This window comes from Lygodium microphyllum, chromosome 29, assembly GCF_053477565.2.
Source record: "Lygodium microphyllum isolate KBCC chromosome 29, Lygodium_microphyllum_v1.1.10, whole genome shotgun sequence".
NCBI classification, from domain to species: Eukaryota; Viridiplantae; Streptophyta; class Polypodiopsida; order Schizaeales; family Lygodiaceae; genus Lygodium; species Lygodium microphyllum.
In genome coordinates this window covers 53,786,790-53,858,878 of record NC_141163.1, presented here as the reverse complement: position 1 = coordinate 53,858,878, position 72,089 = coordinate 53,786,790, and the positions used below count along the sequence as shown (strand labels likewise).

Genomic DNA, 72,089 nt, shown 5'->3' with positions numbered 1-72,089 from the left:
AAATGGGGAAAATTTGGCTTTCTACATGTAAACTTCTCTTTGGATGTCATACCATGTACAGTAGCAATGTAGCAATGAATGTCATATTTATAATGTATATAAATAGTAGTAACTACTTCAGCCCAATAGTAATGAGGCAAGTTTCTTTCTAATATCAATACTTGAGCCATCTTTGCAATATGCATGTTTTTTGCGCAACAACTCCATTTTGCTGCGGAGCATATCTACATGTATATTACCTCTATATACTATTTTTTTGCAAAAAATCAAAAACTCATTAGAGAGATATTCTCCCTCTCCATTTGACCTCAGACAATTAATATGCAATCCTATCTCCTTATCATCCAAAGCCTTGAAGCTTTTAAAGTGAGTGAACACCTCTCTTTTCTCACACATAAAGTAAATCCATACTTTGTGAGTATGATCATCAATGAAAGAAATATACTACTTGCAACCACTCAAAGTTGTAGTCTCTATAGAACCCTACACATCATAATGTATCAATTCAAGTGGCTTCTTGCATACATGCTTTTCATGTGGTAACGCATGCCTTGCTTGCTTTCCAAATTGACATGCTTCACATACTTTATACATCCCATCAATTCTAAACTTGGAAAAACTATCTACAATCTACTTTGACTACATGTCTTTCAGCCACACTGCACATTCATATGACCAATTCTCTTATGCCAAATTTCAATATCAATCACAATACTTAAATATTGTGCAAATATAGTAACATCCATTTTAGGTAGACTTACATCAAGAGTAAATAATCTACCAACATGTTTCCCTTTTGTAATCAACCTATAATCATTTTAAAGATATTCTATATAACAACCATTAGATGTGAACCGAACTTGCAATCCATGCTCTACCATTTGACCAACAAAAATTAAATTTTTGTAATATTTGGTACGTATAGCACATCAACCGAGTACTTAGTTTTACCATCCTACATACTCAAATGAACTTCCAACATGATTAATGGGGTGAATTGTATCATCCCTTGTCTCCACATAGCCCAAAAACTCTTGACTGCACATATCTCTAAACTAGTATTTGGGAGAAGTCATGTGATTAGGAGGACTTGAGTCTACGGACCATACATCATTCTTTGATGAACCATCAATAGTCATAGTATTTATAACATACTGCATAAGAATAAACAATTGTTTACTTCTGTCATCATTGTTTCTACTATCAGATGCATAATGACATTATTGTTTTTTTCTATTTTTAATTTCAACCTTCTTTTTTAAGCAGTTTTCTAAAATGTGGCCTTTCTGAACACAATGTCAGCTCTCCTTACTATCACCAGAATTATGTTCTCTATTAGAATTTGCAACTTAGTCTCTTTCACTCTCCCTTCCTCATGAATGTCCTCCCTTATTTTGTTGTGTATCATAACTTTGACCATGACCACCACTTTGGTTTTTGCCACGACCTCTACCTCTATTAGTAGACTAAAACACATGTTCAACCTTATTCTTACTTTGAGAAAAAGAGAAATCCAAGCCAAGGTTCTTCTCCTCAAGTATTTACATAGAAGTCAAGTGTGTAAAATCAGGGATATCATCCCTTCTATTCATAGATGACCTAAAGCTCTTGTATTCATCTCACTAAGTCCATCTAAGCATGCGCGCACAACATCGTTATCATCAACTACCACACTAATAGATCCAAGAGCTTCCACAATACTCTTGATCTTCAAGGTATAATAATTAATGGACATGTTCCCTCTTTTTACTTGGTCTTGAGTTGTAGCTTTATCGTCATTGTGTTTACTTCAAACAGCCTTGCCAGATTCTTCCATGCAATTGCGGGAATATCATATTCCTACAAATAGCCCATCATGCTATCTATGATAGTAATAGGCAACCAATACATGACTTTACTCTATGTTTTCTCCCAATTTTTCCTAGCATTTACCTATTCTATAGTACCATTTTACATAGGAACTTTGGGTGCTACTGCTATGTCTCCTTCAATGTAATTCCAAACACCTTTGTCCTTTAAGGAAATTTTCATTCTATATTTCCATGCAATATGATTGTTCTTATCAAACTTCTCGTTGATAACGTGGTTGAAGTTGTCGGACATTTTGATAAAATAGACAACCTTGCACAAAATTGCAATCTACAAGCTAGCTTATACCACATGCATCACAACTAAACACGTAGCCTTTTTCACTGATAATACAGCAATAACTACAATCTGAAATCTATATGCAAATGTCTTTTGTGTTTGCAATCTAGCAGACGCCTAAAACCTTACAGATTTGTAACCTATGTACCTATAAATGGTCGACATAGTCAAAATTACAATATATCCAAAAACTGTTGTTGAGACCACTTGCAAGTTTGGAATGGAGAGCGAAATGACCTCAGATGTCAAAAATCATAGTAGAAAAACCTTGATTCCTACTTACCAAGTTTCACTACAATCGAAGATTGTAGCCCTGCCAGCCTTAGGAGCCTCTTGTGGATATAACCCAAGGCATATTGAGCAATGTGGAAAAGCTTCTTACCTATTGCTTACTTTTGTGCTCCAATACCTTCATCTTAGCCTTCAATCAAGATCCATGTAGCCATGGAATGGATATTATACCATGAAAATAGACAATAGGGGAGAAAGGTAAAGAATCCAAGAGCACATACACAAGCAATGGACCTGAGAACACAGAGGGATATGGATGAAATCGTTTTCTTCTTACTTCTTCCACACAAAAGAACTAAGTCTAAAACATGGTAAAAGACTAATATGAAAGCACCATAATATATATATAAATGGTCACTAAGTGTGAATCCACTAAGGAAAAAAGAGGTGGCACGATAAATGTGCCATAACTAAGGGTAGACTATGTGGGTGTAGTCCAGCTGCAGAATCACTGGCGTATCCTCATGTCGGTCACCTAATATACTAGTATGTAATATCTTGTCACATTACTAAGGTATGTAGTGGATGTGAGCTCATGTAGAGCTTGAGATCTCAACACCTTGGTCCTAGCAACAAGAACAAAATATTGGGCAACATGCGCTCAACATCTTGGGACCATTGGACACACTCCTATTATTTCAAGAGCTTTAACATATAAAATCCTTGGGTAGCTCTCACCTAGCCACTCGCATGTCGATTGAAACCCAATTGAAGTGAGCATTACATGGCATACCACCACCCATGATGGACACATGTGCAAGCTCCACAACTCGAGTGCTCCTTTGTCCCTTAATCCTCAACAGCCTGCACATGCAAAAGAATGAGCATGGGCATGGCAAGAAAGAGTGCTTGGAGAGAAGAATAGTAGAGCTTCACCCTCTTGGTCCCCCATTCTCACTCTTGCTCTCACTCACTCACTCACACACACACACACACACACACACACACACACACACTCTCTCTCTCTCTCTCTCTCTCTCTCTCTCTCTCTCTCTCTCTCTCTCTCTCTCTCTCTCTCTCTCTCTCTCTCTCTCTCTCTCTCTCTCTCTCTCTCTCTCTCTCTCATAGAAAGCAAGAAGGCAAGTGCATAAAGTTTGTGCACATATGAATACCTTGTTCTATTCATTCTCATCCTTTTTATATAAGTTTTTAGGATTAAGGTTTCCCCATCCCTCTTGGGTATCTAGCCCACTTTCGGGCCTCAAGACCAATCATCTCTTATTGTATGTTTTTCCTATAGTGAGAATGGAATAGAACCTTTGCAATTTTTCCTTAGGATCCTACTCTAATGTTACAAATTACACAGGATCAAGCCTAGCTTGTGAATTTACATGATGAAATTAATAAAATTATTGCAATCTTTTGGTAATTCCAATATACAAGTGTTTCTATGTGGCATTAGCACGGCAGAGTCTTGCGACGGGGGGAAAGTGTGTAGCCGGATGAGTTCAAAGGCTTGCTTTTGTGAGAGGAGGGGAGGTGAACAATGCATGTGGTAGCAGCTCAAAAGGCCAGCATAGGCAATCACTCTTTGGCAACACATGTGAAGAACGGGAGGTGGGGGTAGACAAGGGGAGGAGGGGAGGAAGGAGATGGAGGTGGAGGGGTGGCATGGGAGAGGGGATGGAGAAGATACGCATGGAAATGGGGGAAACCCTTTTTTTTTTCCCTCGATTATTTCTTTCTTCTTCTTTCCACTTCTTTCTTTTCTTCCTCTTCTTCTCCTCCGCTCTTTCTTTTTCTAAATTTTTTACTTTTTATTTTTTCATTTCTTCTTCTTCTACATCTTGAGACCATTAAACACACTCCTATTATTTCAAAAGCTTCAATGCATGAAATCCTTGGGCTAGCTCTCACCTAACCACTCGCACATGGATCAAAACCCAATTGTAGTGAGCATTGCATAGCTTACCACCAACAATGATGGACATACGCGCAAGCTCCACAACTCAAGTGAGTGCTCCTTCATCCCTCAACCCTCTACAGCCTCCACATGTGAAAGAATGAGCATGGGTATGGCAAGAGAGAGTGCTTGGAGAGAAGAATAGTAGAGCTTTGCCCTCTTGGTCCCTCACTCTCACTCTCTTGCTCTTAATCGCTCACTCTCACCCTCACTCTCTCTTACATGAGGAAAGCAAGGAGGCAAGTGCACAATGTTTGCACACACATGAATAGCCTGTTCTATTCATTCTCTTCCTTTTTATACACTTTTTTAGGTTTAGGATTTTTCCATCCCTTTTGGGCATCTAGCACACTTTTAGGCCTCAAGATTGGTCACCTCTTAGTGCATGCTTTTTCTATAGTGAGAATGGAATAGAACCTTTGTGATTTTTCCTTGGGAGCCTACTCTAATGTTACAAATTGCACGGGATCAAGCCTAGCTTGCAGATTTAAATAATAAATGAATACAATTATTGCAATCTTTTGGCATCTCCAATATGCAAGTGCTTTATGCAACGTATGTTGTGGCTAATAATCCAAAAAATTAGGCTCCCTCTTTGTGCTTTCTTGCATGTTGCACGTTGCCTACTTGCATGTGGTTGGGAAGATACCCCTATTTTCTATTGTCTTAAATTATATGTAAATGGCATAGTATATACATATACACATGATACCTCCTAACCATAGACCATTGGCCTTTACCGCAACACTATCTTTATCACAATAAAGTTTACTGAGAGTTGCACTTCTCCAATCTTGATAGACCAATTCCTAAGGACTCCAATAGGTTTCACTTTAGATCTATATGCAATCATCAAGTTGAAGCATGAATTCTTTATTGATGGACTATCCCACGTGTGTACTGATGAGTTTATGATGCTCAGACTAGCACATGTGTTTATTAATCCCTTTTTGGTCATGTTACCTAAGGTAGCACTAGAAGTGCAATGTGCCTCTCAACTCCTTCTTGAAGGGTTGTCTTGCTAGGTGTAGTGCTCTAGAATGTAAACACTAGGGTTGAGATCTTGCAAAGCAATATTTGTGGGAATAGGTTTTGTGGTCTCTTCTATCCGAGACTTGAAAGCTCTCCATATGAATGGATTTTTAAACACTAATTCCTATTGGTAGTGATATGTTGTGGAGGCTAGTGATACAATCATACCTACATCCATTTATTCAAACATGTTAGGGTTTGGTTTTCAAGTTGATTGGCTCTATCCTTGTGAGCACATTATGGGAAACACTTCCTCGTTCATTGGGTTGGGCTTAAATCTCCAAAAGCTTCCTGGGTTTACTAGGATCCATGGTCATGTCATACCCATCATTCCTTTGTATGAGAGAAGAAAGAAAGAAGAAGAAACCATGTCTAACTTACTCCAATCTAAGGTGAGACCACAAGACATTGGGTCAAATCCTAGGGAGTTTGAATAAAAATTTGGGCCCAAGAAGTTTATGTCTGACGGTTATTGAGGACATCAATGTGGTGGTGGATAGAAATCATAAGTGGAATGTGACAAATGTGGAAAGAGATTGTGTTTTATCAAATTTCCCTAATCCAAAAAGGTTAATGGGCTATAATCCATTGTGTAGTAAATGCAAAGGAGAAGGTCACACTGCAAAAGACTATCGAAGTCTAGCCCTTGCCAATGCAACTATCTCTTTCAATCAACCAATGTACAAGAATCTAAGCACAGAGGTCCAACTCAGTTCTTCTATGCTAAAATTGCTCTTAAGCTATCTTGAATTAGTCTTTCACTTTGTCAATCATTTTTGAACTGATATTTTGCATTAGGCATGCTACCGCTTTTAAACTTTACATTTTCTATATTGTAGGTGTAATGATGATAGGATCTACTTCTGCTATGCTAGGTGTAAGTATTATTTCTTCATTGCTTTTGAGAGCCACTTTAGTACTTTGTCATTTTGACCACTTCTTATGGTTTTTACTCCCTACAAATGACCCATCTAGCATTGAGATGGTCTTGTAAGGCTAATCCTAATCTTTTGGGACTAAGCCGTGGTCATGACATTCAAAGGTATGGATTTGTAGTCCTCATTCAAAGATTCAATACCAAAGAGGCTTAATAGCACATATGGCATGATCTCCTTACTATTTGGATCTTGTCTTTTTGAGCAATTAGGGAATAGATATGTGATGCCACATTCATGACATCTTGGCTTTGGCTTGTTATTCATGTTTTATTCCTACTTCTTGGGGCATCATGACAAGATGTGCTGCTCAAGTTGACCACAATATCAACAAGGGATGTCTTTTATGTGTTGCATCATTCCATGGTCTCTTTCTTTTCCTAAGATTATCATTGGACTATGTTTATAGTCCATTGTGACTACATTACCCTCTTTGTTGTATGCAATGTAAGGGCTTGAGCATGGCTCATCTTCTACTCGTTCCTCCATGAAGTGGAATGAAATAATATTAGGTGGGTTTCTAATTATTTAGCCAAGTGATCTAAGGATTTCCCATAGAATTGATATCTCCCTTAGACACCCCACATCTTTGCTCATTTAGAGTAGGCAGAACTATTAGTGCTCTTATGGCATATGGTAACATCAATTGGCTTGATAAGGATTGTTGGCATATGGGTTAGGGTATAGGAATCATCTAGGACCATATCACACTCTTCCATCATGGTTGAATCTCTCACAATTTGAGTAGACTCTACCTTTTGGATCAAGATATTTAGCAGAAAAATGGTTTCCTTTGCAGTGAATGCAATAAATAATGTTATCATTGGGCCTAGTTTTGAAGCTATCAATTATTCTCATAAGCTCTTGTGTTAAGCCTACAATGTCATGTGTTACACTAGAAATTGACTCCTTTCCTTTGTTGTCTCTTAAGATTGTAATTATTCCTAATCTAACTTGATAGGTCTTTGAACACTCCATACAAGTCATTTTGATCTAGGCTAGAGTTTCCAACAAGAGCCCTATAAAGCTCTTTGTCCTTAATCCCATTGATCAACACTATAGTTATAGCTTTGGGATTCAATCATTTTGCGGCGGGAATTCTCTTGTAGAAACTTTGAACGCTATCACATTGTCTCTTATAACTTCATTTTCCCTTTGGCTTACATCTATTAACTTGAATATTAGGTATTTGCATAGCCAACTTAAAAACATATATTAATGAAAAAGTATTTGAGTATGGTTGATGGTGTCAAAGAACCAAAAGAAGAGGAGAAGATTTGTGAAAGTAGGAGCTTGTGAAGAAGAAGAGATGTATGGAACAATATTCAGAAGGTGGAGAAGAACAAGGAGCCAAAGTGTAAGAGAAGGTGGAGAAGAAATTGAAGTAATTTTTTTGCCTAGAAGCTTTTTTAAGTGGGCACACCTTCATACATGCCTCATGCTTTTAAGTTCTTGTTGTATGAAGGGGTTGTGACAAACTAAGCTAATGGTTCCTTAATTTAATTGTTTGTAATATTGCAATACACTAGCTACATATTGATTCCTCAAGTTGTGCACCATCACTTATTCTTTTCCATAGGTCTTTGGCTCTCCTTATCGTGAGAGTAGTGAATCTTTAAGGCTATAGTAGCTTGGTATTCAACTTCTTAAAAATGAATCATATTGTTACCCTAGTATACTATAGCAATACGGGAAAAACTTATTGATCGTCTATAGTTGGTTTGGATTTATTTTCCCTTCTTGAAAATTAAACAAATGGATTGATTTTGATAACTCCATCTAATGAATGTCTTTTAAGATTATTGTCCAAGCAAGTTAGTTAACTAACTTGAATGGAAAAATATGCTCTAAAATGCTTCCAATTCCTTTCAACAAAGAGGGATGGTGGATGGTATAGAGTATTGAGGATTTTATGAAGGAGTCCTAATTATCAAAATTGCAAAAAGGACATGTAGTCATATACATTAATTGAATGATGATGAACTATTGTTAGGGTTCATTATTATCATGCTAAATTTTTCAACTCTTGCTTTGACTATGAGACTATAATTAATCCATTAATAAATTCTAAATGGCTTATTATTATTTTTTCAAATAAAATCGATTGAGTAAATGATAGTTCTTTGAATTCATATGAATTGTTTAGAATCTCAAGCCCAAGGCTTTGAAGAGCAAGTATGAAGGCATTAAAGCTTGGGTTTGAGATTGTAAATAATTATTTTCTCAGGCAATTCCTAGTTAGGTTCTATCTTTACTTGAGTTAGGCTTTTCATCGTGAATTGAGCAAGATTTACATCAAAGTAGGTGGGAGGTATTGCTAAGGTTTTCTAAAACAAGGCATTTTTGGGCAGTTTAAGGAACTCTTTTAACTTGTTATCTTGACATGGCACTCTATTAGCTCTATGACCACTTGCTTGAGGGGACTACTTGAGTCACTATATAGTAAACCCACTGGTTTAGGGTTGCCTCTTGTATCCCTAATGGACCATTAGATTAACAAGCAAACTATCTTGAGCTTCTTAACCCATTGGATATTTTACAGCTCATACAATAGGTCAAAGATGATGCTGGATCAACATAGTAATAGGAACTTGATCTAGACCAATATCCATATGAAGACCATCCAATTTGAGGTTATAGAATATGATGGGAAATAAAGATTGTGTAGATGCTCCTAAATTCCATTAGTAAAGATGGCAATTCTAAGTTTGACATGCAAGTCAATATATAGTGGAAACCTTACACATAATGGTACAATTTGATTGGAACTTGTGAACACAAAGATACAAGTTTCAAACCTTATATTTCTCAAAACTTTGTTTTATGTTAGTGTGGCATAAAGCCATTAAAGAACCTCATGCAAATTGACAGGCAATAATGATTTTGTTTTTAAGAGGAGATTTCGAAACTTCTAAAACTGTTGTATCTCTGGGTAATCTAGGGATGGATTCAATACATTTACGCATAACTTCACTAGGTTTTCAAGTTATAATCCTACATGGGAATATTATTTCAATCAATTTGTTGATTGCATGCTAAGATTGAGATAAAGTTTGTCCATGCACTGTGATTTGGACATCATGATTTGAAGTTACATAAAACAAAATATATGAGCATATCAACTATGTTAGTTCATTTCAAATCCCTTGAGAAGCATCTTAAATTGTTTGCTCAAAGACGATATAATATTATTTGATCTACCTCTTATCAATGTTATCATTCCATCTTCTTATGCAATGAATTGCTCATGGCATGACCAATTGATCTAATATATATACACAATGCTTTATCTTAACGGGGTATCAATTGGCTGTCACAATGTCATGAGCATGGTTCTAAGAGCAATTTTTACATTAGTGTCTCATGCACATCCTAAGTTTAAAAATTACACTTTAAAAAGACTTTGCATTAGAATAAGAAGAAAATGATTTGGTTTCCCTAATTTATGCTCTGACACCACATGTAATGGTTGGAGACCTAGGAGGGACCTAAGGTTGTTGATCCATGGTCCATGTTAAGGCTTAGATTACCATTATATAATATTAGTTTTTATGCATATGCATCAATCAATATATATCAACACATAGGTAGTTGTTCTTAAGTAATCATCTTGATGTATGGTTTCTTGATTATGTCAATAATGAAAGATGATAAAGATAGTGCCACCACCTTCTTTCATTTCTTGAATTTTGGTACAATTTTATTTATGCATCTTTGTTATTTACTATTGCTTTCTAATTCAAGAAATGAGTGGGTTGAATTATGGATCTTTATAAGTATTCATGCAACATTCTGTATTGCCTATTATTCTTGTTTGTGTTGTATGGTAGGACTCGCCAATACACTTTTGTGATCCTACTTGGTTCATGGTGCAATATGCTCATGATTTAGGATCAAGCTTGGAAGAAAGAAAACTTCAAGTGTAGCTTGTGAAAGGGCAGGATGGTATTGGAACTTATGAAGTTTGAAGCATCTTTGTTGGGCATACCCTCATGAGGGGGGGTTGGATTGTCACAAGGGCTCATACATGAGAATGGAGAGATTACTTAAGGAGTGAGACTCAATGTCTCTTGCAAAGTGTAGATGTTGAAGTGTAAGGTAAAGGGAGGGTGCTAGAAGAAGATTTAGCATCAAATGACATACCATCCACAAGTGCATCAAGAGCAAATGTTTTCCCTATACTACCTAACTTGGATTTGTAGACTCCTCTTGATAAATTTAGGAAAGTAATTCAGGATATTGACCTAGTTGGCACCCTCAAATGTAAACTCAACATGCTCTTGGCATCCTTGATATCTATATCTTCTTCTCACATTATCTCATGATAATTCAATATCTCGACTTGTTAAAGTCCTCTACTCTTGAGAGAAGTAAGTATTTTCCCATCACACCCAATGATATCATGATTCATGAGGTTGAAGCTTTGACAACCACTAGCACCAAATATACACACAATAGAGGAAAACTCTTCCTCTTATGCAATCGATGAAGTGTTGTTATTGTGCCCATTCCTCTCTTGGTTAAATTTATTACCTACAACAAGGCTTTGGTTTTGAAATTTGTAGAAAGCTTCTCAACAAATTTGATCCTTTAGAGAAATGCCTTGCACAAGCATTAGTAATAGTTGGATAACTTCACATCCTAAGGTACACTTCATACATTGAGAGGGTCCACACAAATGTATCATACTTGGGTTCTCTCTCTTCTCTTTTTACTCTCCTCTCTTTCTTCCTCCTTCCCTCCCTCCCTCCCTCCCTCCCTCCCTCCCTCCCTCCCTCCCTCCCTCCCTCCCTCCCTCCCTCCCTCCCTCCCTCCCTCCCTCCCTCCCTCCCTCCCTCCCTCCCTCTCTCTCTCTCTCTCTCTCTCTCTCTCTCTCTCTCTCTCTCTCTCTCTCTCTCTCTCTCTCTCTCTCTCTCTCTCTCTCTCTCTCTCTCTCTCTCTCTCTCTCTCTCTCTCTCTCTCTCTCTCTCTCTCTCTCTCATTTTAACTTTAAGCAAATAATAATAAATTTATTTATATACACGTACAAAATACAAACTATACATATAAAATCTACATATAGTAATACAAACTATACATATAAAGACATATAAAAAAACAAACTATACAAATGCATAATTAATTTATGTATTAACATTAATATATAAATGTGCTAACGTACATAACATAATTGTGTAGTATTATATTGACATTTATATTTTGAATACATATATGTATACATACATATACATTACACACACACGCACCCTATCCACTCGAGCAATTGCACACACAATTTATACATATTAATGTATAAATATATCTATGTAATCTTATTTGAACATACATACATACATATTATATACATGTGTGTGTGTGTAAACTCTACTTATAGTTAAATACAACCTATTTACAATGACTCAATTAGCAATAGAATTAGGTCAAGAATATGCATACATAGTAACACCTTAATAACAAATACATCATACAATAATTAGCATATATGTATAAATAATATTATGTAAAATGTATATTATTATTATTATTATTTAAAATTAACATGTATATTAGAGACCGTAGGGTCCGCATGTCAATGAGGTCATGGATGTAATAGTTTATATTTGGGAGATCATGTCATTTTCCCCTTTACCACCATCATGTCCTCCACAATTAACAATCTTTGTTTTTCTCTCCCTTAATGGTTATTCACCTGTGGTGGAGATCGACATAGCATCATCATCATGAGCTCTTAGTCTTGTTGAGTTCATGGTACCTAGATTTGCAAGATTCATAGTGGAGACCTCTCTAGGAAGACCAACATGTAACATGCACCCAATTTTATTCCAAGACCTAGCTTGTATCATGGACTTGACTCATAAATGTCAACCTTAAGCAACTACACCCTAGTGCAAGATTCTTCCCCACTAGACTTCACATGCATACCAACATTGATCATGTCACCCTTGGCTAGTCTTGCCATTCTTAACATTGACCTCATGGAAAGTTCCTTAGGTGGTGGCACCTTCACGGAGTCTCATTTCAATACTACCCATCACCATTGTAGGGCCCATTTGCTATGACCCCTCCTCACAATTCCTACTTAGAAAATAAGAATATGAGGCATACAATTGTGAATGAGGAAGGGAGATCTTTGATTAATGGAATGCACAAGCTATGTGGCTAAATTTTTAGGCATGTCGTGCTTCTTGAGTGGAAAGACCTAGACTCTAGGTCAAAAGGTCATGTCATCTACATCTCCACTGGGAGATTATAAAGTATTGATGAGGGTGATTCATGTTGCTTTAGATTATGCAAATAAGACAATACAAGTCTTTTGTCATCACAATGCCAATAAAAGACTCAAGATGCATATGAGGGGAGGGAGAAATGAGGATGGTTGGGTAGGTAGTAGGCATGGAAAGAGGTAAAGTAAGAATTCAAGGAGAATCATACTAAGGGTAGGCAACATGAGCATAGATTGTAGTAAGATAGTCATCGTACCTTGGTAGCAGTGGTGGATGTTTATCATTTAAGCCTGATTTCATAAGTACATTGCTTAATAGTTTATTCATTATGTTTGTAGATATCCTCTACAACGGTTAACTTCTCTATGTTGTTTTGTTTAAATATAAGTATTGTGTGGCGAGTATCCAATACGTTGAGAGAGGCCATTTGGAGCAAGAATAAGCTTGTCCCCACTATTCATCAAGTTATGGGTTCATCGTGTACAATTGGGAGAACACACAATTTCCAAGAATCCGCCTATCAAGAGGGCCCTTGAAACATCTACCACGAGTAGGAGCGTATTGTTAAAGCAAATTGCAAAAATGAGAATATAGTCTCTAAATGTTTAAAATAGGTTCTAAAATTACTAGAATGGATACCATTTTGATGTGGTTTTAGTGAATTGCCATTCAAGGTTTTGGAGAAAACTACAAAGTTTTAAGTTAAATGTTTTATAGCGGCTTCTGAAGCTTTTAACATCATATGAAGTGATATATGTGTGTGGCTATCACTTTTATGCTTAGGGGGAAGGATGGTCCTCCTAATTTTCCATCCTTGTGAGACACTTGTAAGTGAGGAAAAGCTATCTATTCCCTTTACATGCTCAACAATTTGGTGTTGATGACCTCCTTGGCAACCTCAAATATAATGCTCAACATGCTTTTGGCATCTTTGATATCACTATCTTCTTCTCACATGATCTCATAATAACTCAATATCTTGACTTGTTAAAGTCCTCTACTCTTGAGAAAAATAAGCATTTTCCCATCACACCCACCAATGATATCATGAGGTTGAAGGCCCACTACAATCACTAGAACCAAACAAACATGTGGTAAAGGAAAAATTTTTCTCTTATGCAATAAACTAAGTGTTCTTACTATCCCCATTGCTCTCTTGGTTAAATTTAGTAGGATAATATTGGCTACAACCAAGCCTTGGTTTTGAAGATTTAGAAACATTACCAAGGGACTTAATCCTTTAGAGAAAGGTGTTCTCCCCTTTAAAAGAAAAGCTAGTGTTCTTGTCTTTAAAAGAAGAGTGATATTTTCAAAAATTCTAAGGGTACACTAAAAAAAAAGAAAAATTAGGCTCTACACACGTAGATGCTTCGGGAGAATGGATGGTGCTTCACATCAGTGTTAGTAGAAGTTCTTTTAAAGAACTTCAATCCTAAGGTACATTTTATGCATCAAGAAGGTCCACACAAATGTACCATACTTGGGTTCTGTCTCTCTTCTTTTTTCACTCTCCCATCTTCTCTTTCTCTCTCATTGTAAAGTTTTAAAAAAATAATCATTCATAAATCACACACACACACACACACACACACACACACACACACACACACACACACACACACACACACACACACACACACACACACACACACACACACACACACACACACACACACACACACACACACACACACACACACACACACACACACACACACACACACACACACACACACACACACACACACACACACACACACACACACACACACACACACACACACACACACACACACACAAAATGCATATAAAACCTAGACATATAAAAATCACATATAGTTCGTATACATAATACAAACTATACATGTAAATACATATTAAAAAACATACTATGGAAATGTATAATAAATTTATGTAATAATATTGATATATATGTGCTAATGTATATAATATAACCGCAAAATATTATATCAACATCCATATTTATAAAATATGTATGTATATATGCATGCATGTAAGTTAGGATAATATTACTTTTTTAATGAGAATATGGTGATTTAACTATGGTATCTCATGTACCATGCTTCAAGGGCCCTCTTTTGTTTGCATCTAATGTTTGGATCAATGCAAGGTAATGCCCTAAAACATGAAGGCCATGTAGGTGGTTTTTGATTTACAATGTACATTGATTATCATATTTCTAGTTTTTATCGCTTTGGGTTTCACTCACTCACACACACACACACACACACGCACACGCACACGCACACGCACACGCACATGCACACGCACACGCACGCACACACGCATGCACACACACTCACACACACACACGTATGTGTGTGTGTAATTATCCAATTAACATTATAATCATATAAATGATATTTTGTGTATAGTAAATTACTATTACTATTATTATTAATTGACATATATATTAGAGGAATAATTCGTTACTAATAGTTAATATGTGTGCATATATATAATATGTACACACACACACACACACATTACACACACACAAAAACATACATAATTATGTATATAATATTATACATAATTAATGTTAATTATTAATAATTTATATTTATTATTATTAACATACCTTATTGTACCATTATTATGTATAGTATATGTTAACTATATATAATTTATTGTATTTATAAATAATGTATATTATGTCTCACATATTAATGTGCCTATGTGTGTGTTCTTACTAATACTAATTCATATATGATAATTATTAACTAATAGTATTATCAATAATTATTAATATATAAAGTAATGATACAAAATATTAATAATTAGTATACTAAAGAACTGTTATTAAATCATGATGATTAACAATATATATATATATATATATATATATATATATATATATATATATATATATATATATATATAATATTATAGTATACAAGTAATAATATTTGTAATATACACATATACATATACAGCTCTTTGCCCTTTAGTGCGAGAGAGAGAGAGAGAGAGAGAGAGAGAGAGAGAGAGAGAGAGAGAGAGAGAGAGAGAGTGTGTGTGTGTGTGTGTGTGTGTGTGTGTGGTGATGTGTGTGAGCACACACATCAATCGAGAGAGGGGGACCATATCGAGGCCTAAAGAGATTGCCTAATTGAGGGAGAGGAAGATGGAGAGACATAGCTAGAGATTGATGCCAAGAGGAGCCTAATGATAAAGGGAGAGGAAGAGAGACACAAATTTCAATTGGCATGCACCGTCCCCCATTCGGAAAAGCTTTCTTTAATATATAAAAGAGATGTGATAAGTAGTATACTATTAGTAAAGCATAGAAATATATGACGTTGTGCACAACAATACATCAAGGCAATTGCCGATTAACATGCCTTAGCTAACACTTAAGACAAAAGCTTTGTAAATCCACACATTAGAGCTTAGCCTCTTAACTAACTGCTAGGGTATCTCACTAGGAGCTATTCACGCATGGGTTTCAACAATAAACAATTTTCTAGAGAGTTTTTCATTTCCAAAAGTAAATTGAGGACATACAGGGAGCTTTTGAAAATCCCCACTCCATCAAAAATATTAAAATATATCACAATTTCCCAAAATTGAGAAGGTGGAGGTGGGCCTTGAAGCCTTGTCCCGAAAATCGCAAGGTATCCTACTACAAGCTGTTCACACGTGGGTTTCAACAGAAAACCGTTTTCTAGAGAGTTTTCCATTTCCAAAAGTATATAGAGGACGCATAGGGAGTTTTTGAAAACCCCACCCTAGAGAAAATGTTAAAATACATTACTTTTTCCCAAAATTAAGAAGGTGGAGGTGGGCCTTGAAGCCTTCTCCCAGAAATGGGAAAGGGTTGGAGAAACTCTTATAGGGGGTTTCTCAATGGGAAGGGGGTTTCTTTTAGAAAATTGTAACCCCCCCACCAATGTGACCTTGGGAACTTTTCGCTTTTTTGAAAAAAACTTTTCAAATTTCAAACCCCCTAAAAGATCCCCCATGAGAATAGCTCCCTAATATAAACTAAAGATATCATCCATAAGGACATTTTTCCGACATCTCCCTTTAAAAGAAATGAGGTGTTCTATACCTAGGTTGCGTAAAGCGTGACATCATGAAAATGGAATGCACTTTGCGCCTTATGCCACACTTTGTGTGACAATTACCTGATAACTATATACACATATTTTTAATAATATAACACATTAATTTAATGCAATGCTGATATAGTTAACATAATGTATTATTGTTAACTTAATTAATATATTAATAAAACCAATCTTGATATATTGATATCATAAATATACAATATAGCATTGGCATTAGTATTATATAGTTAACATAACATATTATTGTTAACGTAATATATTAACAAAACCAATCTCAATATATTAATATCATAAATATACCATATAACATTGACATTAATATTTTATATAATAACTAATACTGATTGCTACATATAATAGTACCATTAGTAATGCATTTTTTATCACAGCATGTTCAAATGATATATATAACATGTGGTACTAATTAATGCAAATTATTATCATTATTAATGTTATATGTAATATTATTATGATTTTATTAGTGTGATAGATTTTAATGTACCAAGACCCTTCATATGGGTGATGCAAATCAAGATAGGTCATCTATCCCTAGGAATATATAACATTATTATAACATATATTAATGAATTAATGATAACAATTTTATTGCACAAAGAGAGAGAGAGAGAGAGAGAGAGAGAGAGAGAGAGAGAGAGAGAGAGAGAGAGAGAGAGAGAGAGAGAGAGAGAGAGAGAGAGAGAGAATCGTATCGTGTCCATGTGATCGATTTGAGAGCTTTTCTTTTTTTGGGGGGGGGGGGGGGAGGGAAGGGCAGCTCAGTGTTCACGAAAAATATTTTTCGTAGCAGATACAAAAACCTCTAACTCAAATTTTTGCAGAGATTTTTGAATCAAATTACATGTATATGCCAGTTTTATAACTAAAAATTTTCAAAAGTTCAAGGTTTTAAACCTTCTTCCTTCAATTTTGAAGGTTATTTTAAAAAGTTTACAATTCACTTTACATTAAACCTCAGTTTTTCGTGAGCATCGGAAAGGCTTCCGAGATGGCACTTCCCAAGCCTCTTAATAATAATAATAATAATTTGTACAAGACAAAAAATATCAAACAAAATTCCAAAAAATTAATTTAGCAACGTGTAATCCAGAGACACGTGGCAAGCGTCCAATGTGTTTGGATAGACAGCTGGCGGTTCCCTAGAAGAGAATGGCACACCATGCAATCCCGTTATAATCTTGGCCGTGGTTCCTTCCTATCCTCTCTGCCTGTGCCTGTGTTGTTGCTTTGGCCATAGACACGCATCCGGCCCCTAAGGCCATGGATTCTACGCAGGAAGAATTTGGCGCAGACGAGAAGAGCAGCTCTTCTTCGCAGCAGACAAGAACGAGAAGGGAGGAGCTTGAGCTCGTGAAGCACGCGCTGCTGTGCATCCTGCAGGAGGAGAATCCCGTCCAGGACCAGTCTTCCAGAGCACAGGAGCTCTCTCGGAGGCTGTCAGGACAGCAGACCGGTACTCCCCTGGACAGTAAAGACTTGAGCATTCTGTCTAGATTGTTGAATCAGGTAACATATAAGAACCTTCACTCTCATCTTGTCGTCTCCTTCGTGGCCTGTGATCCTTCCAGCCAGAGTAGTCGGCAGGGTTGCAATAGCTCTTAGAACGTTTCCGGATTGCACACAGACTTGGCTTACTCTGTTGATTTATGACTGTTTTATATTATGGGCTATATTTTTGGAGTTGGTTTATCAAGGCCATTGTTGATGATGCTATTCCTCGCTCTTGGCTTTTTTATGCAAAGAAAAGTGAAGGTCCTTGTTGCACTTGGTAGATAATGTATGTATCATGTATGTAATTAATTAATGAATGTATTTATATGCGATTTTTCTTGCTAAAAGATACGTTGATGTTTCGTATTTCCTTAACTAATTCCATGAATCCAGAATTGTGCATAAAAGTGGTGTACAAGTCACCTATCTAGAATTTTGTGCACATTACTATAGTACTCTTATATCAAGACCATCGACACATTGCTTTAAGCATCATTATAAGTAGACTGTAATAAGGCTTAATCCCGCCACTCCAAGTGGTTTACAATAAACCAATGACTGATTACTAGATGGTTCATGGTGGTGCACCACAACTATAGTGGTGTCTCTTTTGTACCTAATCTTTCACTAAGTATGTGGTTTTGGTCCTCCAACTCTATCCCATCTCACTCCATTAGGAGCAATGCTCATTTGCTCTATTTGTGAGAGTGCGCAACGGAAGAGGAAATACGAACACGGAGGGGGAGAGAGAGAGAAAGCAGAAAATAAGGAAGAGAAATCTGCACTGACTGAAATGAATGCTGAATACACTGAAATGGACTGATCAGTCCCTGCACGCAGCCCACAGCGTCAGTGAGGGCACCAGATCAGACTGATGACGATGGCAGCACCACCACGGGGGAGGAGTGTCGGAATCTGCAAGAAGACAACTGACCAAGTGGGGAGGGGGGCTGCCAATAAATAGGCAACGGACAAACCCTAACCCTAACCCTAAAATGGGCGCAAACCCTAAAATGGGCGTAAACCCTAAAAGTGCCCTAAAATGGGCGCCCCACAACAGTGACCAAAAAGGTGGCCGGGCAGCCAGTGGCTGCCCACTAAAAGAGGCCAAAAAGAAATACACATCCTAAGATAGCCAGTCAAGAGTGACTAGCCTCCCCCATCATAACACATGACAGACATGTCAGAGCTCCTAATGTCCTCGTCTGACTCAGACTGAGGCTCACAGGCAGGAGATGACAAGGCATGACAAACATGACTGCTAACACCCCCTCTCAGATCCTGGATGTGGCTGAAGGCCAAGGGAGAAACGGATCCTGGGGCGGCAAGAGGAATGCCAATGTCGATGAAGTCTGTCGATGTAGACTGCTGCGGAAGGAGCTCCTCACGATCCTGGAAAACCCCCTCTAAAACACTAGGGGCCAGGGAATCCACAGCCGCATCACCGAGATCGTCCCCCTCTGAAAGGGATGGGAGGTACGAGGGAACCACCGGAGGAGAGGGTGGGGGATGGGAAGGAACCTGTGGAATAGAAATTGCACAAGCCGGAACGGGTGTAGCAATAGACTACCTCGGAGGACCCTGCATCAAAGAAGTTCCCATGGAGCCTGTAAAGCCCGCTCTCCTGCCAACCTGTAGATAAGACAGCTCCTGTAAAAGAATCCTCAATAACAACGGCATGCTCGGTGAAGATCACTCGTGTGCCAAGCCTCGTAAGGCCATAAACTGAGAGGAGGGGAAGGCCCAAGTCCGGAACATGTAGGGCCTGTGAAAGGAAGCTCGTAGGTCGGTCTGTAAATAAAGGCAATGTGCCAACACCACTAATAGGCACCGATAAAAGGTCACCAACAGTGACTGAACCCTTTGATGGACGGAGATCCTGTAACAAATCACCTCGGGGAGTCATATGACTCGAAGCATCACTGTCCACTAACCAAGGCTGCGCAGAAGACACTGCAGCCACGGAAGAAGGATCCTCCTCCAAAGCATGGATATGAAGGAACACTGACTCATGGGTAACAGCGGGTGTAGAGGTAGAAGAAGGCTCCGATGTAGATCCACCCTTCGCTCCCGGACGAAGGTGAGGGTACTTCTTCCAGCATTTCTCCTCGGGATGTGTCCCTTTCCCACAGTGTGGGCACTTCAGTCTCTCTGAATCTGAGTCAGAGCTTGAAGAACAGTCCTTCTTCTTAGCCTTTGACTTCGTCTTCTTCTTCTGTCCTCCCGAACCTGCAACAAAGGCTCTAGTGGAGTCGGATCCACTAGCATTGACCTCTCTGAGTCGCTCGTCATGCTCCAAGACAAGCGGGGATAGCTCCTCCCATAGAAGCTTCGCACGGGTCCTCGATGTAAGAAGGCTGGTGTAGAATACATCAAACCGAGGCGATGGCAGCTGAGTCAAAAGAATCATAGCCATGTCTTCAGAAGATATCGTCCGACCGAGGGATGCAAGCTCATCCCTCATATCCTGTAATCTGTTGATGTGGTCCTTCATGGAAGGACTATCATCAATAGCGAGCATCCGCAACTTCTTTTCGAGAGATATCCGGTGGGCAAACGTCTTCTGCTGATAGAGAGACGCTAGCTTCTGCCACACGTCCGCTGCAGTCTTCAACCTGTGAACATGAACAAGGACAGAATCCTGCAAACTCAGAAAGAGGAAAGATCGGGCTCTAGAATTGAGCCGATCCCATAAGGCTGCACGATCCATAGATGTCCCATCTGCGGGATCCACCTTAGGCCAGGGAATAGGAACAGAAACAAGCTCCCAAAGATCGAAGGAGTCCAAGATACACTCCACCTTGCAGGACCATAGAGAAAAGTTGGAGCCATCCAACCGGTCATCTTTGGGCAGCTGAGGAAGTATGGGTACCTGTACAGGGGGTACCAAAGGCTGCATCTTCGGCCCACTGGAAGGGGATCGCCGAGATACATGAATAGAAGGGGGACGGGAAAGAGGAAAAGACTCCGGACGACGGTCCTCGTGATAGAAATCACGCCTCCGTTCAGATGAATGTCGAGACAAAAGCTCGTCATCTGAGTCATCAAAACCTGTAGACTGATGAGAAGACATCTTCCAATCTGCAAACACCAAAACACAACAAGGGAAGGTTGCCGGTGCCGAAACACAAACACCAGAAGCTCCTGAGCTGGCCGCCTTGCACAGAACGCAAGGATGCTGTCAAACGCAAATGCTGACGATGCAATCACCACAGAAAAACAGCCGCCTGCCTAAAAACGCAGCCTGGGAATAAGTCGCCAGCAGGAAAAGAGCCGCCGGACGAGGGAACAACAGCCAGAACAGCAAGGCGCAGGCTGGAAGGGTGTCGCCCAGCTGGAGGAGGGCCGCCCAGACTGAAAACGCAGGCAGGAAGAGGGTGGTGATGACGTGGCAGCCACTGGAGAAGGCGCCAGCAGCAAACGCAAATTTGTTGACACCAAAACAGGCCGCCTGGATCAAGGAGATGGTGCAGAAGGTGACGCCTCAGCTGTTGGAGACGTCGGGACCAGCAAACGCAAAGTTGTGGGTGTTCTCCCGCGTAAAACTCAGCTCCGTGTACTCTCCTTCGGCGATGATACCATGTGAGAGTGCGCAACGGAAGAGGAAATACGAACACGGAGGGGGAGAGAGAGAGAAAGCAGAAAATAAGGAAGAGAAATCTGCACTGACTGAAATGAATGCTGAATACACTGAAATGGACTGATCAGTCCCTGCACGCAGCCCACAGCGTCAGTGAGGGCACCAGATCAGACTGATGACGATGGCAGCACCACCACGGGGGAGGAGTGTCGGAATCTGCAAGAAGACAACTGACCAAGTGGGGAGGGGGGCTGCCAATAAATAGGCAACGGACAAACCCTAACCCTAACCCTAAAATGGGCGCAAACCCTAAAAGTGCCCTAAAATGGGCGCCCCACAACAGTGACCAAAAAGGTGGGCCGGCAGCCAGTGGCTGCCCACTAAAAGAGGCCAAAAAGAAATACACATCCTAAGATAGCCAGTCAAGAGTGACTAGTCTCCCCCATCATAACACATGACAGACATGTCAGAGCTCCTAATGTCCTCGTCTGATTCAGACTGAGGCTCACAGGCACGAGATGACAAGGCATGACAAACATGACTGCTAACACTATTGAGGTCATTGGTAAATCCTATGAGTAGATCGTCTCTAGTCTTTGCACAGCCTGAGAGAGTAAGACCAGCAACCACCTACTTGTAAGGACAAGTTTTGCTACCAATTACTATCCCATCTCCTTCTTCATAGTAACCAGAAAATCCTTCATGCATGTTGCCTATAGAACCACCACATCAATGGAATCCCCTTGTCCATGAAAGAAATGTGATCATTACATTTCACATCGGGCCTTTGTGGCACTTTTAGGTGTCAACAACCAAAACACAAATTTGCTGGTCAATTTTTTTTTCCAAGGAGAGAAGATTTTGTTAGAAAACACCTTTAATAAAAAAAACCAAAGTTAAATATAATACAACCTCCATAGGACAACAATGATAAAGTATGAAATGACAAGAGAGAGTTTACTATAAGGCATGTTTGATGTGTTAATTAGGAGGTCTATAATTGCATACAATATGACTCTAGGTAAAAGAAGGTGCGGAAGTCCCATGTATCAAGAAACACATCGCTTTTTCTCCTCCCATGCTTAGTCACATAGTACTCTCCAATTTCCCATGAAGTGTATGCACATAGTTAGGCTTCATCATACTCCCACAATAAGAAGTGAAGTGTCCCTGTGAACCACTGAAGAAGAACCACCATCAAGGAATGAAAGAAGGAAAACCAAAAGGGGGAAGTCAAGTGCCATGAAGCTTGTAGGTAAGGGACCCTTGCAAACTCCCACACTTACAAGCATCACATAATTGCTAGAAAGAATGTTCTTCCATAGCAATCCATGAATATGTCCACCATCTTGCCTGAGAGCATGATAGCATGCCACTTGTTTGTGTGCCCAATATTGTTAGCCTATTCTATTTCACTCTCAGTCTGTCATCTCCTGGTTGTGAGCTCCTGTCAGAGTCTGGCAGGAGTCAGAGGAGCTCTGTCAGTTTATGTGTTGCTGATTTTTGTGTGAATTCCCTTCTCGGGTGGCAGTCAGCCTTTATTGGCTGCTTTTTGTGCCAGTCGGCCAGATTAGGTCCAGTCGGCCAGCTTTTGGGCCAGTCGGCCAGTTTTAGGGCTGGGGGACTATTTATAGCAGCCCCCCCCATCAGTCCTTCATTCTGTCTTTCAGATTTAGTGCACTCTCTCTCCTCTCCCACTCCGGCATCGGTTCTGCCCTTGTTCCCAGCCTGATCTGGTGCCCTCACTGACGCTCGGGGCTGCGTGCAGGGACTGATCAGTCCATTCCAGAGTATTCAGCATCCATTTCAGTCAGTGCAGATCTTCTTCCTTCATTCTCTACTTTCTCTTTGTCTCTCCTCTGTGTTCGTGTTTTCTTCTTCCGTTGTGCACTCTGACATGGTATCATCATCTAACTGAGAGCACGGAGGACCTCATCGATTGGAGAGACACCACACCACTCTTCTGCTGCTGCTGCCTCATCCCCAACAGCCAAGGCGCCCCTTCCAGGAGGTCACAATCCTTGCGTTTGCTGCAGGCGCCCTCTCCAGTGGCTGCCACGTCATCAACAACCTCTTTCTGGGATCGTTTTCATCAGGGCGGCCACTCCTACAGCTGGGCGACACTCTTCTAGCCTGCGCCTTGCTGATCTGGCTGTTGTTCCATTCCCAGGCGGCTCTTCTCCTGCTGGCGACCTATTCCCAGGCTGCGTTTTGGTGCTGCCGGCTTCTGTCTTGGTGATATTCATCAGACAACCTTGCGTTTTCCAGCTCTAGGTGTCACTAGGCCTCCCCAGCCTGCGTTTTGGTGATTGGTGACCATACTGCTGGTCTTTCTTCGGCACCGGCAAAGTTTTTTCTTTGGTGTTTGGTGTTTTGCAAATTGGAAGATGTCTTACCAGTTTTCAAGCTTTGACGACTCAGAGGATGAGCTCCTCTCTCATCATTCCTCTGAGCGGAGACGGGATTATCAGCCGTTTCGATGACAGGAGGAGACTCCTCGTACTCGTCCCTCTTCAGTCCATGCATCTTAGAGGGTTCCATCTACTGTGAAGGTTCCATCCGTGAAGACTGCTTCCGATGTCCGGATGCCTTCCTTGATTCCCTCTATACAGGTGCCTATTCTCCCTTCCTTTCCGAAGGAAGATAAGTTGGATGATTCCAACTACTCCCTCTGGTCGTGCAAGGTGGAGTGCATCCTTGATACATTCGACCTATGGAAGCTTGTTTCTTCACCCATCGACTGTCCCCCCGTGGATTCATCAGATGGCGCCTCTATGGACCGTGCTGCCTTGTGGGATAAGCTCAACTCTCGAGCCCGTTCCTTTCTTTTCATGAGTCTTCATGACTCGATTCTTGTACATGTTCACAGGTTAAAGACCGCGGCGGAAGTGTGGAAGAAGCTTGCGTCTTTGTATCAGCATAAGACGTTTGCCCACAAGATTTCTTTGGAGAAGAAGTTGCGGATGCTCAGTCTTGATGATTCTTCTTCTATGAAGGAGCACATCATGAAGATGGAGGACATGCGAGGCGAGCTAGCCTCTCTTGGTCGTGTGATATTGTCCGAGGATATGGCGATGATTCTCTTGACTCAGCTGCCATCACCCCGATATGATGTCTTCTACACCAGCCTCATCACCTCGAGGACCCGCGAGAAACTCCTATGGGAGGAACTTTCCCCGCTTGTCTTGGAGCATGACAAGCGACTCAGAGAGGTGGGAGCTAGTGGCTCCACCAAGGCTTTTACTGCAGGTACAGGTGGCGGCAAGAAGAAGAAGCAGCATAAGGAGAAGGCCAAGGACAAGGAGGAGGAGGCCAAGAAGGATGCGAAGGAGAAGAAGCCCAAGTGCCCACACCGTGGGAAGGGCACTCATCTCGAGGAGAAGTGTTGGCAGAAGTACCCCCATTTGAAGCCCAAGGAGAAGGACTCGAAGGCGGCCCCAACCACGACAGAGTCTGTGTTTGTGCATGTCTTTGTTGAGGAGGATACAGCCCTAGCTTCTACCACTCAGGAGAAGCCTTGGCTCGTGGACAGTGGAGCATCTTCTCATATGACCTTTAGACAGGATTGGCTTCAGGATCTTCGTTCCAGAGGGGGCACTGTCACCATTGGTGACAATTCTATAGTTCCTATTCGAGGCGTGGGGATGCTACCTATGTTTCCTGACAGGCGGTCTTCTTCCGCCAAAGTTCTTTATGTACCTGATTTGGGCTTTAACCTATTTTTTGTGCATGGTCTTACTCACCTAGGTACCCGAGTCATTTTTACACAGGATGCAGTCACAGTGGAGGATGCTTCTACAGGTGATGCTCTTTGGACAGGTACACAGAAGGGTGGGCTTTAAAGCTCACAGCCTTGGCTGCGAGGGCTTCTCACGAGCTTAGGCTGCTTTGGCATGCTCGTTATGGTCATTTAAACCTTGATTCTATTCGGCGGGCTTCTCGGCGGAAGATGTTGGAGGGCCTTCCAGATTTCCCTCCTCTACACACTTTGTGCCCTAGTTGCTTAAGGGGCAAGGAGCATCGGCAGTCTCACCCACCGGTTGCTTCTAGACAGGCTACTTCTCCGCTTGAGTTGGTTCACACCAACCTTTGCAGACCTATGGGCACGGCCTCCCTTGGGAAGGCCCAATATTTGATGCTGCTTATGGACGACTTCAGTTGTTATGTGTGGCCTTATTTCTTTGAGTACAAAAGTGAGGCGTACTCCCGTTTCTGCGAGTGGAAGGTGTTTGTGGAGACACAAACAACTTCCAACATTCGTGGTGTACGAGCTGATCACGGTGGCGAGTTTACTTCTCACCTTTTCTCTCAATTTTGCAGGGATCACGGCATTCGGGTGGAGTATTCCCATCCGAACACACCATTTGAGAATGGTGTGGTGGAGCGTGCGAATCGGACCATGGTGGAGATGGCCCGATCTATGCTGGAGCATAGAAGTCTTCCTCATTTCCTTTGGGGTGAGGCGGTGGCTACAACGGTGCATATTCGCAACTACTCTCCGACTTCGGCATTACAGGACATGACTCCCTATGAGGCTTTCTTTGGGAGGAAGCCTTCCGTGTCCCACTTTCGCATCTTTGGATGTGTTGCTTTTATCCATGTGGACAAGAAGAAGAGGACGACGAAGCTCGACTCTAAGTCGCGCCAGCTTATCTTTGTGGGCTATAGCACGACCATGAAGGGATATCGGCTCTAGGACTCGACGACACGGAAGATTGAGGTGAGCAGGGATGTGATCTTTGATGAGGTTTTGGCCTCCGACGATCCGGTTGATGGTTCTATTACAGGTGCTTCTTCAACATTGACAAACCACCCCCCCCCCCCCCCCCCCCCCCCCCCCCCCCCCCATACCTAAAACCAAAACAACCTTCTCTCCCTTCTCTTCCTTCCAGGATACCTCTTAGCACCCCTCCCTCTTCATCGACTCCGCCCCCTCCCATTCCTCCTCCTACTTCGGCTTCCCCTCCCCCTTTGGCGGATGTGACTCCTTCTTCTTCGAGTTCTTCCACCCCTTCAGTCTCCCCTTCGGAGTCTTCTAGGGATCCACCGCCATCCGATGGGGAGCCTTCTTCAGATGAGGAGGATCTATCTTCCCTTGGCGAGGGGGAGTCCCTCTCAGAGACAGGTGCTTTACAAGTTCCGGAGACTACTCGGTCTCCCTCGCAGCAGGAGTCTCTTAGGATTCCTTTGTGGTATCACCGGCTTATGCAGGATTCAGGTGTTACTCACTTTCCTACTTCTTCTACAAGTCCACGCAAATCCGCCCGCCTATAGGCCCAGCGGGATAGTTCACTCTGTGTGAACTATGCTCTTATGTCTCAGATTCTTTAGGATTCAGAGCCTTCCACAGTGGAGGAGGCTCTTGCAGAAGATATTTGGAGACAGGTTATGCAGGCAGAGCTCGATTCCATCGAGCAAAACCATACTTGGGAGCTTGTACCGCGTCCCAAGAAACGGAAGGTGATAGGTGTGAAATGGGTCTTTAAGACCAAGTATTTTGCAGATGGCTCCTTGGACAAGCATAAAGCTCGGCTTGTTGCCAAGGGTTTTGCACAGAGAGCAGGTTTGGACTACTTTGAGACTTTTGCTCCTACAGCTCAGATGTCTACCATTCGAGTTATTTTGGCTCTCGCAGCTCACCACCATTGGCCTGTTTATCAGATGGACGTCAAGTCAGCCTTTCTAAATGGCGTCCTTGAGGAGGAGATCTATGTTTCACAGCCTCCTGGTTTTCTTGTGCAGGGGAAGGAGGATCATGTCTACAGGCTGCGGAAGGCCCTTCATGGCCTGAGGAGACTCCTCGTGCTTGGTACCAGCGGATTGATTGCTTCTTTCTATAGAGTGGTTTTCAGCGCTCCGCTCATGACCCCAACCTCTACTTTAGGATTGTGGGTTCTCTCTGTGTTTTGCTTATCTTGTATGTAGATGATCTTATTATTACAGGGAGTGACACTCAACAGGTGGAGCATACTCAGGCTATTCTACGGCAGGAGTTTGACATGACGGATCTAGGGATCCTTCACTTCTTTCTTGGTCTGGAGATCTATCAGATGGCACAGGGCATTTTTATCTCGCAGCACAAGTACATCTCCGAGCTTCTTTCGGAGTTTGGTGTGGCCGAGAGTCGGCCTATTTCATGCCCCATGGACAGTGAGTCCAAGCTTTTGGCAGATGGAGTTCCCCTTACGGATGCCACTTGTTACATGTGCCTTGTTGGCTCTCTTATCTGGCTTATTCACACTCGGCCGGATATCTCTTTTGTGGTGTCTTTGTTGTCTTCTTTTATGAAGACTCCTACACAGGATCATTGGAGGGCAGCCTTGCGTGTTCTTCGGTATTTACATGGGACTCGCTCCTACGGGATCATGTATGGAGATGGGATTACTCTTTTTGGATGGAGTGATTCTGATTGGGCAGGTAATGTGGGTTCGCGACGATCCACTACAGGTTATGCTTTCACCCTTGGATCCGGTGCTATCTCTTGGAGCAGCAAGAAGAAGCCTACTGTGGCACTTTCTTCTACAGAGGTTGAGTATCAGGCCTTATGTTCGACCGCTATGGAGGCAGTTTGGCTCCGTCGCTTGATGGCGGAGATTGGCTTTTCCCAGACAGGACCTACGGTGCTGCGCGTGGACAACCAGAGTGCCCTTGCTCTGGCGAAGAACCCGGTGTTTCATGCTCGCACGAAGCACATTGAGGTTCAGTACCACTATATTCGAGAGCGGATCGTGGATTCGGAGCTGGCGGTGGCTTATTGTCCCACAGCGGACAATGCGGTTGATCTCTTCACGAAGCCTTTGCCTCAGGCTTCTTTGCTTGATCACATGCGGTTGTTAGGTCTTCAGACCCTCCCAGGATCTGAGAGGGGGTGTTAGCCTATTCTATTTCACTCTCAATCTGTCATCTCCTAGTTGTGAGCTCCTGTTAGAGTCTGGCAGGAGACAGAGGAGCTCTGTTAATTTATGTGTTGCTGATTTTTGTGTGCATTCCCTTCTCGGGTGGCAGTCAGCCTTTATTGGCTGCTTTTTGTGCCAGTCGGCCAGATTAGGGCCAGTCGGCCAGTTTAGGGCCAGTCGGCCAGCTTTTGGGCCAGTTGGCGAGTTTTAGGGCTGTTGGCCAGTTTTAGGGCTGGGGGACTATTTATAGCAGCCCCACCCATCGGTCCATTCTGTCTTTCAGATTCAGCGCACTCTCTCTCCTCTCCCACTCCGGCATCGGTTCTGCCCTTGTTCCCAGCCTGATCCGGTGCCCTCACTGATGCTCCGGGCTGCGTGCAGGGACTGATCAGTCCATTTCAGAGTATTCAGCATCCATTTCAGTCAGTGCAGATCTTCTTCCTTCATTCTCTGCTTTCTCTCTGTCTCTCCTCCGTGTTCGTGTTTTCTTCTTCCGTTGCTCACTCTCACAAATATAACATGTGAACAATGGCCTACCTCTCTATTGGGTTTTTAAAAAAAGTTTAGTTATATGGTTTAACAATTTTGTTTGGATCCTAGAGAGTGTTTGCGCTATGGACATGTCATGTCTGATCATTGCCTAGATATACCAAGTGATAGTACTAGCAACTAACTACCACTTGTGACAATGTCCCTTAGTCCACCCTATTTCTAAAAATATAATTTTGAAATCATGCTCGACCATTATGGTTGCAAGTTGGGCCTTTATTTGTGACCCATGATACTATCTCCAAGTCAACATAATAGAGGTGACCATATCGAAATGACCTCGCATGACCTAGGGAGGCTACCTAAAACGTACACCTAGGATCTTTCGTGAATGTCGCTCGCCGCAGGGACGATTAGCAAGATGGGAATAGAAGATAATGTCAAGTCTTCGAGTCAAGATGAATACATGGAGCAAAAAGAATGGTTAAGTTTCACATATAGAACTAGCAATGTGAATGAATACATTGTTTGTCTCAATGCTTTTTGGAAATAAGCATCTCAATTTAAGTCGCAATGTCCTTTGGTAGATTGTTCAATTAGCAATTGTAAAGATAGAAGTGTTCTTCAATGATCCCTCTTTTTGATATCTTCAAAAGCACAACTCCTGATTATGAGCATGAACAATACAAGCCATATCTATGAACATATGGGGATCGGACATTATACTCACCTCCTAGCCATAGAGCCAAATAGGTTCACCCTTGAGTCTAGGAGCTAGTACTACTTTGGGCAATGACCACATTCCAGGAGTTGGCCTCTCATACCATCAGCCCATACTGTCCTAGTGTACTAACGTATCAGCCTATGGGCCAACCACAAGAATGCAGATTTGATGATGATTGGGGGAATTTGTGGAGCATTCAAGATCAGCGCATGAGGAACCATTTGATTGGTTTGAGCACTCAAGTGAGTCGGTATGATCTGTGAATGATGGAGCTTCAAGTGCTTTGTTTGAATCTCCCAAGGTAATAGGCTTGGAAGCTGTAAGTACATCATAAAATGCGCATGCTAGCACAGGTTTCACAGGTTTTGAAAGAAATGGTTTCAGCCTTCTTGACAGACCTGATCCTATAGGTAAAGAAGGCTCCATGGGGGTGCTTGGAAAGAGGTTTGATGAACAATAGGTTGTTGCACAATGATGTGCACAAAAGGTCCTTGAGTCCTCTAAATAGGGCTTTGCTGCCCTAATCCTAGAGTGCCCTTGGTGCCTTTGTGCTAAGTCACTTTACAACCACTTTTGTGTGCCCTTGCACTATTGCCCCCTTTGAGAAGATGCAACAAGAGTTCCCTCTATTGAGGACGTGTTATGAAATTGATTGAACGACCATGCATAATACAACAGCTGACACTCAAGCTCATAAAATGTGGGCATTTGAGGTTGTGAAATCACTTGTGCACAAAATGGAAATATTTTCTTGGTTGAAGGATCACATCAACAGGCTGGAGGATACAAGGGATGAGCTTTTTTCCCTTGGTAGGATTATCTCTTTGGAGGATATGGCGATGATTCTTTTGACTTAGTTGCCCTTTTCAAAATACGATGTCTTATACACCAACCTTCTTACATCGAGGACCTGTGAGATTTTTCTATACAAGGACCTTGCCTTGCTTGTCTTGGAGCATAATGAGCCTCTAAAAGAGGTGCTAGTGGACCTAGCTTTGCAAAAGATTTTACTACAGAAATGGAAGGAGGAAAGGAGGAGGAGGAGAAAACAAAGGCCAAGCCCATGAAGGAGACACATGAGCATTCTTTGGGCTTTGACACATATTTAGAGAAGCCTCAACACCCACATTGTGAGAAGGGGACACATCTTGAGAAGTGTTGGAAGCAGTACCTGTTAGAGTGAAGCAATGTAGAAGGGAATGACCGTGACAAAGAGTGAACAGAGAGAGAAGAGAGAGAGAAAGAAATAGTGAAACATAGAAAATCTGCAATGAAGAATGCTGTCTAAGGGTGCAGAATTATACACGGATGCAGAGAAAATATCTGCGTATATCTCCACCTCGAGGACCTCGATCTTCGTCAGTCCTAAGTGTAGTCTCTGTCACCAGCACGCTGAAATCTCTCAGATACAAATGTGGAAGTCTGCCTAAAACTCAGGCTTATAAAGGCTGAAAAGAATGCCTTGAAAATGCCCCGAAATAACCAGGTCGGCTGCATTTAATGCAGCCAACCTGGTTTAATGCATTTAATGCAGCCGGACAATCCAATTGCTGCCATGTGGCACTATTGACGTGGCAGGAGATGGCTCTCAATACACCCTCTCAGATCCTTGACAAGGCAGTAGACGGAAGGATTTGGAACTTTGATGAAGTAAAGCGTGGGGAAGTGCCTTCATGAACAAATCTGGAAGATTGTCTTTAGTCTTATAGTACTCCACATCAATGGTCACATCCAGAAGCTTATCCTTGATGAAGTGATATTGGATTTCTATGTGCTTTGTTCGGGCATGGAATACGGGATTTCGTGCCAAGGCAATGCAACTCTCATTTGCATCGCAAAATAGTAGGACGAGTCTAGGGGCAACCAAGCTCCAACAACCGCCGAAGCCACACAGTCTCACATGTGGTAGAAGACGCAACTTGATACTCTGCCTCAGTTGAAGATAGGGCTACCATGGGCTGCTTCTTGCGACTCCAAAAGATAGCACCAACACCCAAATTGAAACAATAACCTGTAGTAGACCGCCTTTGATCCACATCACCAGCCCAATCTGAATCACTCCAACCTGTAAGAACAAGATCAGAAGCACCTGTACCTGTTGGATAGAAAATCCTGAGGTCGGAGGTCCCCCTCAAAACTTGAAGTATCCGTTGAGCTACCTGCCAATGCACCTGCTGAGGGGCACTCATGAACCTAGCCAAGAGACCTACAACAAAACATAGATCAGCCTGTGTGTTGAGGAGCCAAATCAATGATCCAATCAGTTGACGGTAGCGGGTAGCATCTAGTGAAAAAAGCATAAGCTTTAAAGCTAAACGCCTTAAGCTTTTATGAAAAAGCAAAAAAAAAAAAACACGTAAGAGAGAGTGGAGAAAAACTATAAAAGGAAGGACAAGGAGGGGAGAAGGGCCATTAAAAAATCACAAAATCACAAGTGTGTGTAAAGCTTGAGGTTGAGATTTTATCCCTCACCTTCTTCGATCTTGCCATCGAATTTTGGAGAGAAAGTTTAAGGATGTGCTTTAAGCCCCTCACCTACATCAAAGTTCCAACATCGCGAGTCGCTGTGAAAATCAGCTTGAGTTGAGCTTAAAGTTTCTCGCTTGCTCAAGCTCTATCTTGTAGAAATCTCAATAAGAGAGGAGAAAATACCCTGTTGGACTCACAAGCAGAGGGGAAATAATTTTACCAACTTTCTTCCCTATGAAGAGAGGATTGATACAAGCTTGAGCATGTGCTCAAGCCCCTTCCCAAAGAGACCTCAAAGTCATACAAAAATGGAGAGGGTATATATAGCTTGAGCATGCGCTCATGCTTTGTCCCACTACCTTGCAAGGTTGCCATCCCCTATGTCCCAAAGACACCTTAAAGTCATATTAAACAAAAAAATATTGCTATCAGCTTGATCACATTCTCAAGCTCTTTCTCAAATACATCTAAAAGAGAAAGGAAACTCATATCAAAAAGACATTCTTGATACAAGCTTGAGCACATGCCCATGGTCAAAAGCTCAATGAGAGAGCAAAAACTATCATGTTGCTCTATGTGAGGTTTCGAACCAAACCCCCTCTCTTCCCCCCCCCAAACCCCCCCCCCCCCCCCCCACAAAGCATGTCTAAAGGGGCTTGTCTCTTCAACCTTTTGGGTATGATCACCTGCAACAATCAAGTCATCAACATACAAAACCAACAACACACAACCACCCTTAGAAGTGTGCACATAAAGCTGCAAATCAGCCCTAGAGCGCCGATATCCCAACTTGGCCTAGAGAAACGAATTAATCTTCTCATTCCAAGCACGCAAAGCCTACTTTAGGCCATATAAGGCCTTCTTCAACCTGTAAATCTTTCCATTTGGGAAACCAAAGCCAGGAGGCTGCTCTACATAGATCTCCTCCTTCAAATTACCATTTAAGAAGGCCGACTTCACATTCAATTGAAAAACATGCCATCTCCTATGACCAGCCAAGGCAAGAATACCACGAATAGTTGCCATGCGAGCTATAGGGGCAAAAGTATCATGAAAGTCAACACTTGGGCGCTGTGCAAAACCTTTAGCAACAAGGCGAGTCTTGTGCTTGTCCAAAGAGCCATCACTATGGTACTTGGTCTTGAAGACCCATTTGACACCAATCACCTTCTTATGAGAGGGATAAGGCACAAGGAACCAAGTGCCATTCCGCTCAAGGTCAAGGACCCCGAGGATGCAGTTGGTGTCAAAGGCAAAAAGTTAATGAGTTATGCCAATTGGGTTTTGGTGGTTAGTTGGTATAAGTATAAGTTTTGACCCTAGGATAGTTGTTTGGCCAATAAATGTCAGTGGTAACACTAGGGACCGGCATTAATCAATTAATTAATGCTAGTACTAATGCCAGTCTAAGGGCCAACAAAGGTTGGGAACCACTCTAGGTTGCAAATGGCCTAGCCATTTTAATTATGGATGGGCATATTTAATTTTGGGTAGGGTCAAAAAGATTGAAGTTAATTTTCTGAATTACTTAATTGTGAAAATTAATGAAATGGTTGGCTAATGCTGAAAAGTGGGTTTAGAAGGTTGCCACTTGGCAAAAATGCCCATGCAAATTGAGAAAACGTTTTTGGGGGCTGGGTCTCAGCCATACAGTTAGATTTACAGCCTGGGAGAGAGAAAGAGGGAGTTGTAGGTCCATTTTCTGATCTGAGAACAGCAATTTACTGGAGAAGACCGCCATCTAGGGGCCTTAGCAGGCAGGGGACAACATGGAGACACCTTCTAGGGGCTGTTAACAGCATTGCTGATCAGGTGATAGCATTTTGGAGGTACTTGGTAGTAGATAGCTGCATTAAATGCAGACAAGCAACAGACATATTTTAGGGTTTTCTTACAAAGAAAACAGATTTCTCTCTCATCTTGACTTTCTCCCACCTCCTCCACTAACTTCTCAAAAGATCTCAGCATTTCTTAGCCATTCTCAGCAGATCTCAGTCAAATTTGGTGGATAGTAGGAGGATTTTTGCTCTAAACCCTAAGTTTTTGCAGAAATTAGGGTTTGACACCTTGGGGCCCACGCCAACAGCAATAGGTATTGTACACTAAAATCAGCGCTTGAAATTCGTAGAATTGACAAGGATTTCAGATGCCAAGTCGTCCAATGTAAATTGGGGCAGCATTTGGCTAGGTGGTGGTTCCAATTGTGCAAGTCGTAGCTAAAAATCAAGGGGTAATTGGCTCGGATTGCTTGCTTATTATTTATATAGCAAGGGGCTTTTGGATCGGCAAAGGAGATTGTGGAATCTCAGCTTGTACTCAGTCCATTAGCAAATAAAGTTTAAAAAAACACCAAAAGGGGCATGAGTTTTGGGGCCAATAGAGTGTCCAATGCCCAAGATTATTAAGGTAAATTGTGCATTTCAATTTATATTTATTTGCTGATTGCTGTAATTAAGTGTTGAATCAAGAAACTACCACCCTCTCAAGGAAGGAAGGCTGGTTTCAAGGTTCCATTGTTGGGATACTATCAATTTCCTTGAGTTGGTGGACCCAAGGCGCTTGATTGAAGGTCAGAAGCTTTGCTCTAGTGCTGAAATTGTATTCAGTTGAGCATTATAGCACGATGTTCCAAATGTGGGCAGTGAGCATAAGCAAATGATACTAGCGGGGCAATTGATGCATAGTAAGGCCAACTTGGAAGTGCTAATCCAATGCTTTTTGAACAGCAAGGCATTCGTGCAATGATGGGGCAGCTAGGGTACTAGTTTTCAGTCTATGGCGGGTGAGTGACTGCATATGGGGATATATGATACAACTCCTTATCATATGTAGTAACCAATGCGTGGTGTGCAAGGCCCAATGTATCCTACTATGGCTGGTAATATGCATAACCCCATGTATAACAATGATGGCATGATGCTGGGGCACAAAGTGGCAAGTTTGGCAATGCATATATTCAGCCCATTGTGTTTGGGACTCATGGTATTAATGTTGGTCATGCCAATGCTTCAAATAGTCTTGGTCATGAGGAAAATTGCAACTAGTAATGCATGCAATGTATAGAAAAATGTATCTTGGTATGGCAAGTAGTGTGCTAATTCCCATACACAATCACATTGCAATATTCCAAAGTATGCAAAGAAGAATGTTTCCTAATGCATTTGGTGCTTCTAGCTTGTCAGGTACACATGATGGGCTAATCAATTGGATGCAATTTTGCATGTTAGGACCTAGCTGTGATACTTTCTCACATCTTCAGTAATCAACATATGATGTGTTCTACACTAATCCTCTCACTTCTCATAGGCGGGTGACTCACTTGGGAGGAGCTAGTCCCATTGGTGCTCGAGTAGGATACGTAGCACAATGAGGTAGATTCTTGCGGAGCCCATGCACATGGCCCTACTTATGGAGCCTTATCTCTAGGTATAGGACAAGCTGAGTAGAAGAAAGGGAAGAGGAAGAAGTTGGAGTCATCTTCCGACTTTGATACAAATTTTGTGGGGAAGTGTGGAGGATGTCCCATGTGTCGTCATTGTGAGAAGACCTCGCACCCCAAAAAGTGCTAGAGAAAATACCCTCACCTTTGATTGGGAGTGAAGGGTAGATCTTCAAAGACTTTGTCTACCTCTACGTCATCACCCACTATTCCCACTGAGTCCGTGCTCCTACACATTTATTAGGTGGAGGAGCGTTCTTCGATTGTCTCGTCCTTTGAGCAGCCTTGGGTCATTGAGAGTGGTACATTGAGTCCTATGATTTCCCAAGGTGATTTGTTGTAGGATCTTTGTTCGTTAGAGGGTATCGTCACCTACTGGTGACATCTCTTTGGTGTCTATTAGTAGTGTTGGCACCTTGCCTCTTATCGTGTGATTGTCCATTGAGATCCATTTCAGATTTTTGGACTTGGGCTTCTCTTTTCTCTCAAATTATGGCCTCTCTCGACTCTGGGTCCACATTGTCTTCAGTGAGCCAGTTGTCTTTGTTAAGGATTCTTCTATAGGAGCCACTTTTGTGATAGGTTGGCAAGAGAGGGGGCCATCTATGCTCCATTCCCCTTCCCTTGTGCAAGACCCTTTGCGGCAGCTTTCTATTGCCACACCTATTCTCGATTGTGTACCCTTTATTCCATAGGTTTCATCCCATTCCCCCCCATCTCCTCTAGTGGTTTCCTTGTACCTCCCATGCCTTTTAGAGGGGGATGATATTGGTGATGCGGGCTGCGGCTGTGGGTTTCCTGGCCCTTTGTATTTCAAAGGGGGCTTCCCAGGATTGTAAGGAGTTTCTTCAAGGTTTCTAGTCTACTTTGGGGCTTTCGTGTATGTGGCAACCTCTTTTCTTTGTCATTGAGCCACCATTCCTTGTCGCTTGGTTCTTGGTCTGTGTTGTTTCTATGCAGCTTATAGTGCCTTCGATAGTCTATTGTCTCATAGTTGGGTTCGAGGCTTGACGACTAGAGTTTTCAGGAGTAATCAGTTCAAGGCCTCTCTATTTCCTTCCCCTTTGGTGGCCTTCCGTTTGATTGGATTTTTATACGGAGAGGGGTCTTGCTTCTTGGCTGGCTTTCTTCATCAACAGACTTCATCAACATTGGCACTCTTCTTGCTACCCTTGGATCTGCATCTCCTTCAGCCTTCCACCACATCCAAGATCTGAGAGGGGGTTGTTAGCAGTCATGTGTCTTGTGTGGTCATCTCGTGCTTGTGAACCTTAGTCTGAGTTAGACAAGGATATTAAGAGCTCTAACATTGTATTTGTCTATCATTTTGTGTGTTTTAGACACCTTAGATGGAGGGCACATTAGTGCATTTCTTTTTGGGCACTTTTCGCCCTATTTAGGGTTTTACCACTTTTTGGCCTGCCCTCCCACTCTCATTATCCATCATTGATTCTTTGTGATCAGTTAGCCCTCCTCATTCTATCATCCCCCTACTACGGTTTAGCGCCCACACTGATGTTTAAAGCTACGTGTTGGGGTTGACTGTTGCAACCTTATACATTCAGTCATTGCAGTGACATTGTTGCTTTTCTCTCCTGCATTCTCTCTTGGTCTCCTCCTCTCTATGTTCACTTTCCTCTTTCCATTGTGCACTCTCGCACCGCCTCTCTCTGTCCCCCTCCCAAGGTAGTTGTGGGAAAACCCGTGCCACAATAGACCCTCCAAATAAGGACCTAGTGTAGTAATGACTCTATACATGCATATAGCCAAGTTGGCAATGTGCCAGCCCCCTTTAGGGTTTGTATCTAGTGGTCTAGCCACACTCAGCCACCATATGGGGTCAAAACCAGGTTTGTTCGTGTTTTGTATTTTGCATGTGATTCGTGGGAGTTGTCCTGACTATTGAGTGTGAAACCCTGATCTTTGTGCTTGTTAGAACTGACTTTTGAAACTTCTGTAATTGTTTCACAAGCAACCAACCAATTAGAGTTGTGCTCTAAATCCCTTGTTGTTCATTAATTCCTCTATACTTTGACTTTTGGAACTTTGATGATTCTTTCACAGGCAACCAATTAGAACACTGGGAGCCCAGACACACGTTCAATAGAAAAACACTTACTAGAGTGGACTTCAGAAACTGCTATGACCTGTGAATGTGTCCAAGTGGAACTGTGCGCCATTCTTTGAATAACGATTGCATACTCAATTAGCTACTTCAAAGAGGCTTCCATATGACGCCTGGGTTTTATTGTTTAGTGGCTGTGGACTCTGGAGCTGATGTTCTGTTGTAGAGTTACATCTGCATACTATGCATACAAACTATGCACATATTTGTGTATTTGTGTTCGTACATATCAAATGTATTGCACCTGATTTATAAAAGTTGTGAAGCTGTGGATGTTGTATGTACATTTTGCTAGAGCCCTGAATGTAAGTAGAACTTCTGAGTGTCAGTAGAAGGATGGTGGAGTAACAATTTTATATCCCTTTGGAGCATGGATGATTGATGAAAACTAGCATCTTTCCAGGTGCATCATCTCATGACAGAAGGACATGGTGATGATGCCCTTTCTGATAATTCAGAGGATGCCATCAAGCTTGCAGATCATTCAGCAAGACCACTGCCTTCTGAGAAAGTGATGGAGACAATGGTTGAGGTTGCTGGGGCTGCAGCTGAAGCTGCTAGAGCTGCAGCAGCAACAGCTGGTAAAAACCTGGAAGTGGTGGAAGCCCTCCTTACCACCTCAGGAAAGATGCTTGAAGGTGGTCCTGACAAGTCAGATAATACCCATGGATCTGGTGATGTCAGCAGTGCTGACACATCTGAGAAAGATCATTCCACAGGGCATGCATTAGACGAGCAGGCAAAGGAGCTGGTGAAAAGAGTAGAAAGGCAGAACACTATCACACATTGGGTTCTTGGATTCATGGTGGTAGCAACAGCCATCTGGCGTTTCAAGATGCTGTCCATGTTTATGGGTTTCAAAAATACAATCAGCAACCCATTCCGAGTTATTGGGGATGTGTTTTTAGATGGATTCAAGGGGGGCAATAAAGAGGCTGCAAATGGAGCCACGGCAATTCAAAAGGCTCGCACTGTGCTACCTTCATTGTTGGGGGGTGATGACAAAGAGAAAGAGATACCAGCAAAGGCACAAGATCCTTCTGCACCCGAGGATTTCACAATTGGGGATGCTTTAACATTATCACTGGACAATATCCTGTCAGTTGGAAAATCAAGTGGATGCAGCAATCACCACTCTGACAATGGAGGGGAGAATGATCAATCAAATTGACCAAACCTTTTGACTGAGTATAAACCCCTAGTGCAAGGCTCAGAAGCCTTTTCTTCTTATAACAATTTGCAGAGGTTTTCAGATTGTTGCCGGCTATTATCTGGCACAAAAAATGTTTTAGATATTCTCACATAGTCGGCTGGTGGGAAGCTGTGCCTGTGAGCAGAAGGAAGTTGGAATACCTTGGCACACCTGCTTGTCAGGATTCATGGATGCAGATCAGGAGGGTTGGACAGCGGATGTACAGGAGGTCTCTGGCAGACCCAAAGTCCTGATGTAAGTTGATGGAGACGTGGACATACAAACCTATGCAGCACAACTCAAGACAAAAGAGGTCGATGACAGATGTGCAGGCTGTGACCTGCATACTGGCAGCAGACATGTAGAAAATCAATGGCACCAAGCGTGAAGCAATGGTTTCCCCCCACAATGGGATGCACAAAATCGTGGCTGAGCTACCTCTTGATGCCTTTGTCAGAGGTATTATGATTTTGCAACTGCTGGTCTCTTTCTGTACTCTATGGGAGAGTACCTACATAAGAAGAGTTCTATAAATGGTTTCTTAGCACCTTCCAAGTAGCCTGGTTTACTTCGGGTTTGTGGGGAAAGGCTTGTAGCAGGTGCTTGTGGGTTTGCAGGGAGAAAGAAATTGAGGTTCCATCTTGCCCTGTCGCTCTCAGAGGCAATTCTTTATTCATTGAGTTCTTATGGATGTTTGGGGATAAGAGAGGTGGACTTGCTCTGTCATGGGAGTAGATCACTACACCTAAAGCTTCTACTTCTACACCTAAATCCTTCTTTAAAGGAAGATAAAAAGGGCCCGGCAAGGGGGGGCGGCGTAGGTCAAGGAGCAAGGTGGTCATTCTCTCCTTTGGGCACTTGAGCACAATACTAGCACAACTCTCTCTCTCTCTCTCTCTCTCTCTCTCTCTCTCTCTCACAACTATGAGAGGCATTCCCCTTTGTGTTTGGATGTGCCTCTTTCTCACACAAGAACCTGCCAAGTTTCAGCCTTTAATCTAGACCTTCATACATAACTTTATAAAGGAGGATGTTATTAATTTTTGAACTTCTCTCCTAGTTTGGTTGGGATTGACTCATATGCTTCTAAATATGTAATTATGAATGGTGTGGGCGAACAATGCAATATGTATCTATCAATTGAATGACACCATAAGCAATGACAATAATCCATAGCTTAAGTAATGGGAAGGTTGGAGCCTTGGTCTCTATCCTCTTTGAATTTTAATGATCACATTTGTTTAAGATTTTGGGGCTTAACATTTGGGATTTGTAATTTTTCAAAACAATGGTACAAGAATTGTGATTAGAGATTGGTATATAGTTTATATTACATATATGGGGTGTTCTTGAGCCCATCTTCTTTGATTTGATTGAAAATTGCGAGGGACATTTGTTAGAATCTTTTATGTTTTCTTTTTATCTTTGGTGTACTTTTGAGAAAAATCAAATATTGGTTTAATGGCTTATTGGAGCCTAATCAAATATAGTAGCTAGAGTGTAAAAAAAACTTTCAAAATGTTTTTTCCTCTACTCCTTGTTAGAAGTAATTTACCAACATTGTTTCTAGGATAAGCGAAGTTACTAGCATGGTATTAAATTTTGTTCAAAGGTTACTACATTTTATTTAGAGGTTATTTATACACATTAATTAATTTATTTTTCAAATGAATTGTTTGAAGCCTAAAAAGATAGTACTTGTGGAACTAGTTACATGTAAAATCCCCCCCCCCCCCCCCCCCCCCCCCCCCCCCCCGGCGCCCAAATTCTTATTATGGTGTATAATACCACACCATAGTGGGCTACAACACAATCAGCAAGCTCTACTTACAAGTAGCAAGAGGTGGAGTATGTAGATTCTTATACATATCTAAGTGTCTTATTTATAGGTGCTCTATCTATAAGGAGCAACGGAGACTAGGTTGATACGTTGGTATACAACATTAATAGAGTCATAGAGGATGTGTTCACATGTATGTACTAAAGCTTGTGCACTCTACCATGGCTATTTGATACTTTGTTCACATTCACATTAATGTATGAGTGTAGATATGGGGACCTAGTCTTGACCACCATAATAGATTAGTTGTGCATATTTGTACTCCATATATGTATAGAGTACAAATATGGGGATGTAGTCTTCACCATTGTAATGGATTTGGTAGCAGACAATGGATGGAGAATAATGGAGAGGCCATTGGTATTTATGATTTTCTAGATGATTAAATATAAGAAAATAATAGTTTTTCAACAATTTCTCAATCAAATCTCATTTTTTATTAAGGGCTAGACATAAGTGAGTTGCTTATAGGATCATAATTAAGCATAGGGTCTAATTTATATCTCAAGTGAGCTATTTACTAGGTGAAACTTTCAATATAACTCAATTTTAAGGTTTAAATGTTCAATTTAATGAAATATTTACATTGCACTTTGTTTATTTTGCTTCATCCTTTGTCAAAATAGTGGGTAATAATGAAAGTAAAGAGGCATTGTTGTAATAGATTGCAAGAACACAAAGAATAAATATGTTAAAAAATGAATCTCCATGCAATGTTATCCATAGCACAATATAAGAGATGTATTATGCAAACCATAGAAGTGAATGGCACAATTTGCTTCATCTCTGATGATCTTACCAACTAGGTTTTCTAATATGAATATTTAGATTTAGATTTTTTCTTCACTATTTATTTTAGAGATAAATCTACCATTTTAAAAACAATTGTAACTTATGTTCTAAGTCATTTTGGCTTTTTGCATATGTTAACAAATCATTTTATTTCTCACACATACATACACACAAACATGTATATGAAAACATATAAATTTTATATATGTATAATTAAACAGATGTATTGTTAAGTTAGGTTGTATGAAAGAGAGAGAGAATTTTAAGTTGATATCTAGTTATGTACTTTCATTCATTACCAATTGTTGTGATCCTTATATAGACTTTTGGAGTGCTAATATTTGTAGTTGAGTCATGGACAAGATAAATTAGAGATGCCACGGTCTATCTATCAATACAAGAACTAAGAAAGATCATCGTAAGATGTAGGTCGCTAGTTCATTGAGGGTCCATTTAGAAATAACTCACTATTTGAGGAGTATCAAGGAGTCTCCTACACATCCTTAGCATATATCTACCCAAGGAACATTGATTGGTCGAGTGGTTTAGCTTGGTTGATACAGATGTCCCTAGATCATGATAGATAAGCCAATGACACATGCACATGAGGATATATCATAACATTGTTAATGACAAAGCTAGGTCAAACCCAAACCCTCCCTCTAAAAAGAAATCACACACGTGCCAAAAGAGGGGTGTTCTTATCTATGGGGAATGAGATTGAGGCTATATATTTCTTGCAATGATGTGTATCTAGTGGTGCTCTTTGATCCAATTCATCACTATTGATACTATCGGCTAGGTTTTCTATCATCAACATCTAGATTTAGATTTTTTTCTTTATTATTTATTTCCTAGACATCTCTATTGTTTTACAAACAAGTGTAACTTATGGTTTCATGGGTCATTTTAGCATTTGGCAGATGTTACACACACAAAAAAAGGGGATTTTTATCTATGAGGAATGAGATTGAGGCTATGTGTTTCTTGCAATGATATGTATCTAATGGAACTATTTGATCCATGTCATCACTAATGATACTACATACTAGGTTTCCTATTTTTAACATTATTTATTTCCTAGGCATCTCTATCGGTTTGCAAACATTTATAACTTATGATCTCATGTCATTTTAGTCTTTTGTAGATGTTAATAAATCATTTCATTTTTCATACATATATACACAAACATATATAGCAAAACATACAATTTTTATACATGTATATTTTAATCAATGCATTGTTACCTATTTAATTTAGGTTGTATGAAAGATAGCATTTTTCTAGTAGATATTGTAGACCCACGAATCGCTTATTGTTCAAGTGTTTCAAGTCGAGAACTAATGGCTACCTCTCACATAGCCGACGTGCTCTCTCTCTCTCTACGAGTGTAGTGAGCTTACATCCATGCCTGATCGAGCTGTCTCCTCTCTCGAGCACTCTAGTAGCTCCACGATCCAAGTGCAAGCTTCAAGCAAGCTTGATCTTCAAGCTCCACGCTCCAAGCTCCATTGCCGCGAGCAAGACAAGACAAGACAAGACAAGACAAGAAGAGAGGAGAAGATGGAGAGCTTCTCCACCACGATCCCTCACCTTCACACACTCACTCCCTCACACTCCCTCTCTCAAGCACAAGCTTAAGCAAGCAAGAAGAAGAAGAAGAGGAGAGTTACTTTTGGCAACACACAAGAATGAGCTTCTTCATTCACTTTTTGCCTTTTATACAAAACCCTAACCCTATTTCCCTTTAGGCAGTCATTCCCTTTATGGTCCGGGCGGCCTGGCCCATTTCTCCAACCCTTCTCCTCCTCTTTCCCTATCGGCATGGCCTCAACCCGCACCTCTAACCATTTACAACTTGCACGGGTGGGAGTCAAGTGCTCTTTTACAAAATAAATCATGGTGCACCTTGCACTCTTTTACAAAAGTATTGACTTGTGTTTTTTCTTGTGCACCTCTCCTTGATTTAGGAATTTTTTACACTTCTTTTGTTTCCAGATTTTTCTTGCCTTGCCTTGTCTTCTTTAGATTTTTTGAATTTTCCACCTTGATTGTCTGAGGGTTAACATTATCCCCCTCCTAGACGAGTGCCAGTCCCATAGCACTCACGATTGTATATAGCAGGCTTTGGTATGCATCTATGACATGGATGGAAAGGACTGCTGTGGTTTGCCTTGGAGGAGTTTTGGTGGTGGTGCGGATGAAGGTTGTTGGTGGCATATTGTTGGTCTAATTGGCAGGTGATAGGGTTATTGGGCGTTGCACTCATGGCTAGCACAGGTGTTGGTGTTCTGGGGTTTCTGCCCGTGACGATTCTTTGGTTGGCTTGCATGATGATAAAGGATAAGAGTTCGGAGTTGAGTGTTGATGAAGAGCTTATGGTACTTTCGTTGGAGTCTTCAATACCTACAATTGAAGCCAAGTCTTTGTCTATGGGAGAATACCTCCTGCCTCAACTCGAAGTGACTTCTAAAATCACCCCTAACAGCGAGATAGAAACATGGATGTAATGTTCTCCCTGTTACATGGTATTCGCACAGACAGTAGCAGAGACATAGCCAGAGACAGAAGCAGAAGCAGAAACAAAACATAGAGGTGGAAGATCTGTTCTTCTCCTACAGAACCTCTACAGAAGTAGAGATAGAGCCTCCAGAGGAAGAGGATGAAAATGATGCGGAAGAAAACGAAGCAGGTTATAAAAGTGCAATTGAAGAAGATCCTCTGATAGCGGATGATCTTGTTGATGTCCCTACAGAGACTTCAGAGGCCGAAGATCTCGAGGTGTTGGATGGAATGACCACGATTTCATTTGGGTTGACCAATGGACCACAAAGTATGCAGAATCTGCATAAGCAATGGATCAAAGGCATAACAATTAAGTTCACTAGTGGCTCTTGTCGCCCTGACCATTCATTCTGGAGAAAAGATGATGATGATGCCCCTTGTCAACAAAAGCCAGAGCCATCAAAGCCACGACTTATAGAAGGTTCGTGCTATGTACTTAGATATTACATAGTTAGAAGACTGCTAGTCTGGTTTCTCGTAGCAATGTGTGGATGAAGCGAGGGTCAATGGGATGGAAAAAATTGTCGATGGTGAGGAGAAGTACACTTGAAGGCTTCTTGAGACATCATTTGTGATTTTGACAACATGAGGTAGCATAATTGAGCTCATTGACACTTTAGCTTTTGGTAGAAGCTGGTGGCTACTTGTAGTGTTTGAAGAGTACGGTGTACTTTTCATGGTCTTTCGTGTCCTGCTCACCACCATTGATTGTGATGTTACTGAGATGGAGTGCAAAAAAGAATTATGCAAATGGTTCAGGGTGACAGATCTAACCATAGCTGAGACAAGCTCCCTAAGTATGTCCTGCCCTTGATGAGCCCTAAACAATTGTGGGGGATGTGTAAAGGGCTAGGGGACTAGGAACAAAGCCAACCGACCAAGGTCAATGGACGTACCTAATTTGAGGACCCCTAGGTGTTGTACTCAAAAGAAAGTTGGTGCCACATAGGTCAGGTCTCTTTGAGACATGGCCAGTTACTCCTCTGAGACTGTCATAATTTGGGCTTTGAGTTTGGCCATGGTAGCACAATTTTCAAACAAACATTTTTCAAATTGACTTCGACCCTCTGATTGCCACTTTAGTTGCTCTATCTCTAAGATATTTGGTTGGCAAAGTGCTTCGTTGAATGTCACAGTTAAGTGTAGTTCATCGGCTTCCTCGTCAAAGATGAGTTGCATGCATTCATATAGGAGTTTTTCATAGTGCTTGTTAAGATATTCTTGCTCTTCCCAGGGGATAGCGAATATGACAAATATTCCTCAAGCTGCTCCCTAGGGAATGTGCCCATGTCCGCAAGGATGTAAGCATGTGCGAATAATTTGAGCTTAGTATCCAACTCCCCCAAGCACTTTGTGACACTTCTATGTTCGATGCGGGCTTGCTCGGTTACTATCTCATGTAAGGTTCTGGGAGTTTCCCTAGGCTTTAGCATAGCTAGTGGCTCAGGCCTAGATGAGCAAGATTGGTCAATGCTAGGATTGCTCATGTCCTCAAGGTTTTCATGTTTCTCTTGAGGCTTTGATGCTATTGTGTCGTGGTTCTCCTCGCATGTGACTGGTATAGTTTTGTCAACCTATTGTGACAGTGTTGTATCCACTCTTGATTGGTCAATGTAAGTTTTGTTGTCGGTGGATTGAGCATGCAAGCAACCATTGATGGTAATGGTTGCTTTGATTTATCATAACACATGGATGTGTCTAAGGTTTCACCGCCATTAGGAGAGATGGCAATGGGTTTATTCATGGGTGGACTCGATGCCTTATTCCTCAACTCTTCATGGTCTCAATCTTCTTGGCATCTACAACCACTTACAACTGTTGTTGTTTTCTCCTCTTTTTCTTGGGCAATCGAGGTGAATTCTTTAAAGACTTAGGACCTTGAACTAGGTCAACCATTGATGTGCTTGCTTGGGCCTCATCATTCTCTTTTTCTAGTGTGTCCTCATGGGACATAGCCACGGCTTGCTAAATAGCCTTGCTAGGTTGTGGGGGTACAACTGCCTTTCTTTTTGGAGAGTCTAGCTCTTCAACTAATTCCCCTTCATTTAGTCCCTCATCCAATTGCATTAGCAGTTGCACTGCATTTGCTCTAGACTCTTGTCCTTACCCATTGGAACATGCCTCCATTGCTTCTTATCAAAGCAAATGTTGTGTTTAGAGTCATTTTTCTCTTGCTCTGGAGGTTCGGGTGACTCTAATGTAGAACCAAGAGACGATTTAGGGTCCCTATCTTGTAGGCTTGGACAAAACCTATTGAAAAAGTCAGGGTTGTATTGATGGGAAGCATAGAGATCTAGGGTTGCATGGTCTTGAGTGAGGCAGAAGACATATATGCTAACATCAAGTACCATGCTCCCTACTCCTAGCCTACTAGTCACATGTAGATATTCTTCTAGAAGCACTTTATTGTACAAGGGATGCTTTTGGATAGTGACAGAGAGCTGGACCTCATGGGCTGTTGCCAACACTCTTAATGAGGTCGAGGCAACGTATGTGGGATCATGTATTGATGTCCAAAAAGGGCTTTCCTTTGCTTAGAGATTGTCATTAGTTGGTGGCCAATTTTGGTTGTCAAACTTTGGTTGGAGTACCATTTCTGTACAAAGTTATCTTATCCTTTCCCTTTTTGTTTGATTGCTTCGAGCTTTTCCTTGTTTGTCTCACATTGAGCAGTATAGAGTGAGAGTATCAAGCACAATTCTTTAGCTGTGGCTTTTGGAATGTCCTTTATGACTTATTCATTGATAGCTACATAGTGGGAGCAAACATGTAGTTGCTTGTCCCAAGTCAGGGGTTCAACTATGAGCTTTTTGTGCTCTGGTGTTGGCTATCCAATGTCCACATGGATGTATGCACATGTGATGGTTGACAGCTTGTGACCAAGCTTCATCATGCACTTCATCTCTGGTTCATTGGTCAGATGCACTATCTCTTTGGTCAAATCTTTGAGAGATTTCTCCTCAAGCCTAAGCTTTAGGTACTTCGAAAGTGCTAGAGGTGTCAAAGATGGTTGCGACATCTGTTTTGCAGGTGAATTACTAAGGACACGTTTTGCAAGGGGCGCTATCTCTTTAGCCAAATCTTTGAGAGATTTCTCCTCAAGCCTAAGCTTTAGGTACTTCGAAAGTGCTAGAGGTGTCAAAGATGTTAGTTGCAGCATCTGTTTTGCATGTGAATTACTAAGGACACGTTTTGCAAGGGGCGTCGTCAACGACCAAAGGTTGTGACTACTTTGATTCCTGATTGGAAGTAATAGTAGCGGCTAGTTTAGTGCACTGGCTACTGTTGGTAGACTGCGGTGTCAAGTCCTAAAGCAAATCAAAGGTGATCATGTCTTTTGTTGCCCTTTGTGCATTCACTTCTATAGATCGACGAGCATCAGTTGAGCTAGTCACGGTGGATTGCACAAGCATATCCTTAGGCTAAGAATTGGGGGTGATGTCATGTCCCGCACCTTGGTCATTTGGAAGCTCAGATGGAGATAGAGATTGGGATTGAGCAGCTGCACTTGACGACTACTGTTGTGCTTCCTGTGTCCGTTTAGGGAAAGAGGGTGTAGGAGATTTGGGACTTCTAGGTGGACTTGGCACTGGCTAGAAGATTTTCTCATGGGCTATTAGACGATTATGCCATTTGCTTTGTTGAGCAATCAGCCTTATCATGAGCAGCGTTGTGCCTGTGGTGTTCATTATCCTCTTGGGAAGTCAAAGGCTCCTTGGGCACTAATGGTCTTTGTGCACACTCAACAGTTACATATGACATCTGCTTGTTAAGCATGCTAGGCTGAGGATCTACCTTTCAAATAGTCATGTTTGGTTTCTTGATTTCAATCGTGAGGGGCTCAGTCACTCCAATTTTGTTGACTCCAAACTTGGATTTTCGTTTAGATTTCCTCCTGCGCTTCTTTGCTTTTAATACAATATGGCCTTCAGCTGACAGAGGTGGTTTAGTAGGGGGTTTTGGTACCCAACTCCATCGGTTACCTACATAATACCCCTGAGCACGTAGCAACACTTTGGATATCCATCACAGCGTTATGCTGGCTCTCCATTAATACCTTCGTCTATAAGCCTTGGGCTTCTTTTGTGGTCTTCTATGATATTTGTAAGTCCAAAGCCTATCATTGGCATTGTCTCGTAACCTTCTTATTTCAAGCATGGCCTTGCTCACGAGTTCTCAGTGTTCAACATGTGCTTGTATAAACTCTTTCAACAAATCCTTGCTCTCATTAACTGGCCTTGCATGGTATGAATATTCATTGTCTTTCCCTTGAGGTTTGATGAGGTCACCCTTGCTAAAGGTTGTGATTATCCTCACAACTCGGTAGTGTCAAGTATATCCTCTGTGCTACATAATCGGCCTCGCACTTTATCGCCCTTTTGAAGGGTCTTCTAGGAGGGTTTTCTTTTCACAATTTTCACTATTTGGAGGAACATGGAATAGGATAGGCAAGCTTTCCGTTTCAATAGTCACAAGGATTATGCACTTCCCTATAAGTGCTTGTAGGTGTCCCCCGTAAGGATTAAGAGTTGCATTAGTCGATGTGAGCTTTGGTTGGCCTAGTCGAGTCCATGCTTCATAGGTCAAGATATTAAAATTATCTCCTTCATCAATGAGAGCATCGACATTGTGCTCTCTTTTTGCGGCGAGTTTGACGCTAAGATAACAGGCAGTACTATGTTTTCATCTTCCACATCTTGGCTTATAAGTTCAAGCCTTCTGATACATGCCTTTGAGTCCACAACTGCACAACCAGATGTGGATTCTCTACAAATGTCTTGGGTCGTCTACATGGTGTCATTCAAGGTGCATCTATCATTAGGGTTATCATGCCTAGTCATCCTTGTAGTTATAGCTTGATGTTGTTGCATTCCGCTTTGACTAGATGGAGTTCGAATGCAACATATACATGTTTTTGTGGTATGGCCTTTTTGCCCTTGTTGGCTAGATTGGCCCATTGAGGTTCTAGGATCTGTGGTTGTCTTTGTTCAGGTATGGGCTTTTGGTTGATGTTTTGCAAGTGAGAATCTATGCTTGTGCAAAGCCATTAGTACACTAAGATCTAATTTGGAGGACCTGTCATGGTGCGCATTTTCTCTCCAGCCTACTCAAGGGAGGTGTAGAGGGCAAAGCCCCCTTTGTTGCAGGGTCCCAAGGGAGGGGGGTAGTCCCCCTCGGCCCGCTGGGCCATTACGCTAAATACCATATGCAATTTGAAGGACCGTTTGTGGCCAAGTTTTGAACTACTTGCTCTAGATTTTAGCCTAGTGTACTTTCGACTCTATTTGGTCTTTGAATTGGTTTCTAGGGAGGTTAAATGTGTCAAATTTGTATTCTATTCACTTGTTCAGTTTTGACAGTTTTTTGACTGATTCTTAGAGGTCCGATTATCAGAATCGGATAGTCCGATTTTGGTTGTGGTTCGAGTTCTATTGGGTATGTCCGATTGGATGGGAATCTGATCGGGCAAACCAAGGTGGTCTTGGGGTTGTCGGACTAGACCCAAGGTGGTCCGATTTTGACTAACTAGGCCTGGTCGACTAGTCCGATTGATTGGTCATGGGTCCGGGTTTGCCAACTGCCCAACTAGTCTTGGTCCGTTGACTGGTCCCCGACTACTGGTCCTAGTCTGATTGGTCCGACTAGATGGCCGACGGTCGACTAAGGTTGGGGTTCGACTGTGGGTGTCCGATTCTAGGAGTCGGCGGATCGGTCCGAGTCCGATTCTGGGAGTCACGACTCTGATAACAGTGTCTGACTCCTATTGATGAGTTTTAGGGATGACAAAAATTAACTTGATTCTAATGATTTTGGATATATGGGGTCACACAAACTTCCAGAATGTAAGAATAGACCCTAATGAAGGATTGTATATACTTGGAATAGCAAATAAACTCCAAAATACAAATCAGCAACAAATCAAACCCTCTTACCATGTTATGATAGTAGAAACCCCAATGCTTGTTTTCCTTTTTTTTCTTTGTTTTTTCCTACCCTAATGCATCCAAATCACAAAGAAAACACCTATACTACTCCAACTTACTTTTCCAAATCCAAAAAACCAAAAGCTTACTTGCTAAGGAGATCAAATACCTCTTCAAACTCCCTTGCTTCCTACCTATCTACCTCAACCACCAATTCGAGGAAAACCCTACTTCAATGCTCAATTATTCGGAGCACGCAAGCACTCAAGGCTTGAATCCGTTTGTCCCAGCAATGGAACCAAAATGTAGAGGCGAACTGCCAAGACCCATTGACTGCTTATTGTTCAAGCGTTTCAAGTTGAGCACTAATGGCTACCTCTCACATAGCTGACGTGCTATCTCTCTCTATGAGTGTAGTGAGCTTACCTCCATGCCCGATTAAGTTGCCTCTTTTCCGAGCACTCCAATAGCTCCACAATCCAAGTGCAAGCTTCAAGTGAGCTCAATCCTCAAGCTCCATGCTCCATGCTCCAAGCTCCATTGCTACAAGCAAGAGAAGAGAAGAGAAGAGAAGAAGAGAGGAGAAGATGGAGAGCTTCTCCACCACAGTCCCTCACCCTCACACACTCACTCCCTCACACTCTCTCAAGCACAAGCTCAAGCAAGCAAGCAAGAATAATAATAATAATAATAATAATAATAATAGGAGAGCTACTTTTGGCCACACACAAGAATGAGCTTCTTCATTCACTTTTTGCCTTTTATACAAAACTCTAATCCTAATGCCCTTTAGGCGATCATCCCCTTTTTGGTCCGAGTGGCTTGGCCCATTCCTCCAACCCTTCTCCTCCTCTTTCCCTATTGGCATGGCTCAACCCGTGCCTCTAACCATTTACAACTTGCACAGGTGAGAGCTCGGTGCTCTTTTACAAAATAAATCATGGTGGACCTTGCGCTCTTTTACAAAAGTATTGACTTGCACTTTTTCTTGTGTGTCTCTCTCCTTGATTTAGGACTTTTTTGCACTTCTTGTGTTTCCGGATTTTTCTTGGTGCGCCTTCGTCTTCCGTTTCACTTTTTCCTTGGCCTTGTCTTCTGCTTTAGATTTTCCAAATTTTCCACCTTGTTCATCTGAGGGTTAACTGATATCTTATTACATACTTGCGCAAACTATTGTGATTCTTATATGCAAACTTATGGACTACTAACCTTTGTAGCTGAGAGTATTAAGCTACATTTAAGTATATTGACTTACTCTTTTTCACTTACATAGTTCATATGGAAACGAGACTTAGTTTTTTTAAATCTAACTAAAATATGTATAATTCAATGTGGATCTATAGTTTATAATAAGTCAATGCTGTTAAGTTTTTTTTTTTGAAGTATTATCATAGTTATGATATTTAGAGCTACATTGGTTCACTTTCTCAAGAAGGAATACTCAATTCTACATTGGTTCACTTTCTCAAAGCAAAAAAGTACTCATATGCATTGACTCATTACATTTGAGAAGCCACAATTTACTTAGAATGTCAATCTTTCAAATGATTTCTTTTCTATATGTGAAAATCAAACAATTTGTGATTTGGTTTAGCTTTATTCATCAACTTTTACTTTGATTTTTAAAGGGTTTTATTTTAGTCAGAGCTAAAGTATGTTCTCTAGATTTAAGAATTTAGCATTGTGTTGACCTAATAGAGTTTATTATTGTAATGGACTTTAGGACATCACTATGACTTTAGATATACATGTTGTTGATTATGTCCTTACTCATGATACTTATTGGAAGGCATGCTAGTAATCTATATTGATTATGCTTTTTCTTGGCAAATGCTATTCAAGTAAAGATTATGCAAAGGATCTGTCCAAACTTTCGCTAGTCTTGATAATCTACCTTTATTAGATGATGATTCTGCGATTTTACAACCTAAAACCATAATTGACTAGAAAGATACCCAAAACTATAATGGGAATGTTCATGAGAAAGTATTTGAACAAGAACCCATCTGATTGAAAGTTTTGCATGGACTCCTTTTGGCATTTTTAAATTGTAATTAAATCAAGCAATATATCAATGGAGTCAAAATTAAATTTCTAGTATCCATTAAGAAAAGTATACTCTTCTTTAAATTCAGAATGTAGTTTAGAGGTCTAGGCTAAATATATCGTTGTGCTAAAGTAAGTAATTAGAAATACACCCTTATAGATTATTGTCAAATTTTAATGAGGCTTGCATGTTCCATTTGATAGATTATGTGCCTTAATAATTGATTTCTTGATAATTTATTACTTGGAGACTCACTCTTTGATAGAAAAATCTCAATAAGATCACTATATTAGAATCCAATAAGATCACTCTTTGATTACTTAGAGGCTCACTCTTTGATAGAAATATCTCAATAAGATCACTAGATTTGATGATGCGTACATGGTATGCACATGTGTGTGCTATAGTGGGTGATTCAATAGTGGGTAATTTTGTGGACTTTAAATTATCATGTTCACAACTCACTTTATTAAATTGACATTGGGATTTGATTAGCTTTTGCTTTAGTTGGATTTCAAAGGCTTGCATTATAAGTGCTTTTAAAATTGAATCGGTTTAGTTTGGTGTATGGTATTACCTTTTTGGTTAAGTTTCTCAATTGGTTGTTTAACACTATTATTATGATGATTGGAAGGTTCCAAAGGACTATGGAACTTCACGAGGTCAAAAATTGACTATCCATGATTTGAATGGCATGTGACCCTTTATGTGATTGGAAATTTGGTCAAGTTTTTTAGTTAGCTCATTACACTATTATGATGATTGGAAGGTTCCTAAGCACTATGGAGATGATGAGTAGGATAATTTACTCTCCATGATTTGAATGACATTCAACCCTTGTGTGATTGAAATTCTATGAATATATACAAATTTTTTTAGATCTCTCTTCCCCAACAAATATGACCAATTACTGATTGAAATTGGAGGTATAGAAGTGGCTATAGAAAACTAAAAGATATTTGGATCACACAACACACATGTAGTGTGTATATGTAGGAGAAAATGGAATGTTAAATATATTATTAAATGGGGCAACAATTTCAACTTCATAAGCAATGTGACCTAAGGTCTATAGGAATTGTGTATCGTGCATATCAATTGGTTTATATCAACTAGGTATTATGCATAGAGGTATACAAAAGTTCTTTTTGTGCATATATATTAGTATCTTAGACATGATAAGACATGCATACACCGAGAAGAAAGCCCAAAAAGCAATTACTTTAAAGATAGTGTGCTTTTATCTTCACAAGGACATTTTGCAATTACTCATACTTGTTGATATCTAGACATAAGATGCTTTAGTTGACTTGAAGACTTGAACAATCCATTCTCACACATGAAGAGGAAGCTATAACACATGCTAGATATGTGGTTGTGAAGTTGTATTTCAAAATATCAATCACTTTATGAAACTGTATTAAAGATTTGAATATATACATATATTCCCTTGGAAAAAGCCAAAACTTCACAACCTTGGAAGAGAGGGATTGAGGTAATCACAAAGTTATTGTGAAGGTTATGAACACCAACTTTGAAGATGGTTTTTTCTTTTTTGTAAGGGTTTGAAATGTGCATTCATGACATGAAAATATGGGGTTAAATTAAGGCAAAGAATCCACCTTTGTAATTATAGAACATACAATGGAGGATGGGACCATGCCTTTGATCATGGGGAAGTTTGGTCTCCATCATGTGCTTCTCTTTGTTTTGTTGTGTATGTATTTATATCCTTTTCTTGACTTAGGGGAAAAACTTTAAAAGAAAATGTCATAATAGAAATGATTTGGTCCCAATCTGGCAAGGCCAAGTTACATCAATGACTTTTAGCTATATCAAGAGTCCACATAAGGTTTTCGAAGGCCATTTTCATAACAATTGTTGACATTGAATGTGTTACGTTTATCACTAAAAACAATAGAAGCATTTGAGCTCGTTGAGCAAAGGAACACCTTTATTAATAACAAAAAAAAAACAAAAACAAATAGAGGGAATAAACTTGATGTCCTACTGGCCCACCAAGAAGTCACCGTCACATACATTGTTAACTTCCAAACCCTTGTTGAATGATGAAGGATTAGAAGCCCTCTCTAGACTATGAACTAATTGGCACTCCATCTCAAAACAACAAGGCTATTGTGAAATGGCAAGTCGATCAATCCATGCTTGTAACTTTCTATGTCTTCCCACAATTGATTATTGTGTGGTATTATATCATGTTTGGGAGAAAGTAGAAGGTGAGTTAAGAAATCATTTCTAGACCAACAATCTTTTGAGTTTGTCAAATTGAAGTACATAACTTGAAGGTTCTTTACTTGTAAGGGATTTCTATTCCTACTCCTATGTTTGGGCTAATAAGTTGGACTAAAGGCACTATGGACATGCTATAAGTTTTCATGGCACGCACAGGTTCTTTACTTGTAAGGGATTTCTATTTCTACTCCTATGTTTGGGCTAATAAGTTGGACTAAAGGCACTATGGACATGCTATAAGATTTCATGGCATGCACGCGTGCACGCACACACGCACACACACACACGCACACACACACACACACACAGAGAGCTTCTTTGGGGTGATAAGGAATATGGCAACTAGTATACATTGATAAACAAGTCCCCTTACCACCTTACAAAGATTTTAGTATCTATGCTACATTAAAAACATATATCAAATGGTTATTCACATTCTTAAAGCTTGAACTATGACACAACTCAACTGAACTCAATTGTTAAATTGATTTTAGGAATTGTTAAAAATAGTAATTGTTAAGAAAAGTATTTATAAAAAATAACAACTACTAGAGTCCAAAAGTGTGAACAAAGTGGCCAAGGGTACTATATGAGTTATTGAAAGCATCATTTTCACAAGCTATCATAAATAGCTTTATCATGAATAGTAATTTTTGAAACTAATATGAACAAGAGAGACCCATAAAAATAATAGGTTAATCTTTAGTATACTTAAGGCCTTGCCATGTCTTTGAATTGTATTTCTATTCGGTTTTCAATATTGAGATTGTTTTGCTAATATTTTTGAGTTTGTAAAATATGCATAGTATGCAAAGATTGCTTATAAAATTCAAGAATTGGGATCACTCTTGTGAAAACTTTAGGAACTTGTGCAAAATGTGCAAAAATTTGTGTGAATAAATAATACAGGCTAGATAGAACAATCCCATGTATGGATTGTAAAATCGACATGCAAGCCAAAGAGGCCTAGTCTAAAAACCAACCCCATTGGAATTAGATAAGAAAAGGATAGAAAGGTTGAAGATGCCCGCCACAAAAGAGAAACTATTTATATAATGTATAAACATGAATAGAGAGCTCATCCTTGTGTGTGAAGCTTGAGAACTCTTACTTCTTCTTCCCTTCTTGTTTCTACCATAGCTAGAGAGAGAGAGAGAGAGAGAGAGAGAGAGAGAGAGAGAGAGAGAGAGAGAGAGAGAGAGAGAGAGAGAGAGAGAGAGAGAGAGAGAGAGAGAGAGAGAGAGAGAGAGAGAGAGAGAGAGAGAGAGAGAGAGAGAGAGAGAGAGAGAGTGTGTGTGTGTGTGTGTGTGTGTGTGTGTGTGTGTGTGTGTGTGTGTGTGTGTGTGTGGATAAAGGGAGAGAGTGAGTCATCTCTTGGATCATGAGGGCTACAAAGAGAGCATCATTGGATTGTGAGGCCATTAAAGCTCCTCTTAGTAGATTGGACTACATTGAGAGAGGTAACTTTTAGCAACTCTACTATACATTTGAACTTTCTATTGTCCTTTCACACTTATGTGATTGAGTAAGAGAGCATGGTTAGTTCAGAGAGTATATGAACTAGTTATCTAAGAGGTAGCTTGGGCCATTGAGAGGGTTAAGGCTCCTTCAAGAATAAGAGATTTACTAATGTCCCATTGTTGAGCTCATAAGGCACCAAAATTTTGTTTCCATTACTAGGATCAAGATAAAATCTAATCTCTTTTGGGTATTTGTATTCTTATTATTGAGTAGGAATACTAGGCGGTCATTGCTTTAGAAGGATGGAGCCATCCCTCTCCCCATTGAGAAGTCATAGCTAACCAAAACACATATGACTAGTTTAAAAGGGTCAATTTGGAAGGGAAATAGTTTGATAGAAGAGAATGAGTGGATATTAGAGGAGATTAGATATTCTTTCACTTCTTTAAAAACTCAGATAAAAAGAACCGATCCACAATCTTATGTAGAGAAAAACATCATCATCACAAATGGTGCAAAAAGCATAACTAGAATTGGCATAAAAAAGCACCATAGTGACTAAATTTTAAGGCTCCCCCATGATTGCATCAAGACATTACCATGACTATGGCAAACTCAAAAAAGCACATTTATTTTTAAACTAATGTATACCATAGGTTACACACATTGTTATTTTATCATAAGAACATCATGTTATTCTCTTGGAGCAATAAACTCACAAAAACTTGCAACTACAATGAGACATCAAGGCTATCCCACATCCACAGCTTCAAGGTTAACAATATATACAAGTACATCTCTTGATTTTTAGGAAGATTTCTACATGATGGAACTGAGGAAGGGATTGGATAATGTATGCTTGGATCAATTGCATGCATGTTAGGGTTGACATTGTTCTTTCTTACCATCATGAATGCCACAATTGTACAAATAAGACTTCCTTCTTCATCATGACTACATGACCAAAACTGATTGATTTGGGAGCACAGGTATAACTCATATCATTACTAGCACAATTGTGTGTTTTCAAACCACCACAGACCCTTTGTGTACTCACAATATGTCTATCACAATTGTGTGATTGTGTACTTCGATCATCACAATTGGATGCCTCTCTCATGTTGCTATGTCTTGCTTCATCTCATCCACCTCCATTGCATAGACTGGACTTTGACTTGAGTATTTTTTTGACTTCATACTCTAATGACATCATCTTTTGGACTACCGCAATTAACCTAGATCCTAATTAAGAGTTTTTCCATCATTGTGACTAGAGGATAGCACCACCACAAGTGTTTGATACACCACCTTAGCCATACATAGACCTTTTTGAGACACATAGCCATTACCCTAAGAATAATAACCTCAATTATGTGATCCTTTACCTTATTAGAAGGTGATGCACAAAACCCCCATGGTTGACATATAAGGTAGTTCATACTAGCACAATTGGCCCAAACACCACCTCCATTGGGTCAAAATACCAACACCTTGTCCATCTCCACCTCCACCATGAGTATATTTCCCAATCACTTGGCTCTCCTAGACATCCAAACCCTAAAACCATCACCTTGAATCACTTTATTGCATCTTGTGTCTAGCTTGAGTGTTAATTGTCAAAGTAACTTGATCTAATCATCTCTACAAACCATATAAGTGAATCATCTTGACCCCATCTCGATTACAAAGTGCATAGCATCACCTCAAGTGCCATATAGCATCACCAAAATTGACATGGATACCACCATGGCTTCTTGTGCTGATCATTATGAATATAACTTAGATTACCTTGACTAGCACAAATGACCTCTACTGTAGTCCTAGGGCCACCCTAATCGATCTAGATGTCACCTTGGGTTGAGATCTTGACCCACCCTAATATCTTGAAACCTCAAATGACATTCTCATGATTTAGAAAGTCCACAAAAATTAGAGAGTTTGATAGCCTCAAGTCTAAGTCCTCCTTGAAATATTATATTTCACTCTCTTGTCACATAAGACCTTGTACATTTAAGGAAAGTCTTGGTGTCCAAGGCTAAGGGAGACTACAATCAACTATCAATTAATATTGTGTTTTACGTGCTTTTGAGGTAGACCTCTTAATAGACACCTTGACTAAAGATTGGAATTGGAAGCATAGGTCATGGCATTGTGGATTTGATATGTGGAAGAAATAGTGTAGATCATTTGTCTACGTGTTGCTTGAAATGATAGGGTTGTGACTCTGTTGTTTTCTATCTCTCTCTTCTCTTACACATCACCATGAGTGCTCTAACTACTAGGATTTGTCTTTCTTTCATTGCGTGAGTGGTGAGAAATCACTTTCTATGTTCATCTATGCATAATACATCACCATCCCAATAAATTAAAGCCAATAGCACCACAATTGCTTGAAAAGTGCCTACATGGCATCTAGGACACTTAACACCCTACATATACTCCATTAGGATCATTAGGGTTGAGAACCTTGGACAATAGTTGACCACCATGTCTGATACTTCTTTACCTCCTTGTGTGTACAATACATCATTCATTCTATCCACTAGCATTTTAGATAGTTAGAAACCCTCTCATGATTGAATACACCAAGATTGAGTCGTTAGAGACCTCATTTGACATCAACTTGTATTACCATGATTGAATCAGTAGGTGGTTTGTATGACCATGATTGATCTAGAAAATGATGCATACCACCTTGAATGATCCATATATCAACTCCATCAATTAGTATCACCACTTGTACTGAGTCAGACCTTTTGCTTGCAATAAACATACCACCATTCTTGTTAAACAACTTGCATCACTTGCCCATCTCCTAGGTTGACCTTTAGTGCCCATTTTGAGTGCAATCAAACATAGAATATCTTGCAAAACACCTTGAATATCCTTGAATCATCATATCCCCAAGGCAAATTACACAAGAATTGCTAGAGATATTGAAATGATCACCATGTTTGGTCTAGTTGACCACCATAACCAACATCCCGAGCACGATGACTAACATTTTGTGCTCCTTTGCAACTCCAAACCCATCCTTATTGACATGTACATTGAGTGTTTCAAGAGGCAATCTAAGTTGATGAATTCTTGAGAGAGAGAAATAAGTGAAAATACAAAATGCATGCATCATCGCTCTATAGAATGAGAAGCGAAAGTAAATGAGTCTATTCTAACTCAAGAAGTAGTACACCTCTGACAAGAAACAATAAGGATCATTGAAAGGCACAAACATAAGCCTAACTAAGAGTCTACTCAACCTAGGTATAGGCATGATGCAACCATATACCAAGCCCCATGAAGGTTTCCTTATCCCAACCCTTATCCAGTTAACTTTTATTAAGCCAAAGGAGGCTTACGTACACAAGAGGTGCACCACTAGCCCTTTTATGATCAATGATCCATGGTTCCTAAGGGTGATATTAATCCATAAAGGAGTCCACAATGACTTCACCCTATTCTCACACACCCACCAAGCAATGTTCTAGTCCACTATGTGGAGGAAACACTCAATGAATAGGCTTATAAAAATCCTTTGTCTCATATGACAAAGATGGTAATGCATTCCTTATGGACTACCACAAGTAGTTCTAGTGATGATCCTTCAACATGGAAAAGACCAAGGAATAATACAAACTAGGGAAGAAATCATCTATTAGCATTCTATTGGCATTGCTATTGACCCACACACATCTCATTTGGATGTCTTGAGAAGTAGGAATAGAATGAGAAATAAAATATAGAACCAAGGTTCCTTCAATGTGGAATTATACACCTATATTTCCCTAAACATAAGACATCCTCTAGTTGAGTCTATAATGCTAATATTTCTAGAAAGTCATAAACATGCCATGAAAGACAGAGCCAATACCAAAGGTGAGAACTAGGGTCAACCTAATCACAAAAAGAGAACAAAGTTCAAATGCTATCATAGATGAGGGGTTCAATTTTAATTTACTCGCCTATAATGCATGGTTACAAGTTGCAAAATCTGAACTTGTGCCAACCATTGCAACAATCGGTCCATATGCAAAATCACCATAATCCTTTCTTGGAAAGTGCAAGATTCTAATGACTATCAAGACTAAAAGTATCCCATTTATGTTTTACATTCTTCCAAATAGAGATGATGTTAGAAACAAAATTCATTGCACATTGAGGGACAGACACCTAAGCTTGCTTTGCAGACTTGTCACCTTGAATCTCACCATGTTGCAACCATCCCTTCCATTGATTGGGTCCTCAAGTATGGGATATATCTCTAAGAGCTTCATACCCATCTCCCAAATGCACATATCATCCTCCACCTTGTAGGACTAGTTAGGCACAACCCAAGGAGAGAGCACAAAATTTGTATTACATGTACACTTTCGAGGACCCAAAGGAACCATCAACTACAACATCCCACACCACTTTGTCTCTTCAAAAGCTCCATCTTTTCCTTATTGCTTCTCCATTCTATATCCTAGGTGGTATTCATCTTCAATGATTACCTAGAATTTCAAGTGAATTCCATACCACCACACTAATCTACTATGGGAAATTGGGAAGGCCAAAGGGTAAGTAATATAGTAGATGACTAAACTTGAGAGTGGACAAGGGTTGTGGCCACCTGCCCTAAAAACCTAATGTATATAATGTGTAAAATGAATAAAACCTCTACTCTTGTATGTAAAAGCTTGAGCTCTTTATTTCATATTCTCTCTTCTTGTTTCCACCAAAGCCAAATCTTGAGAGAGTGTGTATATGTGCAAGGGAGAGAGTTTGGGGTTGGAAAGGAGAAGCTTGTACTCCATTCTTCTTTTTCTTCTTCTCTTCTACCATATAGCCAAAGCTACATCTTGAAATAAAGAGAGTGAGAAATTCAAGTAGAGAGAGAGAGAGAGATAGTGGTTGGGGGGTCTAGCAAGAAGAAGCTTCTTATATATTCTTGCATCCATTTCTTCTTCCTCTTCCTTTTCTCCTCTCCTTGGTGGCAATGCAAGTGATCAAATCAAAGAGGCATCTTGAGAGCTTCAAGAGAACACTGCTTGAATCCATCAGAACTCTTTTTGTGGATTAGATTATAATGACAAAGTAAGGATTTAGTGAGTCTATTGCTGATTCAAAGCTAGAGAACAATGAATTATATGAGAGGGAATTGTGGATTAGACTATACATTGAATTCATGAAATTGAGTGTAAAGGGCATTATTGATTCAAAGCTAGTGGACAATGAATTATATGAGAGGAGCTTGAACCATAGAAGCATAAGATCTTAAAGCAATAAGAGTTTTATCAATGTTCTAGTACATAGATACAATATCTTATTACCTAGGCAAGGAAAGAAAGTCTGTTTTGATTAAAAAGTTAGGAGGCTTATTAATGAATGCCTCAAACCTAGGAGTGTTGTAAACCCATTTTCCATTGCATCCATTGTGGTGGCAATGACTTGCCATCAAAATGCCAAGAGCATAGGGGAAGGATTTGCAATAATTGCAAGTGGTATGCAAAGTTCTACTTGTTAACCCCAAATGGTAAAGGCTACAAAAACAAAGCTAGAGCAATTGGTCAAAGGGAAGCAAAATCAACATCAAAGGAGCCAATGAAAGCTAGCTAATCAAATGAGCTAGACTTGAAGCGAAAAACGTAAGCTAAAATTTTTTGCACTTGGAATCTTGCTATAATATTATTTCTCCCTCTCCCTCTCTCTCTCAGCATCTCTCTCTCTCACATAGTCACACACACTCTCCCTCACCTTTCTATCCTAGGCTTTTCCCCTCTCTCTCCACCTCTCACTCACTTACTCTCTCTCTCTCAATCTATCCCCACCTCTCTCTCTCTCTCTCTCTCTCTCTCTCTCTCTCTCTCTCTCTCTCTCTCTCTCTCTCTCTCTCTCTCTCTCTCTCTCTCTCTCTCTCTCTCTCTCTCTCTCTCTCTCTCTCTCTCTCTCTCTCTCTCTCTCTCTCTCTCTCTCTCTCTCTCTCTCTCTCTCTCTCTCTCATCCATCCCCATCTCCCCCCTCTCTCACACACAATTGGTTTTTGATGGCACAAAATCAAGGAAGCAATATATTTGCAAGAAGTAACCCTAAGCCCTTCCATCATGGCCAGATCAAATTTCAAAAGACAAGATCGTGTCACCCTTTTCGAGGGTAATGAAAGAATAGCAGAAGGTTTAATCTGACGATTGTTCCCCTCATTGAGCTTGCTCCCTGAATGAGTGGGAGTTCTTTTCATTGTTGTGCATTAGAGAGGTATGAAGACCCGTGGCAAAGGCAATATTGAGATTGATGTTGAGGAAAATGCAATTGTGCAATGGCAAATGGAATAGACCGTAAGCATCCCCTCTCTTGTTATCGTCACTTTATCTCCCCCTCTCACCCTATTTTGGATCATTGTTTACAGGAAAAAGAGCAATGATTGGACTAGTCTCCCGAGGACTCTGACTTGCCTCCATGACCTAGAGCAAGGCTGGTTGTTGTCACCAACAATATGTAATCACAAGGGGGGAGTCACCCTCCAAGAGCAAGGGAGAGAGCAACACAAATGCAATCATTGACTTATGTCAAGCTACAGGTAGCAATTGCAATTGCATGTGGGGAAGGAGTGACATCAAGAGAAGGTGGGCACGCTTCGATGATGCAGACAAGGAAGGGCAAGAGAAAACTTGTAGCATCGAAAAGTGGTACTAATTGACGAGGAAAGTGACAACCATCAAAGCATCGAGTCCTTTAGTGTGCAGTTGGGGCATGGCCACATGCAAAGCAAGAAGAAGTGAACACAAAGAACTGAAAAGGAGAGCATGACAAAGGCCATAAAAACGACTGGCAAGACCACTCTCATAATCACTTGTGATAAACGTATTGTATAAGCATGCATCGAAGACTTGTTGGAAACATTGATGGTGAGTGCTTGTAAGAGATGGTAGCATGATTTAGATTATGGTTTTTATTTCTTTATGTTGAGGTGGACATCGTCGTCTCACTCAGATGCGAACATTCACCCCTTTGCCACCCATCCCATTATGTTGTTTGGTTTCCAAGCCTACAATTAGACAAGTCACATCAAGGTACAAGCAACTCTCAAAAACCTTTTTCAGCAATGGGTACGTTAGAGGGATGGGTATATTCATAGTATAATTAAAAACTCCAAGGCACCAGTGCAAGGAGGTTGATGATACGATTAGAAATGAGTGGGACCCCAATTGGCTAAAGAAGCATGAGGACTTTGAGGTAGAAATTAGTTGGGATAGTAACCACCCCAATTGGGCCTTTTTGTCAAATTGCATGTTTTATGTTTGGGATGGTAACCATCGGCTCATAGCATGGACAAATTAGATACACACATGTGAATGGCCCTAAACTGTAGGACCTTAACATTTTGCAATGTGTTTTTTTCTTACATCATTGTTAACATAATTGATTGTTTGCATTAGCCTTTCTAGATAACGAGAGGTAACGTGTGTGGGTTGATTGTCGCCTTGTGAAAGTGACAAGTGTGACAAGTGTGACAAAGGGGGAGATTTTGTCAACTATATATTCTCATATGATCAAATTGCCTTTGTGCACTAAAGGTCACATGGATGATGAAATATGAATGAGACCCTAATATAAAATGTATACAGGATGGCACAAAAGGGGGTTGTCCATACCTTGTATCGAGACCTTGTTTCCGAAGCAAGGATACTAGGGCAGGCTGACCATGCAACTATTTTGACAAGTTAAATGATGAGGAAAAAGGCATAGGTGCAAGCGCGCAAAAATCTAGCACCCATTCCCACACGGTACAAGCCACCATTGATTGCACTTGCCCGCGTCATGTGGAAGGTAGGTTGTTCTTCAAGCTAACTTAACAATGTTTTTCTTGATGTATTTTTTTCCAATACAATGACGTTCTCCTAAATTGCTAAGTGTAGGGCGAGTATGATATGGCGCTACGACCAATTGAACTAAAACGGACACAGATCTATGACTCTGAGTTTAGAACCAAGTGGGGCGAGACATACTATAGTGTTAATAAAAACCTCATCAATAAAAATTAGTGTTTGTTGCTAAGAGTTGTAGACCCTAGCCTCAAAGAGACATGGTATCACTTAGTTGCTACCTCTTTGTACCACCCATTGATATGTACTCAAACTACATTAGTCCAGAGTAACAATGTTTTTATCAATGCAAAACTATCTCATGCTTGGAGTAGGGATCCAAGACACAGGGGGTGTATTGAACGAGGAGAGAGTATACACATTGGCATCCTCAAAGCTAAACAAGGCAGATAGTGTAAGGATATTGAAGGCCATGAAGAGTTCTTACAAGAAAATTCCAACATTGATGGGCATGCTTGAACATAGGTTATACTTGTTTGTCTATATTATGTGTATCATAAGTCTAAAAAATTGGTATTAAATGACATAACTTTGATTGGAGTAGATGGAAATGCACGGTTTCAAAGTTGGGTAAGACAAGGGACCTTCTAGGCCATGTTGTAAGATGGAGAAAAGAGATTGGTTTTGAGTTGGGAGGACTACTATAACATTCAAGTGGAATGCTATTTTTTCTTCCAATATACACATAGGAGATAAAGTGAAAATACAAAGAGTGAATGTTTCATACCATCTTCCATGATTTCAAGCTAGATGAAGATATAGAATCACAGAAGTCAATCAAGTTGGCAACATGGAGGCTTTTGTATAGGGAGTTCACAATATCCTTCTTTAATAGCATGTTTGTGGTGCTATCTTGCTAATCCATTCCAAAAATGTAATGGTGACTTTGCAAGTCAAGTTCATTTAGTACGGGAAAATGGAGAGGGGGCTATATATACTTTGACAGGAGAATGCAAGGACTAGGCAAATCTGCAGGATGACTAGTGCATATATGAGGATTACCAGATAGAGCAAGAGTGGGGTAAGGAGGTATATCAAAGATACCTATTTTCCTTGACTATCTAGAAGGTGAATACCCCTCCAATGAGAAGGGTTTGTACCAAAAATACTCAAGGAAAAAACAAACATAAGAGACACAAGGATCCAGAGGCATGCTAAGTAAAATGAGTTGCATTCTTAGGAATATATTGCACTTTGCTATCTCCTAATAAAGAGACTATGACGGGTTCATAGGAAACTGATACTAGTAGTGTGGTTGCCCAAAAAAGAAAATAGAAAAGCAAGTGCATATCTAATATCATTGAAGAGAGCCCAAGTGAAGATCAGCCCTCATCATCACCAATTAATTTGGTTTCTCCATACCTAAAAGGTTTGATGTTTTGAAGTACTATAGCCAAGACATCTCTTGTGTCCTTGTAATGATAATATTTCGTTAAATATGAATTGTAACTACCAAACCATGTAGGCCCCTTGAATGATACCACTAAAGAGTAGATCGCAATGGAAGGCACCATCGATGAGGTCCATGTCATTGGCATGGATAGAAGGATACAACAAGTTTTTCCATATCTTGATGTGGAGAGTGTTACCTTACACACTGCTATAGAGAGATACACGACAACAATGAAAAGTAATGAGGCAATAACCAAGGACTTGATTGATATTTGATGTGCATGATGAATATGTACTTTTAGAATTATTTGATTGTGTTTATTTACAAGTGCAATGAAATGAGGATGAGAGAGAAGAGGAGAAAGAGAGAGAAATGTGAAAGTGAAGAAGATTGTGTATAAGTATTCACTCAATTGCAATACTACAAGATGTGTAAATAAAGCACTTGCAAAATATCTAGGGAAGGGTGGAGTGTAGATACATGCATGCATGTGAATATATATGTGCACAATGGATTAGTAAGAATGAGGTAATATTGTTGTCCCAATACTAGCTATTCGAACAATGTGGAAAACAATAGATATCGCACATTATTATAGTAAGTGTAATAAATTGTTTGATATCCTATCCTCTTGTAGTAAGTTAACACAATAATGCTCAATTGAAAGTAGCGAAAACATGCGCGATGTAGTGTTGCTTATGTGTGCACAATGAAAGTGATATATCATGATGTAATACCAAATCATGCACACAAAAGTAAGAGGTACATGAATGTATATATGCATGTGGGAGTAACAATGTGATATTCTTTTCATCTTGATATTAACAACTAAAAGTGTCTGAGAGACAATGAACCTCATGCGACCAAACCCTTGACCCTTGCAAGAGTAAGAGCGTTGTGAAAAATGGATGGATAACCCTTGAAAATTAGACAGAGAGAGAGAGAGAGAGAGAGAGAGAGAGAGAGAGAGAGAGAGAGAGAGAGAGAGAGAGAGAGAGAGAGAGAGAGATGTGTGTGTGTGTGTGTGTGTGTGTGTGTGTGTGTGTGTGTGAGGGGGGAGGAGGTTGGTGGAGATGGTGGTGGTAGTGGGAGGTAGTAGTGGTGCATCATATGTGCACAAGAGAAGAGGAGGAATAAGTGGAATATGTGGAACAAGAAATGGAGGTTGCCCAGAAAAGCTCACTCAAATGCTTGCGCAAAAAGCTCGCTTCTCGCACACAATTAGCTTCACCTTGAGTTTCCTTTTGTCACACTCAATTTTTTATTTGCTTGGCCTGCAATTTCCTCTATGATACACTTGTCAACTAAGTGTAATGTCAATCTTTGTAATCTACCTTCATTATGTACATGATCTTCACATCTCCCTACTCCTTTGCCACTCTCCACCATATCCACTTGGCAATCTACTACTTGCTACAAGGAGTAGGAATGTAATATACCCAATTTTTTCTTTTCAATGTCATATTTTGAATATTTGTGGTGAGAATATTTTTGTCCATTTTTTACTTGTTTGAAAACTTGCAATGCATTATAGTGATACTAACATACAAATTTCATTTATTAGGAGATAGAACCCAATGTAATCTCAACCCTTGCATCCACCAATGTCTCCATTCCACTTGGAATCTTGATGAAAGGAAGCCTCACCAAATGAAAAGCATTCAAAAGTTGAATGGATAGCACAAACTCTACACTATTATCCCCCAATTCACAACCCAGCTTCCCAATCGCATTTGCCCTAGGAGCCTTGGGGGTTAACACCTTCTAGGAAGGGGCAAAATGTTCAAATCTGAGCTACCACTATCAATAACCTAGAAAATGGAGAATGATGTTATACTTCCATTTACTTACCTCCAAATTTACTACCACCAAAGATCTCATACTTGATGTGCTCATTGATGAAGGTGCTAACAACAATACCCTCCATCCTATTATTGGCTAGAATTAGGCCAATCAATGTTGTAGCCTATTGATCCAAAGTTACAACCCTACAAAGGCCAACCTTATTCAAAATTGGGTAAGTGTAAAGTACAATTGATAGTGGAATCAAAGACTATTCCTAGTTCTAATGAGTAGAGAAGGAATTGGAATTGAAATCATATCCCAATGCTCATTTAAATTTATCATAGACTACATGTCAACTACATTGACAAGTGTATGCATATGAAATTTCTAGGTGCAAGGGTCATCTCATCCTATAGCCCTAGGGAACTAATTGTATAGCTCATCCCAAAAAGACTTCTAAAACATAACCCAAACACGACATCCTCACAATTGAAAAGGCCAAAGCTGCCAATCATGTAGGCTGAAAACCAACAACCCATGAGCACATATGCTCAATTGCCTTTACCAAGAACCTCAACCCACTTCACATGAAAAAGTTTGACTTTTATGGCCACTAATCATTCTAACAAACATGTAGTAAGCATTGTCTTGACCATTGCAGACCTTGAACAACCTTAATGGGTTCCCATGGCACTTTTACATGTGTAAGGATATTATCAAGATTGCACATACCTCTAGCTTCCCAACCAAACCACACCAATGCAATTGCATGCTCAAAATCCATTTCCTTAACCTAAGTAGACCCACACCCACACTCACTCATGAGAACCACAACAACATCAATTTTGTGCCACTCCTATAACTTAAGAGTTGCAAGCTAAACCCACTAACACCACCTTTCTCAAAGCTACAAAACTCATCACACCACTAGACCCTATTTAGACCAACTACCATAGTTGATGCCCAAAAGAATGCTAGGTCCACCATTGTTTATCAACCTAAGCAAACCATAGAAACCCCCTCCCATTCTATCCAAAAACATCCATGGCACAAGAAACTATGAGCTTAGCCAAAAACCAACCACCACATGCAAAACTTCTAGCTAAGCTGCACCCTGCTCCACCACCCCGCACACATAAACTTAGTGCACCCCCTTTTAGAGTTAACACTCGCAAGCCACTTCCTCCTAGCTATCTAAAGAAAAGCAAGTGTTGCCAATTTATCTACAAAATGGCAAAAGAGTTGATCTAATAAATCCAAGTAGTTCAACCAAATGTTTCCTACAACTAGACTCTACCTTTGGTACTTTCGCCAAACTTTTCACTATGACAGATCTAGGTCTAACTAATGTTGATATGGCCATGCTTGCAGCCCAATAGCATTCCATATGGAAAGAACATAAGCACCTATTAAGACCCCCTCAATAAAGACAAACCGGTGTTCACCAACACAGGGTGGATTTTGACCTACAAGTAAGCATCTGAGGAATGGGACTAATATGGTTTTAACTCCTAACAAATTTGACAGGGTTTATCAACACATATTAAACTACAAGGAAATTGATAGCCCACTATGTCTAGGCCATGGACACCAATGTTCACTTCATGGCACATGGTCAACTCTCATTAGAAACTATCATCCAGACACCAAATCCAAGAGGTTCTCCTATGCTATAAAACAAGGTGTCAATATGTAGAGAGGCCAATGAACTTTGAGCTCATCCCATAATTGATAGAAGAAACTTTAGGTATAAATGCTAAATTAGTCAAGTATCCTAGGTCACAAAAAACACCATCAATTGCAAAAGGTGTGATGACAATATCCTAAACAATGAAGGACTGTTGTTAAAAGCCATCATAGATGAGGACCCTCAAGCCATGGCATAGGCGTTCCATCAGCTTTTCACCTAGAATCCCAACCAGAGTCCCTAAGTGGTTGTTGAAAGATATCATAATCAAGAATATTGTTAATAAGGATTTAAATCCCCTCTTGCTAAAATGTGTAATTGAGTCCTTAACCAAGGCAAATAAAATCCTCTTAAAAGATCCCAATTAGAAACTCTATCATGTAGTAGAGGTGTGCAAAATCATTATCAACTATAGCGGTGCACTAACATGATCATCACAATTAGCATGGGTATGCCATTACATGATATTATACCATCCATATTTGTATCCAAACAATAGCAATCACCATAGGAGACTATAGGAGAGCATAGCACCCAAGAAAAGGAGAAGAGATAGAGAAAGGAAGCAAAGAACCCAAATCCTATCAAATCAGCCAAAGAAAAGAAAGAAGAAACAAAGAGGAGAGATTGAGCTTAGCTTGTCATCTTTAGGAGAATCATATGAAAGAGAAATGGAAGAACAATGAATGATCATAAGAGCTACAAAAAGAATATCAAGGAAGGAGTGGAAAAAACTAGAAGCCAAAATGAAACAAAGCTGAAAGGAACATGAGAGGCCCATTAACGCTTCCCTTGAGAGATCTTATACAAAAAGGACCAATCAATCTCTCAACAAGTAGTACAGATTTGGGCAGAGAAAGGAGAGTCAAATAAAGGGAAAGAGGGGGTCTCAGAAAAGTCACCATTGTCAAATTCATCAACTATTCATGAGTAAATGACTCAATTGGGGAGCATGAAAGAACAAATTGATGAGCTCATTAAGGAAAAGAAAACCGCAATGACAAGTTAGGATAATAGAGCACACCCAAAAGAATCGTCCAAAAGCAACCATGAATCACCTATAAGAGGAAAAAATGCAACAAGTAGGGTATAAGCTTTGGAATGATTATGTGATAGCTCAAAAGAGATAAGATTGAAGCCATAGCAATAAGATAAAACATGTAGAAAAGACTAGATGAAACTCAAACAACTTATAGGAATCTTCTAGTTGTGTCAGAAGATCAAGGAATAAAACTAAGAATTACAAGAGAAGGATTCTAAGATATGATAGAAAGATGAGGTACTCAATGTCAAGGAGGAGGGCATAGAAAAATTGTGCAAGAAAATATTGAACATGAACCAAAAATGGACAAAGACTTAATGCCTTAGGATTAGGTAAATCTACCTCATCCTCTCAATCCTACTCTCTTATATTTCTGTAATCCATTTTGATTCAATGAGCATATGACATACATACATACATACATACATACATACATACATATAGTCATGCAACGTAGCTTTATAGAAACAACGGAAGGAACACATACAAACAGGAAGAAGACTGCGGAACACAAAGAAATGCTTGAGAGTGGAGAAAGGATGTTTTCTATATTGTAGATTGTTGAATACTCACAGACTCACAATGTGTAGAACAACATGTTGAGGACTTTCCCCAAACCCATATTTATAGGGATTGCAAAGTGCGGTATGAGCTGGCTTCCACTTGCATTGAGTGGGTATCAATTTTTCTTTTGTACAAGATTGTACAGGACCGATGCATGCGCACCAAAAAAGGCCAATGGCCAACATAGGATAGTGGCTACATTGTACAGTCTATAGTATACATTACAATAGAATACAGAGTAAAGTGCCAGGTGTCAAGGTGGATGAGCATAGGACAATAAGTCTGCAAGGACATTATCTTTTCTAGGTATATGTTCAAAGTAGATGTCCAACTCATCAAAAAAGAGTGACCATTGAAGAAGTCTTTTATTCCCTATTTTTGTAGGTGCCTTTTTTGTCAAGTTTCCCCGCACATGTTGTAGATCTGTGTAGATAGTGAAAGATTCGAACTCCACAAAGAGACGGAAGGCTTTGATAGCTTTCATGATGGCTAAGATTTCTCTTTGATATGACGAATAATTCTTTTGGGTAGCCGAGAAGACCATGATGCATAGCGGCAAATTTGTAGGTGTTGAATTTGGGTTGGTGGAGTTGATGGAGAAGTATGTTCACATAGGATAGCACCCCAAACAAGATTAGAGGCGTCAGTGTAAATTGCCAAGCGATGTCTAGAGGGTAAATGGAGAGGTGGCAATTTCTAGATAATAGCCTTGATCTACTACACAGCAGTAGTATGTAGATCTTTCCAAATAAAGTGGCTTTCGCAACAATGGGTAAAGATCTTGAGTATATAAAGCTAGGTTAGGTGTAGAGGAATTTATCCAATTCAAGCATCCTAAGAGTTGTTGAAGCATTTTTACATTCAGGAGTTGGTCGAGAAAACTTAATATATTTTTTAATACATGTTGTTGGAGTTCTACCATTCCATGATGGATATTCAGACCTAAAAACTCAACCTTTGTTACAAAAAAAATAGATTTTGTAGGGGAGAGCACCATGCTAGCTTGTTCAACAGCAAGCATGAACTGAGTGAGATGATCTAAGCATTCCTTTATTGTTTTAGAAAACACTAAAATATCATCTATATACACTAAGAAAAATGGAAAGTTTGAAAACACCGTATTTGTCCAACCCTAGAAATAGGTTGGAGTGGTCTTAATACCAAAGGGAAGAACAGCCCATTGGTAATGACTATGTGGTACATAGAAGGCAGTTTCATACCGATCAACAGGCTTGATAAATAGTTGCCAAAAGCCAAATTTTAGATCAAACTTACTAAATAATTTGGCTTTTTTAATCCTCTTGATTAAGAAGTCCTTGAGAGGAATCAAATGTCTGTGTCCAATGAGATATTTGTTCAAAGGCTTGTAGTTAATTACTAGCCTTTTTTTACCTCTTTTTTGTTAAGAATGTTTGTTTACATAAAATACTTGGCATGCCCATTCTGAAGTGGTTGGTTCAATCAATTTCTTTTGGAGGAGGTCTTCAATCTCAGTTTTGCAAAGAGCCAAATCTTCCTCCTTCACACCTTATGAATAGCTTTAGAGGGAACAACATTCTCTTTGAGTGGGAGTTCAATAGCATAGCTTCGTCATTTCTCATGAAACATTAAAGGGTCATCAAGCATAAATTTGTGTAGCTTAGCGCAGTTATCTCTTGAATCTCTTTTTGATATTTCACCATCTCTTATTGGAGCCAAGCTTCAATCTGTTGTATTTTTTGTTCTAGAATAGAGGGAGTAAGAGAATAAATATTGCGGCCAAATTTTGCCAAAAGAGGACCTTGAGAGGTTTGATCCTTATAGGAAAACATAAGATGATCTTTCTAG

At 40.4% G+C, this 72,089-nt stretch overlaps 1 protein-coding gene across 1 annotated transcript; it reads left to right on the top strand.

Annotated features, from left to right (window-relative positions):
• Positions 1 to 17,838: 17,838 nt before the first annotated feature.
• LOC148010637 (uncharacterized) lies at positions 17,839 to 40,090 on the top strand. Its single transcript, XM_087671257.1, has 2 exons — positions 17,839 to 18,151; positions 38,262 to 40,090. The coding sequence occupies exons 1-2, from the start codon at positions 17,906 to 17,908 to the stop codon at positions 39,027 to 39,029; spliced, it is 1,014 nt and encodes a 337-aa protein (XP_087527383.1). The 5' UTR covers positions 17,839 to 17,905; the 3' UTR covers positions 39,030 to 40,090.
• Positions 40,091 to 72,089: the final 31,999 nt, after the last annotated feature.

What these genes read in the sequence shown, in the direction of transcription:
- LOC148010637 (XM_087671257.1), top strand. Translation starts at nt 17,906, where the DNA reads ATGGATTCTACGCAGGAAGAATTTGGCGCAGACGAGAAGAGCAGCTCT. An exon ending in TGTCTAGATTGTTGAATCAG is followed by an intron (nt 18,152 to 38,261) that starts GTAACATATAAG and finishes GCATCTTTCCAG; the next exon opens with GTGCATCATCTCATGACAGA.